Genomic DNA, 72,089 nt, shown 5'->3' on the forward strand with positions numbered 1-72,089 from the left:
TGGGGATACTCCTCACTTGGGTTGCAGGTATTCCCTCTGGGACTGTGGTTTATGCATTGTCGGAGCAACCATCAAGTTATTGGGGGGGGGGGAGGTGATGCTTCTGGGCATGATGTCTCAACCTGTGGCTCTTAAAATCTTCCTGCTCCCTCTTCAGCAAAATTCCTTTAGCCATAGTGGATGAGATTTAAATATACTTCAGTGATGAGCTCTTAGGAGCCTCTGGATCTCTGCTCTTGTAGGTGTTGAGTGTCCTCAGGGTCTGTCTCCTACGCCCTGGCACTGATTATCAGGTTAGGCATGGAAGCAGCACTCTTGCTTGTCTTTCCAATTCCTCTGTAGATCCATCTGTGGCTTGGCTGAAGTGCGAGGGCTAGTTTATCTCCTCGGGTCTCGCTACCTTCTGAAAAGGAAAAACAGGTTCTCCAATGGAGAGTGAAATCAGCAAAGTTTAATTGGTATAAGTATTATTAATTTATGGAAAATTTGAGTATGTAGTTCCTATTTTCACTAAAGACTAGTAATAGCTTGACACTGGAGAACATAATCTTTGTCTCCATAGCATTCAGACCTGATTCCCAGTTGGACATGGGTTACTGTACCCAAACAGATCTCGTAGCAAATCAGAAAGATATTGGTTACCTACCAAGGCTGAGTACCATTATTACACTGGCATGTACACCCTGTCAGTATGCTTGTTCAGACAGTTGTTGGCCACTTTCTTCCAGTAGCTCATGAAGCACTTTCTAGCACTAGATGGGCTAACTGTATACTGGCTCACTTCCAGATTCTGCTCAGGTTTGTCCATGCTCTGGGATGGCTGCATAAGGTGTCTTTAGCAACAGGGTCTTAGCTTTTGCCTCAGGCAGGTAGTCAGGTGCTTTGACAGAAAGCTGTCTTGATTTGTGAATATTATAGGTCTCTCAGATCAACAGCTCAACGTGTGTAGCAACGAATCTCTGGTACTGGGAATTACAGGCCAGACACACTGAAAAAAAAAAAAAATTGCTTTTAAGCTTAGGCTTCATTCCATACTCACAAGGGCCCTGATTTTCAGGTGCTCCCTCCTTATTCCTTTTGAGGGTTTTATTATTTAGGCTATCTCCAAGGATAAAGGCTTGTATGGTACCAGCTCATTTTGGATTTAGTTTTTCTCCCTCCTCTTCCCCTCCCCCAAACCCTTCAACCCTATTGTCTGGGCCTCGAGTTGCCTATCAGGTATGTCAGTAATTAGAGCAGCTCCAGGTTAGGAACTACAGAAAAGTGACACCATGTAACTTTTGTCTTTCTTTGATTTGTGTAAGTTTGCTGAGTAAAATTTCTTCCAAGTTTGCCCCTTTGTCTACAAATTCCATTGTATCATTGTTTCTTACTGTTGAGTAGAATTCCATTGTGTAAATGTACCACAACTTCATTATCCATTCATCCATTGATGGGCATCTGGGTTGATTCCAGTTCTTAGCTATTATGAATTGAGCAGCTATAAACATGGTTGAGCAAATATCTCTGTAGTGATACATAGAGCATTTAGGATAAATGCCCAGTAAGGGAATAACTGGGTTGTTAGCTCTATGTTCATCATTTCCAGGAATCTCCATATTGATTTCCAGAGTGGTTGTAGAAGTTTATATTCCCACCAACAGTGGAAGAAGGTTCCTCTTTCCCCACATACTTGCCAATATTTATTATTGTTAGATTTTTAATTATTGCCAACCTTACTGGAGTAAGGTAGAATCTCAAGTTTGTTTTAATTAGCATTTCCCTAATGGTTAGGGATGTTGAATATTTTCTTAACTGGGTGTTAGCCATTTGTAATTCTTCCTCTGAGGAGTCCCTATTCAGTCTCTGCCCCATTTTTGGAATGGGTTGATGGTTTTTTATTGTTTACCTTTTTGAGTTCTTTGTAAGATTCTAGATATTAGGCTTCTGTCTGAAGTATAGCTGGCAAAGATTTTCTCCTATTCAATGAGTAATCTCTTGGCTCTGCTTATGGTGTGTTTGTCTGTGCAAAATATTTTAGCTTCATGATATCCCATTGGTTGAGTGACTGTGTAATTTCCTGAGCTACTGGAGTTTTGTTCAGGAAGTCTTTCCCCACTCGTATATTATGGAGAGTGCCTCCTATTTTTTCTTCCAGTAGGAGAAGACTTTCAGGTCTTACATCGAGGTCTTTAATACATTTGGACTTCACTTTTATATATGGAGAGTTTATTTGGTCTAGTTTTATTTTTCTACATATGGTTATCTAATTTGTCCAACACCATTTGTTGAAAATACTGTCTTTTCTCCAGACTACATTATTGGCACCTTTGTCAAAGATTAAGAAGGTCTAGGTACTTCACCTAAGATCTGAGTCTTCAGTTCTTTTCCATTGGTCTATGCTTCTGTTCTTATACCAGTACCATGCTGTTTTTTTGTTGTTGTTACTATAGCTTTGTAATATAGCTTTAGATTGGGTATAGTGATAACTCCAGAGAGTGGGTTTTTTTGTGTGTGTTTTTGTTTTTTTGCTGAAGATATGTTTAGATATCCACTGACTTCTTTCTCTATATATTGGTCTTCTGAATATAGATAGGCTACTGATATTTGTGCATTGATTTTGTATCCTGCCACTTTACTGAAGGAATTATTCACCTTTAGGAGTTTTGAGATGGAGACTTTTGGGTCACTTATGTAATGGACCATGTCATATGCAAATAAGGCTAAGTTGACCTCTTCCTTTCCAGTTTGAATCCCTTTTATTTCTTTCTCCTGCCTTATTGCTTGGGTCAGTACTTCTACTACTATATTAAAGAGAAGTGGTGATAGTGGGCACCCCTGTCTTGTTCCTGATCTCAATGGGAACTTCTGGAGTATTTCCCCATTAAGTATTATTTGGACTTTAGGTTCTTTATATGTAACCTTTATTGTGTTGAGATATAAACCCTCCATACCTATTCTTTCCAGCATTTTGATCATGAAGTGATGTTGTGTTTTGTCAAATGCCTTCTCTGCATCAATTGAGATGATCATGTGGTTCTTATAGTTAAGTTTATTAATGTGGTATATTATGTTGACTGATTTCTGTATGTTGAACCATCTCTGTATCCCTGGGGTGAAGCCTGATTGATCAAGATGGATAATGCTTTTGATGTATTGTTGAATTCAGTTTTGCAACAATTTTGCTCAAGAGCTTTGTGTCTAAATTTATCAGGGATATAGACCTATAGTTTTCTTTTCTTGTTGTATCTCTGTCTGGTTTTGGTATTAGGGTGATGCTAGCTTCATAAAAGGACTTGGGAAGGATTCCTATTCTCTGATTATGTGAAATAATTTAGAAAAATTGGTTTCAATTCTTCAATAAAAGTTTCATAGAATTCTGCTAAGAAGACATCAAATCTTGGACTTTTCTTTTTGGTAAGGTTTTTTATTACCTTTTCAATCTCCATGGATATAATAGGTTTGTTTATAGGAGATTGTCCTTTTTGATTACTTTTGGTTTGAAGCCTATCTTATCAGATATTAATATAGCAATACCTACTTGTTTCTTATTTCCATTTGTTTGGAATATCACTTCCATCTTTTCACCCTGAGGAAGTGTCTGTGTGTACTGGTGAGGTGGGTTTCTTAAAGATAGCAGATAGAAGGTTCCATTTCTTTGATTCACCCGGATAGCTTGTGTCTTTTGATGGGTGAATTAAGACCATTAACATTTAAAGTTATGACTGTGAGGCTCTATTTAGTCTATGACATTACTGGTACTTTATGGGGTTTGGTGTTTTCCTGTGTTTTGTACATTTTTGAGCCTGGTCTAGTTTTGGTTATTGTGATATTCTTCTTGTAGGCTCTTGAGATTAGTTGTTGGACTCTTCTGTGTGGAATATTTCCTGATTTGGCTTTGTCTTCATATAATTATAGAGTTGGCTTTTTTTCATGAAAAGTTTTCCTTTCATTATCTATTGTGAGGGATACTTTTTTAAAATTTATTATTTTTTATTAGTTTTCTATTCAAGAAATACAGGCAGTTTGGAACCATTATTAGGCTCATCCATGACCTACCCCCTCCCCATTGATTCCTCCTTGTTGAGGTATATGGGTCGTGCCTTGTGAAGTTAGCCCACAGTTATTGGTACAATAAATGTCTCTGCTCGCTGGGTAAAGTAGTTTGGGCTGGAAGGTACAGTTTTTAAACTTTGAAGTATTCCATTCCAGACCCTTCTGGCTTTCAGTGTTTCCATTGAGAAATCTAAGGTGATTCTCATGGTATTGCCTTTTTATGTAGTGAGTTGTATCTCTCTTGCTGCTTTTTAAAATTTTTTTTAAATTTTTTTGTTAATTCTTATTTATTTGAGAGCAACAGAGAGAGAAAGATGGAGAGAGAGAGAGAGAATAGCACACCAGGGCTTCCAGCCACTGCAAACGAACTCCAGACGCGTGCGCCCCCTTGTGCATCTCTGGCTAACATGGGTCCTGGAGAATCGAGCCTCGAACTGGGGTCCTTAGGCTTCACAGGCAAGCGCTTAACCAACAAGCCATCTCTCCAACCCTCTCTTGCTGCTTTTAACACTCTCTCTTTGTCTTCATTGTTAAGAGTTTTAACTAAGATGTGCCTTAGAAAGTTTCTTCTTTGGTCCTGTCTGTTTGGTATTCTGTGGGCTGCTTGTGTCTAGATGGGTCTCTCCTTTGAGAGGGAAAACTTTCTTCAATAATTTTGTTGAATATGTCTCCATACCTCTGGCCTGGATTTTCTCTCCTTCTGGTATACCCATGATCTGGATATTTGGTCATTTTAGGGTATTCCCTAGTTTCTTCACATTCTGTTCACATGATTTTTTGGACTTAGCACTGAATTTGGCCTCATAATCAATTTCTTGAGCCTTCTCTTCCAGGTCAGAGGTTTTGTCTTCCACATGAGTAACTCTGTTAGTGAGGGGTTTTAGAGAGGTTTTTATAAACTATGTTTGATTTTTGTTTTCTACTATGTTATTTTGCATCATGTCTATCTCTTTTATGAGGTATGATTTCAATTCAAGTTATGATTTTTTTATTGATTCCTGGAATTCATTCTTGCATTTGATCAAGTCTTCATTAAGCTTATTCAGTTGATTATGAGATCTTCTATTTGTTCATTCACTTTCAATGCATTTATATATTTCTTTTGAGCCTTGTAACATTTTCTTCAATTAAGCTAATCCTACTGTCAAAAGATGAGTGCTCTCAGAGATGATTCTGCTAAATTTCATGTGATTGTTGAAGCTTTTTTGATGATTTGTTTCAGTTCAGCAATTATTTTGATCAGGGTCACATTGCTGTTGTGTTATCATTTTGGTATTGAATTTCTGTTGGTTTTTCTGTAATTTCATTGGAGGCTTCCATGTGGGACTAGCCATCCATAGTGTAGATCTCTCAGTTTTCTTTCCTTGGTTGTTTTTTGTTTGTTTGTTTGCTTTGGTTTTTGCATTGTGGTCTACTCATCTTGGGGAAACTTTTATTCTATTGAGAGAGAAACAAATATTTGTCCTTGAAGGTTTTTCAGGGGGGTTTCTGTTTTAAATGTGAACTGGATTGATGTACCACGTGGTTACAACTGCAGATGTGCAGATTGTGGAGATTGCAGGTACATCAAAGGTACCTGGAGAACTGGCAGGTGAAGAACTGGGAGCTGTGACCTACTCACTCCACCTGCACTTACACTTTAGCACAGAGGGGTCAGTGTTTGGGAAACCAGGATCCAGGAAGCTGGAGAGAGTAAGGGTCCTACATATACCCTCTGACTCAGGGGAACAGGTATTTGTGTACTCAGGGGCCAGTCAATCAGGAAGCCAGAGCAAAAGGCCTGCTTCCTCAGCCCACACACAGGAACCAGGCTGCCCAAAGGCACCAGGAGGGCTCCAGGGCCCAGGCAAATGGGATGTGGGGAAGAAACTATGCGCTGTGACCTGCCTGCTTCTTGAGTGGGCACCCCCCAGAGCCAGGGATCCAGGAGCTGGGGACCCAGGGCCTCTTCAGTCCAGATGACAAGTAAGCCACCTGCTTTATCAGCCAGTTGCAGGGTTCAGGCAGCCCCAAGCCAGCAGCAGATGAACCTACCAGGACCAGGGAACTGAGAGGATGGGGAAAACAGGGAGATCCTGGCCTACTCACTCCGCGCGCACTCTCTTGTACAGGGGGTCCCAGAATTGAGCGCCCAGGGATTCTTCAATCAGGAAGACTTTTATCAAAGGTTTTCTTTTCTTTTTTTAGTTCAGTCCATGATAAATTCTTTAATGGTGTTTTGTAAACAAGTATGACACATGAACTTCATGCCTTCCCAGCTGTTGCAGTTCCACTTACTGAAAAGACTATCTTGGTTTTACATATCAATATTACCTTTCTCACAGATATCCCGGAAGGTTGTACATCTCTTTTCTACTTTTTGTTTTGACCTGTTGTCCTGGAAATAGCAGCATAAAAGTAGCAATAATTATTATTGTTTTACATGGCAGTAAATATTCTTTTCCTTCTTGAACATTATTTATGCCCATTAATTTCTCATATTCATATGCCAGAATTAGCTTATCAGTAACCATGCACATTCTGTTAAAATTTTACTATTATAGCATTCTGTAATAAACTAATTGGAGGACAGATCTATTAGTATATTGAGTAGATCAATGTGAATATAGTTTAATCTTCCATTTTTCTGGAAACCTAAAACATATAAATATGGTAAGATATATTCTTTTTTTTTTTTAATTTATTTGAGAGCGACAGACACAGAGAGAAAGACAGATAGAGGGAGAGAGAGAATGGGCACGCCAGGGCTTCCAGCCTCTGCAAATGAACTCCAGACGTGTGCGCCCCCTTGTGCATCTGGTTAACGTGGGACCTGGGGAACCGAGCCTCGAACCGGGGTCCTTAGGCTTCACAGGCAAGTGCTTAACCCCTACACCATCTCTCCAGCCCAAAGATAGGTAAGATATATTCTTGCCTTTAGGAAACTTCCAGGATCAATCAAGCAGGGCTCCTGGAAATACATATGCACTGACACTTGTGTGAAACTTCTTGAAGACCTGCTGCAAAACACCCAAAATCAGATACAGTATTCAGACTCCATCCAGAACCACTTAATCAAAATCTCGGGGACTTCCGGTTAAGATGGCGGTGTAGGTACCATGCCAAAGCAGCCTAGGGGGAAAAAAGACCAAAAAAACTCAGCAAAATACACACTTTTACTAAAAAGTGAGGTGTATAGGAAATTGAAGCGGCAGCAGAGAAGTAGAAGAGTTATAGAGCATCCAGAGCCCACACAGGCGGGAAAAGTGGCTCCGGCAGCTCGGCCAACCGCCACGGCTGTGGCGCAGCAGAAAGCCGCCAGACTCGGCTCGAGCCACAGGAAAAGCCAGGTGCGGGATTTTCCCCTCACACCGCGCTCTCCGCAACTCGGGAAACGTGAGGGGAGAGCGGCAGCGAGCAACAGAGGAGCAGACCGCGAGGTAGAAGAACACGTGGAACAGCGAGAGAACCAGAGCAGCCGCGGCTCCCTCCCCTCCCCCACCACCTGAACCCAGCTCCAGCGAACACAGCAGCGGCCTGGGACCCGGCCATGCCAACTTGGGCTGACAACGGGACCCAAGCAGGAGCAGAGTTCGGCAGCAACATCAGCGGCTCCAGCACTGGTAACAGCGGCCCCAGCAGCAGACCCAGGAGTGGCAGCAGCGGCAGACTCGGCAGCAGCAGCTTCAGGGGGAGCAGCGGCAGTGGACACAGCAGCAGCAGCTTCAGCAGCAGTGGTGGCTCCAGCAGTGGCAGCAACAGCAGCAGCAGAGGCAGCAGCAGCGGCTCAGTTTGCCCCATAGGAAAAGCAAGTGCCCAGCTCCAGAAATCAGAACAGCAGCCTGACGACCCAGGCAGCAACTTGACTGAGACCAAAATCACCCAAGGTAACTGGGAGTGCACCAGGGAAGGGTCTCACTTGGTCACAAGCTGACTTGGATCCCTTAACAGACCAGAAATCTAAACCTCTTTGTTGATAGAGGATCTGGTCATTATAATAACTACTCTTGCATACATACTCGGGGCTGTTTTTGATTGAATGTGTACAGTGTTTAGTTAAATTTTAGAATCTACCTGTATTTTATTCCACTAAGCCTGCTTGAATACTCCTATAGCAGGGAAACTCAACCCCTGAGAACATCTTTGTATATACTCTGAGAGTCTTAAGAGCCACACCTAACACCTTAAGGTCCTACCCTGAAAATATATTACATCAAATCAATTGATATAGCTAAGAATACCCAGCTAGCTAGAAAATCCAAGCATTAACTTAATCCAAGATGCAAAAATATATACATTATAACACAAGAAACACTAAAAAGCAAGACGATATAAATCCACCTAAAAGTATTAATGCATCAGAAATGTCCTCCAGTGAGAAAGAGTTAGAGGAAATGCCTGAGAAAGAGTTCAAAAGAATAATTATAAATATGTTCAAAGAGGTCAAAGAACACATGAAAACAATCAAAGAAGAAATCAAAGAGGAAATCAAAGGAATCAAAGAAGAGGCAGGACACCAATTTAATGAAATAAACAAGGCAATACAAGACATAAATAGGGAAATAGAAATAATAAAAAAAAAACAGTCAGAATTACTAGCAATGAAGAACACAGTTAATGAAATAAAAAACTCTGTAGAAAATCTCACCAGTAGGATGGATGAGGGAAAGGACAGAATATCTAAGCTAGAAGACCAGGTGGCAGACCTAATGCAGTCCAACAAAGAGAAAGACAAACTTATAGAAAAGTATGAGTGGGAATTTCAAGATATTCAGGACACTATGAAAAGATCCAATATAAGAATTCAGGGCATAGTAGAAGGAGAAGAACTCCACTCCAGAGGCATAGTAGGCATCTTCAACAAAATCATAGAGGAAAATTTCCCCCAAATTGGGAAAGAGGTGCCAATACAGATACAGGAAGCCTTTAGAACCCCAGCCAGACAAAACCCAGAAAGAACCTCTCCTCGCCATATTATAATCAAACTTCCAAACACACACACCAAAGAAAAAATATTGAAAGCAGTTAGAGAGAAAAATCAAGTTACCTACAAAAGCAAGCCCATCAGGATTACAGCAGATTATTCAACACAAACTTTTAAAGCCATAAGGGCTTGGAGTGATATATTCCAAGTTCTGAAAGATAACTGTCAACCAAGGTTACTTTATCCTGCAAAGTTATCCATTCACATAGATGGAGAAATAAAGACATTCCATGACAAAAGCAGGTTAAAGGAGTATTGGAAGACAAAACCAGCTCTACAGAAAATACTTGATAGAATCCTCCATGCTGAACAAAAGGAAAAGCACACATATAAGGAACCTAGAAAAAACAAGCTATACTCAAATACCAGTTAACAGAAGAGAGCACAGGTAGAACCAGTAACATACACACACACACACAAATGGCAAACATAAATACACAACTTTCAATAATATTTTTTAATATCAACGGTCTCAATGCCCCAACGAAAAGACATAGATTTGCAGACTGGGTTAAAAAGCAGGATCCTACAATTTGTTGTCTCCAAGAAACTCACCTTTCTACAAAGGATAGACATTATCTTAGGGTGAAAGGTTGGAAGACGGTGTTTCAAGCAAATGGGCCTAGAAAACAAGCAGGGGTTGCTATCCTAATATCAGACAGGGTAGACTTTAGTCCGACATTAGTCAAGAAAGATAAGGAAGGTCACTTTATATTGATTAAGGGCACACTCCAACAGGAAGACATTACAATCCTAAACATATATGCACCTTACATGGGTGCTCCCAAATTCGTCAAACAAACACTATTAGAACTAAGGTCACAGATAACACCAAACACAGTGGTGGTGGGTGACTTTAACACCCCACTCTCATCAATTGACAGGTCATCCAGGGAAAGAATAAACAGAGAGGCATCTGGACTAAATGAGGTCATAGAAGGAATGGACCTAACAGATATATACAGGACATTTCATCCAAAGGCTGCAGAATATACATTCTTTTCAGCAGCACATGGAACATTCTCTAAAATAGACCATATATTAGGACACAAAGCAAATCTTAACAAATTCAGGAAAATTGAAATAATTCCTTGCATTCTATCTGACCACAATGGAATTAAACTACAAATCAGTAGCAAGAAAGGCTATAGAGCATACACAAAATCATGGAAACTAAACAATACACTACTAAATGATGAGTGGGTCAATGAAGAAATCAAAAAGGAAATCAAAAAATTTATAGAGTCAAATGATAATGAGAACACAACATACCAAAATCTCTGGGACACAATGAAGGCAGTTCTAAGAGGTAAATTTATAGCCTTAAGTGCCTATATTAAGAAATTACAAAGGTCGCAAGTAAACGACCTAATGCTTCGCCTTAAAGCCTTGGGAAAAGAAGAACAAGGCAAACCAAAAATCAGTAGACGGGAAGAAATAGTAAAGATTAGGGCAGAAAGTAATGAAATAGAAACAAAAAGAACAATCCAAAGAATTAATGAAACAAAGAGTTGGTTCTTTGAAAGGATAAACAAAATCTCGGAATCAACTTAAAATTTTTCTTTCCCTCCCTCCCTTTCTCCCTCTCTTTCTTCCTTTCTTTCTTGTGTGTATTAAGGGAGGGGAGGAACACATGAGCCTCTTGCCATGGCAAATGAACATCAGATATTTGCACCACTTTTTTGCATCTGGCTTAAATTGGTGGCTTGGGAATTAAATCTGGGCACCAGGTTTTGCAAGAAAATTCATTTAACCATTCAGCAATTTTCCCCGGCCTCTCATAAATTTTTATATAAGTCCTGAGGGTAACTCAATAGTGGTTTTATTTTTATTTTTTCAATCTCATATGTGACCTATGCTTTTTTGGCATCTCTTTCCTTCTCATTTTATAACTATTGGGATTATTTTCACTGACCTATCTTCCAGGATACTACTTTGCTAATCTGCCTTGCTGTATCTAATATGGTATTAAAACCAATCACTGAATCTATTTCTTAATTTTATGATTTTTTTTAAATTCCAGGATTTGCTTGTTATTATAAGTTACATAATTCTTCATGAGCATAAGAATGAAACTTAGGAAAGTAAAAAATAACATACTGGAACTAGTCAATTTCTTTAAAACTGCTGAGCAAAAGAGCAATACTGAACTTTCTTACTGATTTTATACAGCTTCTAGACAGTACCTTGACCTAAATCCCAGTACAAAAATTAAGACTTCCCTCTATTTTGACAAAAGAGCTTCAAGGTAAGTTTACAAGACTCCCTGGATTTTACCTGGGAATTACCTCTTAAATATTTTATTTAAAGGAGGCTATGCATGGCACATTCACATTGCTATCACCAATGTTAATGTTTTGGGATCTAAGGAGGCAGTGTACTCTTTGCAGCTGGTAGAGCACAGGGTGGAGCTCCCACTAAGCCAGCCTCACATTTCTACCATTTATTTTGTACATTGACTTGTATAACAGTCTTATTCATGTTGATCTCCAACACCATTTCCCCATCACCATTTCTCCAATAGCATTGAGAACCTTTCCTATGTGGAATATTAAATCCCATTTGTAGACATGTTCAAAACATCAGACCAATGTTTCCACGTACTTGCATAATATCTGCAATGCCAAGTGCACTTTCTGAGAAATCTACACAGAAGACACAATGTAATATACCACATGTCTATAAATCAGCTTGTTGGCAGACTGTCCAATTAAGAATTCTCCTTGTAGAAAATTGCAAACATTTCCATCTTTCTGGGACACTAAATTCAAAGTCTCTCTGTTATGTTTTCTTCACCATGGGGCTGGTAGAACTTGGGAAGCTCTGTGTTCTCATGATGTTAAAAATGGAGATTGACTCCTTGAAACTTATCAGAATTATCTATACCAAAAAATACAATCAATTCTTTCTGCATCAATCCATTTCATGTGTACATATATAAACATAAATGTGTCAATTGGGTCTCAATCTAGAGGGTAGAATAATATGAACTCTATTAAGATGATTTAATATAGATTATAATTAACTCAGAATTATATGCTGGAAAAATAAATTTGGAACACTTGGTTTTAGGGACCACTAGTTCTTGTATCAGCCACCACAGCTAGAGCTGGAAGAGAGAAAGTAGCAAGAATGAAAATAACTAAAAACTGGTAGCTGAGAGGTAGATCCAAATGGAACTGATATTAAGACCTCTAAAGAGGGTGTACTATCTATCTGATGTGGCTATTGTGGATACTAGTCATGGGAATGATGTAAATTTTGCACACTAGAAACAGTTGTCATGATCAAGTAATGGGCTTAGAGGAAGAAGAGGCAAAATACAATGAAACAGAGGATAAAACAAGGAATAGAAATTTCCTTGAACCTCTTTTACTCTTCTATTGATGCCCTTGGCACTCTGAAGCTTGAAACAGCCAGAGGAGAAGTAAGACTATCATATTTCTCCAACTTCAGAATGTACCTTTACTTTATATTTAACATATTCAAAACTGGCATGGAGAAAATGGCATGTCATAGTTCCAGGGATACTGTTTTTCTTCTGCAATGTCATATAAAATCACAGTGCTTCTAATAATGTCCTGTTCACATTTATGAAACACAATGTTTTGAAAAGCATAAAATTATTTCCATAAGCAAACGTTCTGACCCTGGTAATGATTATTTTTCTCTTCCAAGTTCTTGCATACCATCTGTTAAATAATTTTACAATTTTGTAGGGGTCTAGTGTTAATTTTTCTGATTTTTAGTTTCTGGACTATTTTTCTCTTTTGAAAAATTCAATTAATTTTACTTTTTAATTAGTACATGAAACATAAACTATCATATTAGACAGGCAATTTCTCTAGATTTATTTATTTATTTATTTATTTATTTATTTATTTATTTATTTATGAGAGGGAGAGTATGGGAGCACCAGGGCTTCCCTGCCACTGCAAACAAATTCCAGACACATGCACCCATTTGTGCATCTGGCTTTATGTGGGGAGTGGGGAATCAAACTTGGTTGATCAAGATTTTCTAGCAAGAACTATTAATCACTGAGCCATCTCTCCAGCACTCCCACCCCCCAGTTTCCCTAGTTTTTAACATTTTCCCACTTTTAGCATTAAGGACCCTGACCCTCTCTCAGCAAATACTATGACTACCTAAGATTTAGACACCAGGCAAGGACTTGACTCACAATCACTGAACTATTTAGTTTCTTAGAATGTGAGTCAAGTAGCTATGAAAACTTTTTAAAGACATCACATTCCCCTAATTAAGTCCAAATTCCTTATTAATAGTGTTTATGGACTCCTTCAAGCCTGATTATTCAGCTTCAAAGTTTGCAGAAACTTCTTTTATAAACAATACTTATTAACTTGAGAGAGAGAGAGAGGATGGGTATACCAAGTCCTCTTGCCATTGCAACAAGCAGGCACGTGGGAAACTTTGTGCATCTGTCTTTATGTGGGTACTGGGGAAGCAAACTGAAGCCATCAGATTTTGCAAGCAAGCAGTTTCACCACTGTGCCATCTCTCCAGCCCTAAAGTTTGTGGAAACTTCTTATCATCCCTCAAAAGTTCCAACTCTTACACCAAGATGAAGAAATCCATGGTTTAGTGGTGAGAGAGGGGGTCCTTCAAGCAAAAGTTAAATCTGAGAAAATTTTACTTATACCTTACATGTGTCCCCAATAGTGTTCTGTGCAATTACTGTTGCATATTTTTGTGTTTGTAATGTTTTATGTTGCCAAAATATTACCTCTTCATTTTATCTTGAGTTTGGTTTCAGGCCATTTTAAATTTTCACAAGAAATACACACATGTAACCCCTTGGAGATAAGCTCACTCACCCCCTAAAAGAGAAGAAAGGTCTTATCACTTTGTGATAGCATCACAGAAAAGTAATGCAAAAATGAAGACTCTGTATAATTTACTTTAGTTAGCTCTTTGGCTAACAGACAACTCAAAACCCAAGATTTTTGCCTCAGAATCTCCTTGCCCAACTACAAAAGGAAAATCATTTTGTATATTTTATACTTTAAACTTCATTGCTGACAACAGTATAATTAATCATATTTACAACAATATGAAATAAGGAAAAACATAACTAATATATAATCTAAAAAACATAAGATGTATGCATTATGATTATAGTCTATCAGTTTGCAACTAGGCCTCTGGCCCTCTTCCCTATTGGATAGAAGAATTCTTTCAACAATGCATAGATAGATCTGAGGTGCCTGTATAGATGATCATTTTTTGTTCTCTTTCATTCTGATAAATCAATGATCTTGACTGTTTCCTACTAAATGATGAGGTAGGGAGTCCAGAAAGGAATTTAGTAGATGGTTAAAAATTATTATTACAAGAAAAAAATGACAGAATTTATTTAGCATGCGAAAGAAGACATGCTCACTTACATCATCAGAGATTCTAAGATGGATTATTTAGAAATGATATGTAATAGATAGAAGACCCAGTCACCATGGAGATAAGAAGCTCACCTAAGGCTTAATTTGAGAAGTATTAATCTGAAAAGAATAGCTGGAAATGAAATTATTCTGATAACCTTGTGAGGTCCCTTCTAGCTTCATTTCAGCAGAAGGTAGGGAACTGAAGAATGTCCCTATCTCCAGAAGCCCCAATGAAAGAGGCACAGTAACAGCCCAAGAAATAAAAGAAAAGAAAAAAAATAATTCCTTTTTTTTTTTTTTAATTTTTCAAGGTAGGGTCTCACTCTGGTCCAGGCTGACCTGGAATTAACTCTGTCATCTCAGGGTGGTCTTGAACTCATGGCAATCCTCCTACCGAGTGCTGGGATTAAAGGCGTGCGCCACCACGCCCGGCTCAATAATTCCTTTCCTTACATGAAAATATCTCTTATATTTATATGCACAGATACATATACTTGCATTTGACATAAACATGAAAGCCCTCACTGCTCTGTGGAAAAATATCCTTGTGAGAGGAGAGTCCTGGAGATCACACCATCAATCTAAGGCAAGGCCCTTCTTTGTTTAGATCAGGATCCCTTTTATGATCTCAGGAAGAACAGAGTCAAATTATAAGTGAGGCTTAAAAATACACGAAGAACTGATTAAAAGTGGAATGGGGATAGGGCAGAAGGGGCAAAAAAAAAAAAAGAAAGAAAGAAAGAAAGAAAGTAAGGGAGTGAACCTGGTGGGAATACTACCAATTTGCTCTATGTTCATGTATTAAAATTCCCAATAAAAATTTAAAAAGAAAACAAGTACAAAACAACTTAGCAAAACCAGTTAAGAAGCATCCTCTGTCATACTGACTAACCACTGGAGCAATAATCACATATTTGTTCTCCTTTTGACACAGATGTGCAAGGCCTCTATGCTCCTAGTTAACACTGAGCTTTGTCTTTTTCTCTGACTCACTGTCCCCATTTGATTCTCCTATGCTCTTCTCACATACCACTTATCCCAGAAACACTTTGACAAAAAAAAAATCTATTTGATAACACAATTATAAAAAGTATAAAGTGTCAAAATATTTTAAGTATCAAAATATTTCACTGTACTCACTTCTCCCAAGGTACCTGGACTTGATTACATAAGACTTGGTACCGTTGAATTTTCCCTTCAGGCCACAAGAAAAAAATCATTTTGATTCTCCCTAGTGTCATTTGGAAATGCTCCTTAACTGATTCTGCACTGTCATAAATAATATTGGCCAATTCTCCAGTTCTTTCCCTTTCCCTCCTGAAGTGTAATGCTTAAGGCTTCTCATCTCTGTTAAATTGTCAAAAAAAAAAAAAATTCCCCCCTGGGGGAGGGGGTCTAGTGTTCTCAGAACATAGTAATCCACACAGCTCAGCACATGGGACGGAAGGGATATGATTTCCTCTGGCAAGTCCAGGGCCTTTCCTGTAAGCAAAGGGAATCTCCCTCAGGACTGCTCCCCTGAGGACTCAAACGACAAGAGCACCAGGGCGCGGGACTAAGAGGGAAGGAGAAAGGGCGGGACACAGAGGCTCGGATCTAAGGAGAGCACAATGCAGTGTTCTCTTCCCATATGCGCGTGAATTAGGAAGTCGGAGTGGTGCTCAGTCCCATGAGATCTATTCGGGCAGCACGTGTCTCCCTCCCATTAGCATTGTATGAATGAGCCTTTTGTGATAATAAAGAAGCTCAGAGAGGGAGACCTTTGCTACCTAATCCACGGGGGTATATTCTACTCCTAAGGGACCTATAACGCCCATCATAGCTAATGGGTGTTCTAAACTGACATCAAAAAAGCTGTCTCTCCCATTGTGTGCAAAAGGTAAAGGTCTCTCTTTGCAAACCTCATTATCATTCAAACTGATCTTTTCTCTTCTGCTCTCTCTCAAAGGCTGACTCTCCCTCGAGGTAGTCATAAGAAGGGAAAGACTTGAAAATTACACATCCAGTAAATAGAACAAATTTCAATGCTTTACTCTCCAGTTCTCACTCTGTTTCTCTTGGATACCAACAAAAAGGCTTTAAACCTAAAAAAGACATTATTCTTTCCACAAAATGGGTTCACATTTACTCAAAGAGCATATGTTCTGCAAATGTGTTACAGCAAAGGTTACTCTGAAACCAAAAAAAAATTATGAATTCTTTAACCTGGTGAATCAAATAAGACAGGCTATTCGGAACTCTGCATTTTTAAGCCCTTTTGTTTTTGGGTTCCCCCCCCCCATAACATAGAGTTCTTAAAGTATATTGAGAGAATGGAAGTAAGAAAAAGAGGAGGCAAAATTGACTTTTTAAACAAAAAATACTGATTTTTAAAATTTATTTTTTATTTATTTTTCTAGTCTGAATTTTTGCCAGTGCCATTCATTCTAATATGGAATAGGACCTTGCACTGTTGCATGAACCGATTTGTCTGTGCTTTAAGATGAAACCTTCCTCATAAGCACAGGCTATGTACATTGTACAACCCTCCTTCAGCAATAACTTAGACAGTGTTCAGTAAACAGTATAGTTGCATGGCTGCGGTCATTGGTGCTGTCCAAGCAGGGCTAAGATGAATGGCATTTCCCAAAGTCTTCCTCTTGTTTCTCTGGGTGAGATGGAGCTGGAAGCAGGGAACGAAAGCATAGTCTCTGGTCCACATGTTGGCATGCTAGAAGGCAGCGAGTGAAAATGACACAGGGCTGTTCTCATTGCCCAGGGCTGCTCTACTGCACCCTGAGGGATCGCCCATCCGCCAGCACCTGCAGAGGCGAGGTTCCCGCAGACCCCTCCCCAGCCCCACACGGGGCACCGCGCGCTCTCCTGGCCAACCAGACTTCCTTTCCAACTTCCCACGTTCCAACCTACGCCTCTTCCTGCTGATGGGCGTGGCCTGTTCTGCCAGCTCTCCTACACAACTGTGTAGGGGATGGCGTTACTATTCAATGAGCCTTGTCATGCTCAAGGACACAAGGCTCCCCCGAGTTCATTCTGGTTAGTATGTATGTGGAAGTGTAAGACTTCTGATGGTCCTTTGGAAAATGAAAAGAGGATTTCCAAAGCACCCGAAGATTTTAAGTACGTCCCGTTCTAACTGGCTCTGGAAACAATGCTACTTCACTCACTTCATGTTGAACCAGAGTTCCTTGTGAAAGGTTTCGCAAGATAAATGCAGAAAACAAGACCTGAGTGTGAATAGCCTTTTAACTGTATCCCAGGCATGAAGGCAAACAAACAGGAGAACCAAGAGGCTATTTTCTAAAGGAGATGGAAAATCCTGGTGCAATTCTCATCAGTCCATGTGGCTCTGAAGATGAAAGCTTGGGCTAAGGATTCTTGGCTTTATACTTTTCCACAAACTATTTGTGTAGGAGGGATGAATTCGCTTAAATGGTCCAGGTGGACCATTTTGGTGTAATATTAGCATGCATAGCATCTCTAATGAAAAGACAAACATATCTTTGACCACTATCTGAAGTCTCCTCACTGGCATGGATTTAGGTGGCATTGATTTAGAGACAAAATTTCTAGCATTTTCATTTCTTTCTTTTTCTTGTCTGCAGTCTTTTGAAAGAATTGTGTATTATTACTCCAATCATATATAATATACTATGTTATACATGCTATGTACCATATATGATACATGGAACTAGTGAAAGGCCCAAGAATTCAGAAGCCCAGAAATACTATCACGCTCCAAAGGGAGCTTAAGCGGGCCCCTGCATACCTCAAACTCCAGGCTTTACTCTCTGTTGAAAGCAAGTAAAGAATCCCTCTTCTCATTATATCAGAGCCTGCTCCTAATATAAAACTAGGTAAAAAGGGCATGAGATAGCCCTCAAGGATGGGAAATGAGTAATAAAGTAAACCACTTATTTGGTTTCTGTAAATAGCCTGCACCATAAGCTGTAGCAGCCTGACTCAGACCTCCAAGGTCATAGGAGACTGATACCACACTCTGCTACCCCCACCCAAGGACCTGCGCAAATGCTGACCACCAAGGTCACAAGAGACTGATTGGTCCACAAGGGGCTTGAACAAATTAAACTAATTGGCTTAGAAACTATGGAGTGGCACAAACTGACTGGCGCGCACCCCGCGGGCTCCTGATATTAAAACAATGATTGGTCTAATGCACAGGCTTTGTTAGAAACCCTATAAAAACTGTCCCATTCCTGCAGTCGGGGCTCTGCAGTCCTCTACCCCTGTGCGGTGTACGACTGTGGGCCCCAGCGCGCTTGGAATAAAATCCTCTTGCAGTTTGCATCAAGACCGCTTCTCGTGAGTGATTTGGGGTGTCGCCATATCCTGGCAGAGTGTGGGGTCCTCGCTTTGGGGGTCTTACAATAGTATAATAATTATACAATTACGTACTATGAATTATGAATAATAAATCATACCTGATGTGCTAATAATGACTGTGGAGTGACGTTACCTGGGGAGATGTGAACAAATGATTTTTATAGCACTAGTGGCAGGCTAAGCGAACGGTCCCGTTAAGTCCACCCTGGTGCACCCATGTTTGTCAGGGTTAAGTCCACCCTGGTGCACCCATGTTTGTCAGGGTTAAGTCCACCCTGGTGCACCCATGTTTGTCAGGGTTAAGTCCACCCTGGTGCACCCATGTTTGTCAGGGTTAAGTCCACCCTGGTGCACCCATGTTTGTCAGGGTTAAGTCCACCCTGGTGCACCCATGTTTGTCAGGGTTAAGTCCACCCTGGTGCACCCATGTTTGTCAGGGTTAAGTCCACCCTGGTGCACCCATGTTTGTCAGGGTTAAGTCCACCCTGGTGCACCCATGTTTGTCAGGGTTAAGTACAAGGACAAAGGCAAGGGTTACTTATTGGAGCATGGGAGACGCAAAAGAAGTTGCATCACCAAAAAGTCCACCCAGCATGTGTGATGACTCATAAAAGCTGTATCCTGGAAGCACCCTGCATGACTTACAGAGAGCTCAGGCCCTTGGAGAAGACCTTTCCCCAACAACTGTTTTGTTTATATAAACCTGAGGAGGGCTTTGTGGATCTCACAAGTTTCCAGAGATGGCTGAGGTTTGTAAGCTTCTTCTATTTCTTGAGCCTTGTAAGTCTTGCTTACTTTGGAAGTCATATGAACCTCCTTTTTTCTATAAGAGGTAATATTTTAACTAAGTGCAATAACTGTATAAGAGTGACCTTGACCCCAGCCACCATAGTTCTTGGGCTTTCCTTGTAAATCTTCAGGCGTAGTTTATACTATGAGGTTGAAAACTTTCTACCCTTGCTTTGAACCAGGTGTCACTATAGCCACATTGAGTAAGGACCTTCAGACCTACAAGCAGTCTTGAATCTGTTTCTCACTCTTCCTCCTGGCCATCACAATATTCAGAGCCCTGGCTGATATGCTAGGCCTTTTACTCTGAGTAAAGTTGACCCTATTCTATTTAATATGCTACTTAACTATATTCTGGAAAATAGATTTCTCCAAACAAATAGTAGTAAGTGTTCAACATAAACACCCTGAAGTGCTGATCACAGAATGAGAAAATCAGCTCCTGTCTGTCCTCTGAGTCTAGTGGTGAGAGTGCACTGTCACAAGGTGATGACACTCATCCGGCAACAGAACAGGGAACAGGGAAAAAAACCCAACAGAGCAAAGGTGTCAGAAAGTATAATGAGAAAGAATTTAAAGGGAGGTTGACCACAACAATGAGAATGGAAAACAAAGAGAGAGTCCTTCTGTTCAGAAATGCAACATTTATACTAAAGATCAGGTTATTAGTAATTTTTTGTCCTTGACAGCTAAACTGGGTAACTGAGGGGAAAATTATACCCCAAGTGTCACTGGTCAGTCTTTGCCTGAATAATGCAGGTGTTTACTACAGCTCCCTTCTCAATCACAAAAAAATACGTTATGAAAGAAAAAGCTAGGACAAATCTACTGTTTTGTGGGGACTCCTTGGCTGGTCAGGTGAAATACAGTGACAAAATGAACACAGAGAAAACAAGTGAAGCACTGTAGTAACATGTGCACTGAAGATGCACATGGAACTGTTCTGCAGTCTCAGTAAGGGAGACCCTGCCATTTATTTGTGGGTATTTTTTAAATTGGGATACCAGTCAGTCAGGAAGAAAAATGGTTCTGATTTTGCTTAAAAAGTAAACATGTATGTTAAAAAAAAAATAGAGCGAAGATTGTAAACACAGGAAAACAAACTTTCTTAATAAGGTCTCTGAGCAAATTTCTGAACCAACTGGCTGGCAATGGACATCCACAATGCATATCAACTCTGCAACACTTGGTATCCAGAACTTCTTTGAGCTCAACAGGAGGAAAAGGTGAGCATTGAGGGGCAGCCTCCATCTATTATTGATGGCAGGTCTGTGTGCAAGACTGAGGTTTTGTCAAACTTGTATAGGTGAAGGGAAAATGTTTGAAAGTACAGAGACAAGAAAGGAAATATCATTATACATGATCTAAATAGTGAAGTCTGTGCATATTCAGTGTTGGCAACATACATGATTTCCTTCCTCCCTGCTCCCATCAGGACCCTCCCGACTCATAAATACCATGTGAGAGTAAAGAGGAGGGAAAGCATTGTGGGATAGTATAGCAATGGAACCAGAAGATCTGCAATTATCTGTAAATTCTGTTGAAATGCAGCAGCTGTACTTGAGATACTCAGCCACACTCAACAAAAGAAAACAACAGTCGTGTGGTACATACATACAAAATTGTGTATTTATTCTTTGTTGAGGCTTTCTTTGTGCATAACATTTTCACTGACTTCTCTGGGGCCTGTGAGAAGAATCAAATTATGCTTATTAAAAAATATGTGTATTTCTGGAGGGATATACATTCCTATAACCTTCATTATGATGCTGTTAATTAACCAATATGCTTCATAATAAAGTATCTAGCTGTCACCAAAATCAACACTTTTCAGTTATTAATAGATTAAGGAAGGAATGTTAATTTCTTCAAGCTCCATTTCATTTGGTCTCATTACTTTGGGAGCCAGATGGTTACAGGGCTGGACCTGTCAACAGTTACTGTGAGGACGAATACATTCAGAAACACCAGAACTAAAGTACGAATAACAGCTGAAAAATGAATTCAGAGATAGCCAGGCACAATGAACAAAAAGGGAAGGAAGTTATCCTACCAAGGCATAGAGAAAATTATGAATCAGATGTATTTTAATTGAGTTTTTTTAATAAATAGCCTCACTTTTGTCTGCCCTCCCCACTACATCTTTTCTCCCCCAAATTACCACCACACGGGCCTCCAGCTGTGTGCAGAACAGCTCTCTCCATTTTTTAAGTGTCTAACTATTTCTCTTGTCCCTCATGCTGCCAGAAATTGACAGTTCTCCTACACTGTTGGTTGATTGATGATGTCAACTCAGAGGAGACAGTACCACCAGCAGCCAATTTTTCCAAGATGTTTTCTTCTTTGATTTTTTAAACATCCCTTCTGAGTGCTTCAAAAGGAAGTCTGAAGGGCACCTCCAGACTGGTTTCTCCTGACTCCACCCAGCTCACTGTGTTCGGGGAATGTGGATGCTTGAATTAGATGCTCTTCCCATCCTGCATGTTAGGTGAAAAATCCTCAATGTTTTCAACCAACTTTAGAGTCTATCACTCTGTCATGCAGCCAAGGCAAGGCCAATGTTCAAAGCTAAGAATGGTGGATCTGGAATATTAGGCAAATTTCTGGGATCTCAAGGATAGGATGACATTGCTCTGAATACACTATTCTTTATTATATGCCAAATACGGTTAATGTTTTCTTCTTAAAGTAATGTTGGCATTCAGGTATTCTATTATACAATGTTTTCTATGCCACAGTAACAATTCCTGTTGGAGTGGCACCATTCTGCATGTCTCCCTACTGTTAGCCAAGGTGTTTCTCAATTCCTGCCTTCTTCTGGTCCTGAGGTAGTTTTCAAGCTGTCCTGGTAGGAGAGAGTTAGATAGCAGACTGTTCTTCATTTGTACCTAAAAGTCTGGAGTTCTAAACCAGGCTGATCAACGTCAATGAGATCTGTTCTCAAACAATCAGAAGTTAAGTACACTCACTCTGATGCACAGACTAGTTGAGCATCATGTCACATGAGGATTGGCACTTAACCATTCTATGTCTGAAGTAGGAGTGGCAAAAATCCTATATAAGGGACACTTTCAAAAGAACAAAACACTTCATGAAATACATTTTTCCTCTCATAATTCAAAGTAACAATAAATTCATTGAGTATTGATGAAAAGCAATGTGTTTTCTTCCCACTAACATTACATATTTAATGGAGGAGAAGAATGACAATTTGACTTGTCATTGAATTCTAGAACCTAATAGTAGACAAAAAGTCAACCCTTGTAGAAACAGAGGGTCCTCTTTTCCTTCTACTACTGGGGCTAACTGTATTTATACAGGAACACTGATGATTTGTTCTTGGCATAGACAGAGAATACCACTGACTGTCACACTTGTCTGGGTCAGGACTTAGAAATATTTGCTTGTATGAGAAACTAAGAGATCTCCTGGAACAGATCCAATCTTAAGGGAAGAGAGAGACTTGCATATTAACTTTAGCTCAATGAAGTGTCCTTGCTTTAAAGAGTAAGGTTAATCTTAATACAAGACATTGTTTGCTACTTGTATTTTACCAGCCAATTGTCCTTGAGACATAGAAAAAAGGATCTAATAAACCAAAGAAACTATTTTCTTACAAGCATCTTAGAGTCATTGAAAACCCAAAGGATGTTGGATTATAACAAAAGTAAGGTATTCTGACATTGGGCAGCATGTGACCACACTGGGCTCTAGCACATCAGTCCCACCAGGGGCTTCATTTATAGTGATGCTGGGAGCTACATACTCTGTTGGGCAGTATCTGTCACACGATAACTTCAGCAACAGCCAGAGGCCATGCCAGCCAAGCCTAGTAGCATTAGATACTGGGACAGTGGATGACCTTGGCTCAGAGTCTTCTTGATAAGGACCTTCAGTATCAGCAAGAGCAGGGACAAGGGCTCAACTCCAAAATTTCCAAAGAGCTCATAGAAGGACACAGGAATAGAAGTTGACACTCACTGGCTGAAAGGATTTGTAAGTAACAAAACATAAGCTTTGGGGCTTATACAAAAGAAGCCCTGGAAGAAAGTGGAGACTGACAGAAATGAAAGGCATTGCACACACTTGACATTGGAGAAATAAAGACAGGGAAATATTGTAAAATTTAATTCAGCAATTTTCCATACACATTTTTACGGGGAAATTGACAAAAGTATAAGTTATTCCTATAAATCATGTCCAATTATTTTGAAACTATCAAAAACTGGATTTAGTGAGTCTTTGCATAAATGATTTTTACTGGCACTTTTAATGATACTTTGTTTCTCTTTAAAGTTATTTTTCTTTATACTAGTTTCTCTCACCATGTAACAGTTACTCTCCCCCACAGTCTGCTACCTTATACATTCATATCAAATATTCTTGAAATTTCCTGTTTCAAGTATGTCATATCAATCATGTTTAAAATCCTAAAGTGAGACCTGACACAACTATATCCTAATTTTTAGATTTATATAAATCTGAGCACTATGGGATCATTAGAGAGTTTGTCTAATATTTATGAAGATTTTTGTTTTAAATGATAGAGAACTCCTACTCTTTCCAAAGACCAGCCAGGCAGCCACTGGGTGGCCTGCTTTGGGCCTATATGCTCTTTTGGTCTAGGTTATAAAGTCAAAGTAACGATGAGGAGCCTATGTCGAGTTCACAAGAAACACCTGTTCACTAACCCACTTTGAAGCAGAAATGCCACCCACCAGTTCACCTTTGTAATGGTGTGGTAGTTTCTGATTGCTACTGTAACAAGCTGTCACCATGTCAGTAGTTTAAAATAACACAAATTGATTTCCATATGGTTCTAATAGTCAGAAGTCCAACATCAGTGTTTCAGGGATAAAGCCAAGTTGTCAGCAGGTTTGCATTCCTTCTAAGAACTCTAGCAGCAAATCTGTTTCCTTCTGCTTTCATATTCTAGAAACCTTTTATATTGCTTAGCTAATGGCCACTACTATATTCTTCAAAATAAAGATATAAAATTCTCTAGTCTGTAACTTGTTTCTTTCTCTCTCTCATCATCATCATCATCATCCTCTTAATATTTCCTTGTGATGAGCCTTCTGATTACACACGGGGTCACCCAAGTAATCCAGGGTAATCCACTCCATGGCGCCACCTCTAAATAAGGGTACATGCTCAATTGCATGGGGTTGGGATAAGACATCTTGGGAGCTATTGTCACCTTGACACAAATGAGTCCTTTTTCATGTTGAAAAGAAAAGCCTGATCATCTTGCTTTTCATCATTATTCCTTCCCTCCATTTCTTATTTTCAGCGCAAGATCTAATGAGTAGGTAACAGCATAGGCTACAGAGAGAGGAAAAAAGAAATGGAGTCAGATACTGTGAACTCGGGCTCCTAGCTGTGTCTCTTTCATTGATGTCAAAAAAACTAAGAAAAGTTACTCTTTGCTTTTTCTGTCACAAATCTGAAATACATGTGTGATTATTGCATCTTTCATCATTGAAATGCCCATTAATACCAGTTTTCCTGCTGTAGGAACACTGTGGTCTACACTCAGGGCAAAGTTCATAGCTAATATTTTCTAAAATTTACACATAATTTAATTGCTTTGAAATCCCTAAAACAGACTGTGATTTAAAAAGTCACATTAGTTAAAAACAGGACAGTTTATTGCATGAGCTTAGTTCCTGTATTTTGTTTTAGCGAATAGTGGCTGAATTCTGCCAATGTCAGATTGTTTTTTTAGACAACTGAACACACTCCAGAATTTTAGCATATCTTAGAGACAATCAGTAGTTTTCTGAAGATTATACTATAGCTGCAACTGAATACATTTAGCAGATTACTTCTTCATTCCCCCCCTCAGAAACAAATACATCAATACATCATGAGGTCAATGTACTTATAACAGCTGTGGGTCACCTGGAATGTTGAATCTGAGAAAAGAGCTCTTGCCATCAGTCCTAATAAAAAGATGAAAAATAGGATGCTCAAACGGACTTTAACTACATGCATTTTAAAATTCTCCATATCAAAAATGAAACCTCTTCTGCCTTCAATATAAACAGGGGATAAAATTAAATGCAAAAGAGTCTGCTAATGCAAGATTGAGATTCTCGGAAAAGCATCAATTTTCCCACATTCCACACATTCTGAATATTAAGGCAACACATTTAACACACTAGCTAGTTCTAAAAAATATATACTTTTTGAAGTGTAATGGGTCCAAATAAAGGAATGGTGGTAGATTTTACTGCCCTAGTGTGTATGACCACAGTAGAATCAACTTTTGATTGTTCAGGGATCTAATCACTGAGAGATAATATGATCCATTTCTTTCATTTTCCCTTTTCTGTCTTATAGTCCTTCCTCTAAAGTGCTGGGAAAAGCAAATGAAAACAGATAATTTGTTTCCAATCCATGGCTCAATTAGTGGCTTAGGAGATGTGGATTCAGGACAGAGTGAAATTGTCATCAATCAGTAAGGAGTGCACGTGTCTTGTCCCTTAAGTAGCTTCCATGAAAGTTGTGGTCTTATGTTTTCACTGTTAAATGCATTCCCATTTAAGACCATCTTTAAATGGTCTCAAAATGACCAGTAATTATGTTATTATCTAAATGAATTTGAATTTCAAAAAAATCTATTTTAATTCTTAAGTTATATGTGCAGGAAATTTTAGAAAGAATAATTCAGTGAACAATTTGCTACAAGAAAGTGTCCCATAACATGATCTCTATTTACCATCCTACCCAGAGTTTTGAGACAAGTGCTGGGAATTTGCGGTAAACACACTATTGAATAACAATAGCAGCGGGCTGCGCTTACACAGCTCCTCTTTTCCAGAGAGTTCAGGGTGCTTTATAAACAGTATCTCATTAATCTTCACAACTTCCCTATATGGAAGGAGACTTCAGCTATCATTACTCACATCTTTATCAACACAGTAACAGTTGCCTGCAGAGTGGCTGAGCAAGTTGTACAAGGTCACCGGGAGAGAGAGTGGCAAAGCCAAGAATAAAACTCAGGGCTTTGACCTTGCAGTTTAGTATTCTCTCCAGGAGGCCATACCGAAGAAAGAACAGTGTCTTACATGCATATTCATAAATCTCCCAAGAACAAATCTACCATTTTTCAATATTTTCATAATCTAAACTTTTATACTAATTGGTGATGGCTTGATATAAACCCCAATGGTTAAAATAAAAAAAAAAAAAACTGATGGGGGTAACACTGAAATCGTATTAAGAGAGCACGCATACTTCACTGTCCAGGCCTCATTAATCACCTAGATTACCAGCAGTTGACTGCACACAACTCATTAGGTAAACCAGGTAAAAGAAGCTGAGAACAGGTAGCAGCCACACAGAGTATGAGGATTCTAATGAAATTACTAAACCTGCAGTTCCCCTAGACTCAAGGAGGCAGTGTACATTAGGATAAATTGCCATTGCTTTCTTTATTCTTTATTGCTCATTATGCAAATGCTAGAAGCTGCATATCCACCTTTAGGCAGCTCATGGTCTAGAAGGACAAGATGGAAATGTGTACACACAGTGTCACAGGAGAGATGGCATCCATGGCTAGCCCTACCCTAGGTCATTAAAAAGGCCAAACCAGCACTCAAAGCTTTTGTCTAATACACCATTGACTTTAAACTTGGCATCTCCTCTTCCTGGATCTCTCTTCTACTATTCTGATGGCAGGCATGTTCCAATTTCCAACTATCTGTTGAATTCCACCTCCTTAGAGAGGTGTCTCTGACTCTTCTCACTGGGACTAATCTTGCTGTTTTCTGTCATGGCCCTCTTTCAGTTGCCTTGATTAGCTTTCACCTCAGCTGGCATTATGGTGCTCTTTGTTGATCATCTTCTCTGAGCCGTAAGCTGCCATAGGTGGCATGGTAGTGATTATCCAGTTGTGACCTTTGCATGAAGGGATTGTAGCTTAAAGGGGGCCACTGAGCTTCTGCTTCCTCTTCTGCACTTACCTCTTAGGACTGTGGTGAGAACTAAAGGCACAAACTTACATCAAACTACCTAGCACCATGACAGGCTCACAAGTTCAATAAATTGCAATGTAGAAGTGACGTTAAATGTCTTAATATGATAATTTAAAAATTATTGACTATTTGGCTAAATATAATTTTTTGTCAACTGATAGGAAAGGAGTTGAAAAGGTGAAATAAATGTTAAATAGCTTAATAGAAGTATAATCAAGAAGACAGAAGGTCAGGATGAAAAAGACACATTGGTTCCTCCTGGATCCCCCTCCGAGCTGGATAGTTCTTTTGCTGCCTAGAAAGCTGTTTGCAGCAGTAAGAGATCCTGTCTCAGAGAAAGTGGAGCACAGTTATCCTATGACCTCCACATGTGTACCATGGCAACTACAGCCATACAAAACAGATAAATTTAAATTTGTAACAGGCACATTTTTAAAAGAGCAAATGGAATCTGTATGCTTATGAGTATGTTTACAACTTAGGTATTGCTGAGAGGTGGAAATACAGATAAAGAGAGCCATAACCTACAGAATATGGACTTAATGAAGCAGGAGAGGATGTGCAATAGTCGCCCACTTCTTTGGGGATATGATTAAAGATACTCAACACAAGATGTGCAAAAACCACAAGTAGCTGAAAGCTAATTGGAAATACCTGTAATAAATTAGACAGAATAAATTAACAACAGTAATAAGTCATGTAATTGTGATATCTATTTCTCAACAATTCATATTCTGTTAAGTTTACCATTCTAGTGGTGATGTGAGATGATACAATACATGATAAGATAAAATTAAGTGAATGATGTAACTTTTGTGATATAGACTTAGGTAACTATGAAAGAGTTTCTTGAAAATAAGCACTGTGATACTACGGCTGTACATCTGATAGCCAAGATGGCTAATAGGTGCTTCACGAGTGACTAGTGAATGGGTAGCACACAAAGAATGGGCACACTGCACCAAGGGATGATCCTTGTCTTAGGCAGAATGAAATGAGACCTCATCATACTGTTAAAAATGGTATGCAGTTTAAAACTGTCTATTTTCAGGGCATGATTGCCTGTGACTGAAACCACTGATGGGGGTAGAGAATTAATATTATATGTCTTGAGCAGAACTCAGTCACCTCTGTTTAGACAGGAGGGAAGGTACAAGGACTGAGAGGTAAATGTGATCATAACAGCAGAAATTATTTTTATACTGAACATGTATGATGTACTCACTGAGTGTCCTAGCATTTGATCTCAGAGCTGGGCATTTGCAGAATATTCCTGATCTTCTGAGTAGGATGGACAGCCTTGATTCTGGCAAGAGTAAATTCATTGTGCTTATTTTCTTAGGGTTTTTTTTTTTTCATTTTTATGAGAGAGAGAGAAAGCGAGCGAGAGAGAGAATGAGTTGGTACACCAAGGCTTTTCTCTAACCACTGCAGTCAAACTCCAGATGCATGTGCCACCTTGTTCACATGCATGACCTTGTGTGCATGTGCCACCTTGTGCATCTGGCTTACATGGGTTCTGGGGAATCTAACCTGGGTCCTTAGGCTTCACAGACAAGTGCCTTAACTGCTAAGCACTCTCTCCAGCCCCATGGTGCTTACTCAGTTTGATCAAGACTACACAGGTGCTGCTGAAAGTGACAGGATATGGAAGGTTGATGATACTAGTAAGAAGGTAAATAAATTGGCTCATCATGTGTTCCTGGAAAAGTGAATTTGAGAGGGCAGGAAGAGACTTATATTAGAAAGAAAAGAAAGAGAGGAAACAAGACTCAGAAACACAATCAGAATAGAAATAAAGTACCTGGCAAAAAAAAGAACAGAAGCCCAAGACGTAATCTTAGGAATATATGAAAAGAGAATGATGGCAAGACCCAGGGGACACTTGGAATGAAACTGTGATGAAGACTTAAAGCTAATACAAGGTTTGCCCAGAGGAACTGGATGTAAAGACAAGGTTCCTGGGATGTATACACCTAAGTCTTATCTTCTGCACATAAAGGCTGGTTTGCTAGATGAGGATATGCAATGGTAGTGATTCCTGAATATATTCCAGAGTCCCGCAAAGGAGGCCGCCTGCCTCTCCTTGGTTGGTAGTTTGATAATGTTAAATAGCTATAAAGAAGCTCTTTGTCTTTATCTCTGACACTGGTTGGCATTCTCTTAAAGCAATCCACAATTTCTGCCAAAATATGTTCAGGAAATATGAGTCGTTGCAGCTTGTGACCCCACTGGATAACCACAAACTGAATCATGGCATACAGTTCAGCTGAGTAATAAAATATAATCAGATTGGCAGGCAGCACCAGGCTTGGCCACACTTATACAGATCTTCTTTTAACCCAGTTTAACAAGTTGCTCTCCAGAAGTTATTTATTCCTCCTGTCAACGTTCCTATTGTGGAAATGACAGCCGTCAAATCTCTTTTAGATCCTAATTCTATTCTTTCCTCTTCTGCCTGAGGTAGTGGAAAGCCTCCGATAAGCAATGTTCTTTACGACAGCTAAGTGATTTGTTTGACATTGATCGTTTCTTTGAAAGAATAGCTATCACCTTAAAAAATAAATGGAATGCCCCTATCATTAGCCACATAGTAAATTCAAAATAAATATCTGCAACTAAAACCACTTTGAAATCTTGAAGGCTGGAGAGTGTAGGTAACTCTCTGGAGCTGTAATCTGCCTTGCTTCCTCAAAATGCATAATAAACCACCATTCCTATCAGCAGCTGCACCACAAGTAAGGGGCAGGCCAGATTTCACATCTCATTTGCCATCTCATTCTTAACAGATTTGCTAATAAGGTTTAAGAAGGACAAGGGCTTGGAAAAGATGACCTTCCATGTGAGTCCCCATGATATTTAATAGCAACAAAAAGGAATGCCCTCACAAATCAAAATGATAATAAATAACTGGAAATCAATATTTGATCAGGGCAATCCTTAGGCAGATCCATTTTAGGTCCAGTTAAATGTCTTTTGTGATTTGGCTTGCCTTTTTATATAAAGAGCCAGTGTATATTAAGCACTGTCTCTGTGTTATATGTTATTAGTGTTTTTGTTTGCATATTTAATCATACATGACATATGCTATCAAACTGTATTTTATTAACAAGGAAATGGATATTGATGGTTGAATCCCTTGTCCACAGCTAGTAAATAATAGTTCCAGAAGTTGAACATACATCATTTATCTCTAGGACAGGAACACCTGTTCTCTTCTGTCTTTCTACCTGCACATGCAACACTTAACTGCACCTAGAATAACAAGGAAAGCAAACTGCTTAGGAATTTTAAGTCTGAAATTAGAGAAACTGGGGGAATCAAGTTACTTAAAATAAGTTAAACATCAAATTAACAGTGAGAGAGTGAATGAAACGAGAAACTACAAGAAGACATTTGTCTGGAGATGTCCTTATTCCCACAATATATGACCCACAATCCCCAAGACAGAGGCTCCCTTCAGAGGGGGGAGGACAGGGAGGAGACTATCAATGGTACCAACATGGCTGTTTACACACTGAGTATGTACATAACTAATAAAGAAAAAAATTGCAACACTGGGCAGGTGGAGGGGGAAAAATGGGAGGAAGAAGAGAAAAGGGGGGATTCTAATCTTGCTGTACTTAGATCCAAAAGTCTCTGTATAGAAAAGATGATCTCATACTCAAGATAGCAGAAATCAGAGGTGACTTGAAGCATCCTAATTTGGGCAAAGCTTTCCTCAGAAGATCAAAAAGAAAGTTGATCTCATTAGATGCCTGATAGAGGAAAAAGTTATTTCCTTCCTAGAGGTCAACAAATAGCTTTGCTTGAAATTTTTTAAACACAAAATGTCTGGCATAAAATAAATATTAGAATACATGATAAGAAGAACAAATACAAATATCTCTGAATCAAGCCAAAAAGACAAGAAAAATATAACCATAAACAACCGAGATTGACAAAGATAGTGTAAAAATGATAATAATAAACTACAACCTTAGGAAGAAAGTTGGGGGATATATTCAGTTATTTCACCAAAGACATGGAAACTATTTTTTAAGAATTGGCTTAAGTTGCCTGGGGCAGGATGAAAACTAGCTCTATAGGTGAAGTGAAGCTGCCTTTAACTCTTGATCCCCTGCCTCCACCTAACAAGTTCTAAGATCATAGGCATTTACCATTGCACCAAGCAAAATTTTAGATTAGTTTTTGCAATGCTGGGGATTGATCATCCCATGTACAAGGCAAGAGCTATAACATTGAGCTATATCCCTAGGACGCTAATGCTTAATCAAAATAAGCTTATAGGACTGAAAAATGGAAGATGTGAAAAACTAGTGTTGCAGTCCGGTTCACATTGCTGGTAGAAATCACCCAACCAAGAGCAGCTTCTGGGAAAAAGAGATTTATTTTGGCTTACAGGCTCGAGGGGAAGCTTCACGATGGCAGGGGAAAATGATGGCATGAGCAGAAGGTGGACATCACCCCCTGGCCAACATAAGATGGACCACAGCAACAGGAGGGTGTGCCAAACACTGGCAAGGGGAAACTGGCTATAAAGCCCCAAAGCCCACCCCCAACAATACACTCCCTCCAGGAGGCGTTAATTCCCAAATCTCCATCAGCTGGGAACCTAGCATTCAGAACACCTAAGTTTATGGGGGACACCTGAATCAAACCACCACAACTAGAAAGTAGAAAAGGTGGACGCAGTGGCCAGTGGTGCTCTGCACTGTGAACTCGCTGTCTCCATGTCTGTGGTCATACGTTCCTGAGAGACAGTAGCTGAGGTCTCTCCCAAACAGGTCTGTGGTGAAGCCACGCCATCGCTGAGACCACTGTACTCCTCACAGACCCTAAATCCTGCACTATAGGCACCAGACCTCATCCTATCCAGGCCAGCCTACTTCACAGTGCCAATGTACTATGGCTGTGCCAGGCCGGTCATAAGGCCCAGGCCTCTGCACAGACATGAATTAAAAAGGTGGACCTGAGTATGACCTAACTTCTTCCTGACTGCTCTTGAACACCTCAATGTATCTGCGTCCTATTCTCTCCTTGTGCTTCCCTAGAGCCTTCTCAGCTAACTCCTGTGAGGCAAACTGAACGAAGGCCTCCTCTGTAATCTTGCCCTCCGGGTCCACAGGTAATGTGATCCCATTTGGCACAATTTCTAACCCTGAGAAGAACTGAACCATTTCTTCCTTTGTGCATCCAAATGGGAGTCCCCGAAGCCGTACAAAGCCATCGTTGGCACTGTCGGCGCTGTGTGGACCGCTGTGCTTCAACACCCAATCCATCTCGGTTCTATGTGACTTGAACACCTCTATATGCCGGTGCCCCGTGCTTGCCCTGTCTTTTTTAAGAGCCAATTTTACATCATCTTCTGACTCAAGTTCAACAAAAGCCTCAGCACTCTGCCTCCCTTCTCTAGTGCAAATGAAATGAACAGCTGCAACCCCATCGTGAATTGTGCAGTCAGAGAGGAAGTTTTGCACATCCTCCCTGGAGCAGGACCAGGGCAGGCCGCGGAGTTTGACCACACAGCCTTCACCTCCCTCAGGGCCCAGCATCATGGACACTTGAAAGGGCTGATGTCACAGAGGCTTGGACAGAGGTTTTTGTAGCTTGGGGGTGGGGGGGGATGAGAATCACAGATGTCTTCAGGAGACACTTAAGGAAGTTTTCCACTGACAAAAGCAGGAGCAACTTGTTTTCAGCAAGCAAGCGCAGCTCGCGGCCAGACCCCGACTCCACCCGACGCTTAGAAACGCAGAGGGCTGGGGGAAAGTCCAGGGGCATCTTTCTGCTGTTCTTAACCTCGGGGGCTGCCGAGCCGGAGTCGGAGCGGGCCGCCCTGTTTTCTTTCTTTTAATTTCTTGAAACTTCCTGCATGTTTGGAACTTGTGTGTTAGTCTATTTCAACAGTTCTGGAATTTTGAAACCATTATTTCTTCTAAGATTGCTTCGATCTTATTCTTCCTTTTGATACTCCAGTTCCATATTATACAAATCTGTTTTGTCCTATTTTTCTTTCTCTCTTTGTGGTTGAATATCTTCTGTTATTCTGTCTGCAGCTTCAGTCTGTCTTTTGTGTTTAGTAAAACTTAGTCCAACTGTAGGCCATCCCTTTTCTTTAGTTTTATTCCTTCTTGGTTTTGGATTGAGATTGTGGAAGTCTCATTTCTTTATCATAAAAATATTGTAAAATAAAAAGTATTTTCTTTGTAAATCTTAGGCTTGGATCTTAGATTCACATCCTAAGTAGATTCAAAACCAAATGATGATGATAATAATAATAATGATAACGCTAAGGAAAAATTGTCCATGTACTAATGTCAAGCTTTCTGTGCCCAATAATAATAATAATAATAATAATAATAATAATAATAATAACGCTAAGGAAAAATTGTCCATGTACTAATGTCAAGCTTTCTGTGCCCAATGAGACACTTCTTATTTATTGTAGGATATCTAGCTCTATCTAGTAGCTTTTTTTTTTTTTTGCCTGATCCTTAGTGTATTACACATCCCATTTTCTTTTGCCATAACAAAATACCTGATAATAGATACCTAACAAAGGAGTTTTATCAGTTCATAGCTGGTGAATGCCTCCTGCTTCTTCAACTCATGGCAGAAAGCAAAAGCCTAGAAGAATGCAGGCAGAAGAGCAAGACATGGGACAGTCTCGGTTCACAGTAACTCTTTCATGCAGTAACTTGTGTCTTGTTCAGGAAAGAAAGCTATGGATCCATTTTCATCACCCAAATGCCTCTCCACACCGGGGCCTAAGCAGTGCAAGGTAATGTAAGCCTTTCTAACCAACAAAGTCTGATTGTTCATTTTCCTCAGGTAGTAATATGAAAATAAATGCTTCATATTCTTATAGAAAAAGCTAGGGGTAGTTGCCAAAATAAACTTTGACACAATGCAACATAATCTTGTGAGCTTTCAAAGGCATGTGTATTTGTGAAAGAAACAAAATCTAGTAATAGGATCATGACTTATACATGGATTTCTACTCAAAGTGCCTGACTTTTAATCAAATAACCAATAGAAACTTTACATGCTAAGGAACCACCTAGTGCATTTCTTATTGACTTGGTCTTAGTAAGTCAATTTTTTAAAAAAAATCTTGTGATTTTTTATTCATGACAAGAAGTATGTATATCTTGGGCAATTCTCAAGAAGGAGTATACATTTTCTGTTGCCTATTGAGCTACCCAGAGCTTCTGTAGGTAGGATTCTGTTCCAAGAATATCATGTATTTGTCAGTTACATTTGGAATCCCTTCTACCCCAGTTCATGAACCACAGAGACATTCCTGTGTCATGGTGTTTTAAAATTATACAACTTCTCTCACCAATATACCACATTCCCCACCCCACGCTGCCCCCCCAGGAGGATTTTTTTTTTTTTTTTTTGGTACATGGAAGGAAAGTAGAGAACTGGGAAAAAATTATACTTACAATTCTTGGATAAGTCCTATTTGATTATTGGATTATTCTTTCATATATAATATAGTTGAATTTCAGCCTCTTGTGTTAGTTAGGATTTTAACAGCCACCTTCATCAATAGATTAGCACAGTTTCTTTTCTGTGTTTGGCTGGGTTATGAATAGTTCTGTTTTATTCTTTGTATTCTGTTCCTTAAAACTACAAGTGAATTTGAAAGAAACAGTTTATTATAATAACTGAAAGACTGTGTTTTGAAGGACACTCTGACAAGTTTCAAATTTTATTCAAGGATTCTATTTCATGAATAAAATTTTAGTACACTTATTTTTTTCTGAAAATCTTCAATTGTTTCATCAAGATTTTCAAATATGCCAAACATTCATGGATATTTTTCTTTTGATTTTAATTTTCTATGCATTTGCTCTGTCAATCTTTTTGTATTGTTCTTTGTTAGTTCTGCAATAATTATATCCCTACAACTTTAAAGATATTTATGGTACATTCCTATATCATAATGGCTGTTTTTTTCTATTTCTTCTCTTTCCCTATTTATTTTCTCATAATATAATGTTTTCTGTTGTCATTGTAATTTCTTCAAAAAATTTTTTTCATTTGGGGGCTGGAGAGATGACTTAGCAGTGAAGGCACTTGCCTGCAAAGTCTAAGGACCAAGTTTCAATTCTCCAGTACCCACATAGGCCAGATGCACAAGGTGGTGCATGTGTCTAGAGTTCTCTTACCGTTGCTAAGGGCCCTGATGCACCCCTTCCCTGTCTCTGTCTCTTTCTCTCTCTCTCAAGTAAATTAGAAAACAATAAAATATTAAAAAATCATTTTCATTTATTTATTTAAGAGAGAGAGAAAAACAGATGGGCAGAAAGAGGCAAACAGAAAAAGAGTGAGTATCAGCATGCCAAGGAACTTCCAGCTCTGTCCACCACATCTTGCATCTTGCTTCTCATGGGTACTGGGGAGTTGAACCAGGGCTGTCAGGCCTTGCAAACAAGGACCTCTAACTGCTAAGGCATTTCCCCAGTCCATCTTCTTAAATTTCAAATTGGCCTTTTAATTCACTTATGTTTAAGAATGAAACATTCAAACATGAAAAAGTTTATGAAAATGGTTTAGAAATAGTTTACATTTTTTACATCTGTTTGAACTCAATCTTATTATGAATAAAATTATGGTGTTTGCTAACTTTCCCACCTACTACAAAATATTGGTTATTTCTCTTCCCTTTGCACTATTTAGATTAATGGCTCCTTTTTTTTAGGGAAGAGTGGGTGGAGTTTTCATACTATATGCCCAGTAAATCCATTATGGTTTTTAAAGTGCATAAATCAACATATTGATTTATCTCAATCAGCTTTGGATTAATTTTTTACTCTATTGTTTTCCTGCATTCAATTTCATAATTTCTCATTTTGATTTTTTGTTCTTTCTCCTTGCTTTGGGTATATTTTTACTCTTCTTTTTTATGGTTGCTTAATACTGGAACTAAGATTATTGATTGACGATCTTTTCTTCTTCCAATATAAGCATTTAATGCTATGAATTTCCTTCTACATGCCATTTTAGCTATATTCCAGTCATTTTGATTTGTCATGTTTTCATTTTAATTCAATTATGACTTCCTCTTTGATCTGAGTTGCTAATAAAGTACATTCTATGTCATTAGGTCCAGACAGCCAAGTAGCATCTAGCATTGCTCAACTTCTCTCATGTTTCACTGGCAATTTTTTTTTTATCATTTTTTTTCCTTTCCTGTTAAACTGGAATAGTCAGAATTTATCTAGGAGGAGCCTAAGCCTCAGCTACTGGAAAAATTTACTCACATTTCTGCCGTAGTCTTTATATTTCCTTTCTCTTTGGCCTTTATCTTATGCTTTCTGGCCACTAAAATTGCTGGATTCTGGTTGCCCCCTCCCCAGTGTAGTAAGTGGGGCCACTCAGTGTTGGGACATCAAGTCTCTGAACCACAATATGAAATGTGTTTCTTTGAGACCTAAGTTTATTTGGGTATTGCATCAAATGATTGCATCAACAGGGATTATTGTAGTCATTCCCTCCTACCCCTAGTTTGTTGGGTGTTGCTATCATGAAATGGTATTGAATTATGTTTCTGCATTTTTTGAGCATGTGACTTTTATCCTTCATTCTGTTAGTGTGGTATATATCTTTGAATGGCTTAAACTTTTTTGTTTCTTTTCATTCATTTATTTGAGAGTGACAGACAGAGAGAGAAAGATGCAGAGAGAGATAAAGAGAGAGAATGAGTGTGCCAGTGCTTCCAGCCACTGCAAACGAACTCCAGATGCGTGCGCCCCCTTGTGCATCTGGCTAACGTGGGTCCTGGGGAATCAAGCCTCGAACCAGGGTCCTTAGGATTCACAGGCAAGCGCTTAATCGCTAAGCCATCTCTCCAGCCCATCTTTGAATGGTTTCAATATGTTGAGCCATCTTTCCATCCCAGGAACTGTTAAACAGACAATGCAAAGAAGAGACCACTGAATCAAATATTTGGTCAAACTGAAGCAAGCTGTATTGTGCACCTGGAAGCTGGCCAGCTGGCCATCTCACCCAAAGGCAGGGCTCAAGAAAGCAGCCCCGAGCACTAAAGAAGGCAGTTTTTTACAATTCACAAACTGTTAGGTTGAGAGATTTTCAATAGGGAACTTAGCAAGCAAAATACAGAAGCAAATAGCCGTTCACAATTACTTGACCTGACATCTAGGGAGAGTGTGAGGTGGGGCAGTATCAGAGTGGGGAGTAACTCAGGTTTCAGAAAGGGCCAGGGGTGGGGAATTCTGGGCAGGTAGTCAAGGTACAGTTAGACCTAACAGAAACTTAAGTTTCACAGTAAGAAGAATGAAATTTATCTTGATTTAACAAGAAGATGGCTCCTAACTCTAAGATGGTTCCAGACTGGTTAGTCAATCCCCCCTGTTTAAGTGTCCCCTGCAAATCTTTGATAGGCAATGGTGAGTTCTATTTGTTTTATAGGCTGCTAATGCTGGCAGAGAGCAAATATTTTAGCACTTTCTATTTGGCAAGAAACAAAATTTGTAACCCACTGGAAAATACAAGGTCCAATTGTGAGTAACATCAACGGGAGTATTGAGGGAATTGCAGCACCTGGAATAAGAGTAGTTAGCCAGGGGGACCAGTTGAATAGTGTTTAACTTAATAGCTTAGGGTTTTGAACCCATGGCCTTGCAGGACTAGTGCTGATGTTTCTATGACTGCCAACGTTGTTATTCCTGCACACACCAACAGTGGAGCTAGAATGGGAACTCACCTGAATTGGGGGTGGTCTGATGGCCTAGTTAAATGTAAGTGGCCTGTGTCTCTGTCATAAACCTAAACTTGGGAGCAGGATATAGAACTGTGGATGTGTTCTATGTGCAATCTGGGAGACTGACAGGCATTGTGTAATACCACTGATGCATGTCCACCAGGAATCAGAGGGGCTGTAGCAATGCTGCAAGAGATACATTAGTAGTAAAACACTAAACCTAGGAAATCTTATTCTCTTTTTGTTTTTCTGAGGTTAAGTTTCACTGCAGCCCAGGCTGACCTGGAATTCACTATGTCGTCTCAAGGTGGCCTCGAACTCTCTGCAATTCTCCTACCTCTGCCTCCTGAGTGCTGGGACTAAAGGCATGCCCACCACACCTGGCAGAAATCTTATTCTTAAAGGGGCCATGTTCAGTCACTTTCCATCTATGGTAACTGAGTTCTTCTCCTGTGATTTCTTTGGGTGCCTTCTTAAGGTGTGAGTGATGGATAATGGTAGTGGGAGTGTGGAGAATCATGATGTACAGGGGGTCCTCAATAGGACAAAAGGTAAGAGATCAACCCAATTAATACCAGTCTCAAGGATAAATTTATCAGAGTTTCCTTCAATATTCTATTCATTCTCTCTACTTTTCCTAAGCTCTGAGGATGGAACACACAGCACAGTTTCCAATTTATGTTAAGAGCCTTTGAAATTAATTGAGATAATTTAGCCATGAAGGCTGGGCCATTGTTGGACCCCAAAGTTAAGGGAGGACCAAATCTGGAAATAATCTCCATTACTATCTGAATTGTTTCTGTTCCCTATGGAAAGGCCTGAAACAGTGTCAACAAAACCCAGCAACATCTATATAGTCCTGGTTTAATTTAAGTAAAGTACAGTTCTCCCAATTCACCAGGCACAGTACCTTGACTTCTGCTTCCCTGTGGAAGTAGATTTTTCTTGGCATTTACTTGTGCATGGGTTACACAATGGTCTGAAATGTCTTGGAGTACCTCTTGATGTCTGTGGAGCCAGACATAGGGTGAGATGAGTCCTGAAGTCTTCTTGGGGGATAAATGCATTACTTGATGAAGGTCAGTTAACCGTTATCTCCCCAGTAGTTCTGGCATGTAAATTTTCCCACCTGGCAGAGTCCACGGGGCTTGATGGTTTTATTGAACTCCCCTTGAGGAGTACAAGTCCATCTATTCTCTGAGGGTTACATACCTGGCTGTTTGGTTGTTACCTTGGGTCTGAGGACTATTATCTTTCTGATGTCTGGGCCAATTTATCTGGTAGCCGTATAGCCTCTAGCAATAGGATGATTTCCTGTTTATTTTTGACGGTCCTCCCATCTGAAGCAAAAGTCCCCTCTGTTTGTATATCTGCCCATGTACATGTGCTCTGGTAAAAGTATAGCAGCTGTCTGTATAAATGCTCACCTGTTTTTCTTCTGCCCACCTTAATGCTTGAGTCAGGGCAATGATCTTTTCTTTTGTGGCTGATGAGCCCTTGGGCAAAGCCTGCACCCAAATAATATATTTTTGGACTGTAACTACTGTTGCCTCAGCATACCTTATTCCATCCTGGACAAAACTGCTGCCATCCATGTAAAGGTCTGCATCTTTAACACAGAGGGACGTCTGTCAGGTCTGGTCAGGTACCTTGAATGACATCCAACATCTCCAAGCAGTCGTGGACTAGTTTTTCAAGGTTGTCATCAGGCAGCAAAATGCAGACTTGGCTGCTGTGGATTTGGCAAAGGTCAGCCTGTCCTTGTCTAGAAGCAGAGCCTGGTGTTAGGTGAGATGTGCATTTGACATCCAGTGGTTGGTGACATCCCTTAGTAGGGACTCCACCACATGAGGGGCAGTTATGGTTAAAGTCTACCCCCAAAGTAAGCTTCTCTGTTTATTTTGCTAGAATTGCAGCAGCAGCTATGGCCCGTAAACAGGGAGCATTTATTTTCCAGTGACCCAATTCCCTGCAATAAGCACACGGATGTGGTAGCTGTGGCTTCCTCTTCTTGTTGTATGTGGTATGTGTTTTTCCCAGAATTGAAAATGCCTGGAGCATGCACTGCAGCTGTTGTGGCATGGCCCAATTTACTTTCTTTATCAGCAGATCATCTTTGCTGTTTCTATTGTCAAATACCATTTGGGCTATCTCCAATAATTCTGATCTATAGTGTCCTGCAAATCCATCCATCTTTTGGATTTTCCTATGTATATCTAGGGCCAACTGAGCTACAAAAGCCAGATTAATTGCCTTGAAGTTTGTTGGGTCCTCTAGGTCTATAGGAGTACATAGAGGGCATGCCTCCAGGAGGCGCTTGAGAAGCGCTGAAGGTGATATATCTGAGCTCTGTTTCACATCAGCTACTTTAGGTAGATTAGTAGGCTTGCTTGTGAGCTACATGCTTAAGACCCTCCAATAGAGCCTGGTAGTACAGCGTGTCCTGCTACCAGCCCATGGTCCCATCCTGGCCTCCTTTTGGGTAAAACATAATGAATTGTTTCTGTTCTCTGGTCACTAGTAAGAGTGCTTATCCCAGGCAGAACTTCAGCTGTCTCTGCCAGGCTGTGTTCCCTCGTCGGTGGGGAGGAGTGTGGAGAATCTGTTGGCAGTCATCCCAAGTGAATGGGGGGGGGAGGGTGGTTAAACAACACAGACTCAATCAGGGACATTAAATAACTAGGCTCTGTGCTGAAAGGGGAGTAAAGTTTGTCCAAGTTTCTTAAAATACAGCTTAAAGGAGTGTCACTCTTACTTGTCTTATTACCCTTTTCTATCTATCCCTTTAATTGTCCCAACTGCAGACCAGGAAAGACAACAAAAGAAAAGACAATATAAACAAAACACAGAACAAGACACAGGACCAAAAACCAGGCACAAAAAAAAAAAAAAAAAAAAGTGGGCGGTGTTCAACATCTCACTGTGCCCTGGACAGGAGTTCATGTGCCTTATCAGGCACCTCGCCACTCTCCAGAAGGGATTCCACCAAAACTAATACTAGATGTCATAGAAGGAGACGTCTTATGATGACTTACCCTTGGAGGCCTTCTCAAACAGATACTTCAGGTGCTTGCTAGTTTCTTTTAGTGCAGCAGTTCAGTCCCAACAATCTGCCAAACCACAGGTATGCCTCAGAACCTTGGTCTCAAGGTGCATACCTCCTAAGGCAACTTTCTGGTCCCAGAGTCCCAGAGTGAAGAAGGTCCAGCTTCAGAATTTGGGTGGGTGGTCCTATCTTGCTGGGACCTCCGTATGTTAAACCCATTACACAAAACAGAGACTACTGACTCAAATATTTAGTCAAATTGAAGAAAGTTCTATTGTGCACCTGGAAGCTGGCCATCTGGCTGTCTTACCAAAAGGCAGGGCTTAATAGAGCAGCCCTGAGCATGAAAGAAGGCAGGTTTTTTATAATTCACAAACTGTAAGGTTGAACGATTTTCAGTAGGGAACTTGGCAAGCAAAATACATAAGCAAATAGAAGTTCACAGTTACTTGACATAACATCTTGAGAGAATATGAGGCAAGGCATTGTCAGAGTGAGGAGTAACTCAGGTTCCTGGAAGGTCCAGGGGTGGGGAATTCTAAGCAGGTAGTCAAGGTACAGTTAGACCTAACAGAAAGTTAAGTTTCACAGTAAGCAAAAATGAAATTTATCTTGATTTAATAATAAAACAGCTCCTAACTCTAAGATGGGAGTTAGGCTGGTTTACAAGAACAAATCATTTGTAGTCATGTTGTATGATCTTTTAATGTGCTGCAGAAATCAATTTCACAGTGTTTTATTGAGGAATTTTGTATCGATATGATCACTGGGGATATTGACTTTGAACATACAAAAAGAATAGAATACTTTCCCAATATTTTCTGTTTGTTTTCCTATTAAGGAACAGCACCAAGGAGAGGAATTTGCACTGACAACAGGACTGTCAGATCATATATATGTACACATACATTAGTTAAAGGAATATGATCTTGGGCAGGTTCTGAGTGAATATGTTTATTAAGAAAGATTAAATCATCAGAACTCACAACTTACAACGCCTTAATTATGTCACTATTCCTTATCTGTATATAAGTGTTACTAGTTAATGCCTAGAGATTTAGAAAACCACATGTCCTTCCTTGTATGGCTCCACCATTTCCTGGAATCAAGGACTGCTCTATTTGCCACTGAGAGTCAGACAAGGCAGATATGGTAAACAAATCCATTATTAACCAAAACACTAGGCTGCAAATGCCACACTCCTCTTACATTACATTGCATGGAGCTTCTGTCCAGATAGACTCCAGCCCCGTTCCCCTCCCCCTGCTTACTGCATCTAGAAATGGCCACATGCCTTCTTTGTCCTGGATTTCTTGCCTCTGGTCTTTTCTGTTACATGAGAAAATCAACTAATTCTCTCTTTAAACCACTGGGGCTTTTTGTTTGTTTTGTTTTGTATTTTGGTATTTCAGTTAGTTGAAGCCACAATCCAAATTTACATAAAATTAGTGTGATTTTCCACCCATATGGTTAATGTTTCCATGAAACATTAGAGTATCTATTCTTTTTTTGTTTTGTTTTTGTTTTTTGGAGGTAGGGTCTCACTCTAGCCCAGGCTGACCTGAAATTCACTATGAGTCCCAGGGTGGCCTTGAACTCACAGAAATCCTCCTACCTCTGTCTCCTGAGAGCTGGGATTAAAGGCATGTGCCACCATGCCCAGCTATTTTTTTATTATATATATATATATATATATATATATATGGAGAGAGAGAGAGAGAGAGAGTCTCATGTAATGCAAGCTAACCTTTAACTTACTATATAACTGAAGGAACTTGAACTCTTAATCCTCCAGCCTTCACCTCCCAGGTGATTCTTCTTGGAAATTCTTATTTTATTTATTTATTTATTTAAATTAGTTTTGTATTCAGTGAATATAGTCAAGTTGGTACCATTGTTAGCCTCCTCCTGTCCTCCTCCCTCCCCCTGGTCCCTCCTTGTTGAGGGGTATAGGTCATGCACTATGGGGTTAGCCCTCAGTTATGGGTAGGAGTAAATGTCTCTATGTATCATGACCAAATGTGTAGGTCTGACATAGAATGTCTTTTCTTAAAGTAGCCAGCAACCATTAGCTATTTTCATATCAAGAATCATCAACATGATTTCAACCTTTATAGTATTCTTCAGATAAAGACCATATAAATGTATATATTGAGAATCTGCTTCAAGAATACTGTCACCATAACTTTGAAAAGTTACCTCTAGAAACATAAAGATGGTACAAGAACATGAAAATATACACAAGAAGAAATAACATTAAAATGACACATAGTAATGTGATAATTATATATAATTAAAGGAAGTATACTAAAGGAAAGAAAACAAAAATATTTAATTAGATAGGAAGAAGAAATTAATGATCTGAATTTTATAATAAGAGTGTGTTTATATTATGCTAAAGAAAAAAGTGTAAGAAATTTAATGCATTGTGTTAGTTACTTTTCTCATTGCTTTGGAAAAACATTTGAAAAGAGCAAACTGAGAGAGGAAGGCTTCATTCTGACTCATTGGTTTGAAATGGTCCAGTCCATAATGCTGGGGAAGTAATTACAGCAGAAATGTGAGACATCTGGTTACAATGAGTCCAAAGACAGGAAGCAGAGAGAGATGAATGTTGGTGATCAGCTTCTTTTTTGCTTTTTTTTCCCCTTTTTGATTTATCCTTACCCCTGAGCCCATAAGATGGTGCCACTCACATTTAGGATGTCTTCCTTTCTTAATGAAACTCTGGATCTACCCTCAAAGACACACTCAGAGGTATGTCTCCTAGGTAATTCCAAATTCAATCAAGTAGACAATGAAAATGGACCATCACATAGATAAATGTAAGAATATTGAAGACTGAGTCCAAAAGTTAAACAAAGTGTCTTTTCATATAGCAGATAAAAGAAAAATAATTCACAACTTGGTGAGAAGCTAAGAATCAGTTTATGAACAGATTGCCAGAAGATTATTTTAATTTTCATCCTCAATAGCAGACATGCAATGAAAAAAATGTGTATTGCTTTCAAAAACTATTGACATGAATACCATGGATATATTTACAGAAAAAAAAATTCTTATTTTGTCAAGCTGGGCTTTTGTAGAATATTTCCATTTTTACTGAGGAAAGAATTATCTTGTCCCCCACTCCATTTTACTTCTTGTGATGCTGATTCATTAGTTTTATTTTGGGTCTCATAACTTACAAATTGACAATGTGTGGAAAAAGAAAAATTCCCCTCTGATTTTCATGGCTTCACTAAGATTTCTACAACAACATATAAATAAAGCATGCATTGCATATATATTTTAAAAAATCTATACCATCCTTCCTAGCAACTCCTCATTAGTGAAGGTAAGTCCACAACTGGATATTAATTTTCCTATATCTTAGAGTGAATCAATGCTCTCCCACTTCTTATGATTATGCATGATTCTTAAAAGTATAGACCTTGAAAATAAAACCATAGAAGCATGATTTGCTAGAAAACAATGATTCCCATAATAAAATTGTTAAATTTCCCTGACTTACAAGGCTATTAACCTTTTATTTTATTCTTTACAATTTTCACATGGACAATTATCTCTGCTGCCAATGGGTGAAAATGTGGCTTCTCTGCCCACAGACCTGCTTGTTCCACAATGTGAAAGACATTCTCACACACTTAGAGTTAATGCACAGACACATCTTTAGCAATGGTGAATTGGGAGGTATTTGAGGAAGCAAGTTCTTAATGTCACATACCAGTGGCTTATTTGCAGTAAGTTAGGTTTTATAGCTAAGATTTGACTGGGTAAGAGAAATATGTACAAAAATATCATCATCTTTGCAAGTTTCTGTAATACTTATTAGACTATATGCTTAATTTTTCAAACTCAGGTTATTGAAACAACTTCATCTGCCCTATAAACACTGAAATAAAATGAATACTGCAGAGGATATAGGATCTGATGACTTGCTGGGGGTGGTCAGTTTAAAGAACTAACTCAAAATTTTGTATGATCATTTACACAATTAACATATAAGAACAGGATCAGAATTAGGAAATACTCATTAAAAACAGAGGGACATGAGACATACCACTAGCCTTTTCAAGCAACCAGGCCTTGTTCTCACTACCATCACCCATTTTAAATATGCCAGGGATAATTTCACAATTGTAGCAGTTATGTTCTTGGTGTTAGGACAAAACACCTAACTAGAAAGAGCATATGGGAAGAAAAGGTTTCTTTCAGTATATATATATATATATATATATATATATATATATATATATATATATATACACATACATACATACATACATACATACATATATACATATATATACATATATATATATATATATACACATATATACACATATATACATATATGTGTGTGTGTGTGTGTGTATTTATGGATGGATGGATGGATGGATGGATGAATTTTTGAGGTAGAGTCTCACTCTAGCCAAGGCTGACCTGGAATTCACTATGGAGTCTCAGGGTGGCATCGAACTCATGGCAATCCTCCTACCTTTGCCTCCCAAGTGCTGGCATTAAAGGAATGCATAACCATGCCCAGCTCAGGTTATATTTTCAATAGGAAGTTTTAATATGGGAGGGAAAGACTGGTGAGCAAATAGCTGGGGCATCACATCTTGTCAGAGCAGTAGGAAAGAAACAGATCTAGCTCTAACTCCTCATGGGCTGGACTAATAGACCTCAAAGTCCACCTTCAGCAACACACCTCCTCCAGCAAAAACTCTACCTTCTACCAGTGGGAGATTAAGTCAAGTTGGAGGCTTACTTACAAACATTTGACTTTATGAAGACATTTTATAGTCAGACATCAATAATGCCCTTTATTCCTGAATCAGTCACCACAAAACATGAAACCCAGTCTGCAAACCTATGTCTTTTTGTTGGGGCATTGAGGCCGTCGATATTAAGAGATATTATTGAAAGGTGTGTATTTATGTTTGCCATTTTTTTGTGTGGTTCTGGTTCTACCTGTGCTCTCTTATGTTAACTAGTATTTGAGTATTGCTTGTTTTCTCTAGGTTCCTTATATGTGTGCTTTTCCTTTTCTTCAGCATGGAGGATTCTATCAAGTATTTTCTGTAGAGCTGGTTTTGTCTTCAAATACTCCTTTAACCTGCTTTTGTCATGGAACGTCCTTATTTCTCCTTCTATTTGAATGGAGAGCTTTGCAGGATAAAGTAACCTTGGTTGACAGTTGTTATCTTCCAGAACTTGGAATATATCACTCCTAGCCCTTCTGGCTTTTAAAGTTTGTGTTGAATAATCTGCTGTAATCCTGATGGGCTTGGATTTGTAGGTAACTTGATTTTTCTCTCTAACTGCTTTCAATATTTTTTCTTTGGTGTGTGTGTTTGGAAGTTTGATTATAATATGGCAAGTAAAGGTTCTTCCTAGGTTTTGTCTGGCTGGGGTTCTAAAGGCTTCCTGTATCTGCATTGGCACCTCTTTCCCAACTTGGGGGAAATTTTCTTCTATGATTTTGTTGAAGATGCCTACTATGCATTTGGAGTGGAATTCTTCTCCTTCTACTATGCCCTGAATTCTGATATTAGATCTTTTCATAGTGTCCTGAATATTTTGAAATTCCCACTCATATTTTTCTGTAAGTTTGTCTTTCTCTTTATTGTACTATACTAGATCTGCCACCTGGTCTGTAGCTTAGATATTCTGTTTTCTCCTTCATCCATCCTGCTGGTGAGATTTTCTACAGAGTTTTTTATTTCATTAACTGTGTTCTTCATTGCTAGTAATTCTGGCTGGTTTTTCTTTATGATTTCTATTTCCTTATTTATGTCTTATATTGCCTTCTTTAATTCATGAAATTGGTGTTCTGTGTCTTCTTTGATTCCTTTGATTTCCTCTTTGAGTTCCTCTTTGACTCCTTTGATTTGTTCTCTGACTTCTTTGAACATATTTACTATCATTCTTTTGAAATCTTTCTCAGGCATTTCCTCTAACTTGTTCTCACTGGAGGTCATTTCTGATGCATTAATACTTTTAGGTGGATTTATATCATCTTGCTTTTTAGTGTTTCTTGTGTTATAATGTATATATTTTTGCATCTTAGATTAAGTTAATGCTTGGATTTTCTAGCTAGTTGGGTATTCTTAGCTGTATCAATTGATTTGATGTTATATATTTTCAGGGTAGGAGCTTAAGATGTTAGGTGTGACTCTTAGGACTCTCAGAGTATCTATAAAGGTGCTCCTAGGGTTTGAGTTTCCCTGCTATGGGAGTATTCAAGGAGGCTGAGTGGAATAAAATACAGGAAGATTCTAAAATTTAACTAAACACTGTACACATTCAATCAAAAACAGCCCAGGTATGTATGCCAGAGTAGTTATTATGACAACCAGATCCTCTATCAACAAAGAGGTTAAGATTTCTGGTCTGTTGAGGGATCCAAGTTAGCTTGTGACCAAGTGAGACCCTTCCACGGTGCAATCCCAGTTACCTTGGATGATTTTGGTCTCAATCAAGTTGCTACCTGGGTCGTCAGGCTGCTGTTCTGTTTTCTGGAGCTGGGCGCTGGCTTTTCCTATGGGGCAAACCGAGCCTGGCAACTGTGGCCCTGCAGATCCGCACACCCACTGCTGGAAATGCTGCTGCTAAAGCTGTCTCTGCTGGGTCTGTTGCCACTGCTGCTGCCTCTGCTGCTTCTGGGTCCACCGCTGCTGCTGCCTCTGCTGCTGCTGCTGTAGCTGCCACTGCTGGAGGCACTGTTGCTTCTGAAGCTGCTGCTGCTGGGTCCACTGCCACTGAAGCTGTTGCTTCTGGGTTTGCCACTGCTTCCGCTACTGGGTCTGCTGCTGCTGGGTCTGCTGCTGCTGCCACTACTGGATCTGCTGCTGCTGGGGCCGCTGTTACCAATGCCAGAGCAGCTGATGTTGCTGCTGGACTCTGCTCCTTCTTGGGTCCTGCTGTTGGCTCAAGTTGGCTTGGTTGGGTCCCGGGACCACTGCACTGTTTGCTGGAGCTGGGCACTGTCAGTTGGGGAGGGGAGGGAGCCACAGCTGCTCTAGTTCTCTCGCTGTTCCACATGTTCTACCTCGTGGTCTGTTCCTCCATTGCTCACTGACGCTCTCCCTTCATGTTTTTTGATTTGTGGAGAGCTCCAGTGTGGGTGGAAGCTCCCTCACCTGGCTTTTCCTGTGGCTCAACCCGAGCCTGGTGGCTTTCTGGTGCGCTACCACCGCCACCGTTGGCCGAGCTGCCGGGGTGCTTTTGCCGGCCTGTGCGGGCTCTGGATGCTCTGGATCTCTTCTACTTCTCCTCTGCTGCTTCAATTTCCTATACACCTCACTTTTTAGTAAAAGTGTGTATTTTGCTGAGTGTTTTTGGTCTTTTTCCCCCAGGCTGCTTTGGCGTGGTACCTACGCTGCCATCTTACTGGAAGTCTCTCCCAACTTCTTGATATATGATAATTCACACAGGATTTTGTTTACAATATTTATTTCTGTAAAATTATGAAACTTTAGTAATTGTCTCACTTTTGTTTCCGATTTTAGTAATTGAAGTGTTTTTATCTTAGCCAATCTAGATAAGGATTATCAATTAGCTAACTTTTGTTCTCAAAGAATTATCTGTCAGTCTTCTTTTTTTTTCATATTTTTCTATCCTGTAATTTACTTATTGGCCCTCCAGTTCTGTTGCATGTTTGGTTTTGCCTTTGGAGACAGGTTTCTATTAATGGAATAAGCTCAACCCCCAATTTTCCCTCCTCCTGTTTCAGCTCCCCAGAACGCTGGCATTACAGGTATGTGGTACCATGCCTACTTTTCTACCCTAGTCTTTACTATGTACTTCTGCTACATTTGGACTTAGTTTGAGCTTCTTCTAATTCCTTGTGGTCTAAAGTTATGATTTAAGACCATTCTCTTTCAATATGTGAATAATTTTAACTGTATTGAGAAATAAAACCCAGGGCCTTAACCATGCCAGGTAAACAGTATTGAGCTATACCCCCACCCAACACATGCACTTATCATCAGTAACTTTACCCTTTTAGCTGCTGCTTATGTGCAGCCTAGATGGCACAAATTTTGTTTTGCTTTATTTTTAATTAGATGTGTCAAAAGATATTGTTCAGTTTTCCTTCTTCATTTCTTAATATTTCATTCCTTATGCGTTTAGTTGAGATAGAGAGAGAGGAAAAATGGGTGTACCAGGGCTTCTCTCCACTGAAAGAGAACTCTAGATGCATGAACCGCTTTGTATGTCTGGTCTTCTTTCTTCTTTAGTCCACTGGTTGTTTTGAGAGTATCATTTATTTTTTACATGTTTGTAAAATTTCCAGTTGTGTAGCTGATTTCTAGTTTCTAAAGATATATTTTACGATTAATTTTCAAATTTTATTTATTTGTGGCTTAAACCATGGTCTCTCCTGAAAGATGTCACATGTAGATATGAAAACTATTTGTATTCTTGTTGGATGCAATGTTCTGTATGTCTGGTAAGTCTAATTGACTTGTACTATGCCTCAAATTCTCGATTTCCTTAATGAATTTGTACCTGATTTTTCTACCCATTATTGAATGTTGTGTATTGAAATCTCCAACTACTATTGTAAAATGCTATTTTCACTTTAATTCTATAAAAACATTTCTTTACACATTTGTATACGCTCTGTTTTTTGGTACATATATTTTTTATACTTATAATGTCATCTTGATGAACTGATCCTTTTTCAATTCTTTCATATCTATATTGGTTTCTTATAATTTTTGACTTAATAGCTACTATAGATAATATCAATATACCCCACTTGCTTTTGGTACTATTTTTATAAAATATCTCTTCATATTTTCATTTTCAGATTGTTTATCTCCTTAGATATAGGATGAATTTTTGGAAGATAACATATAATGTAATCAATTATTAAAATTTATTCTGCCAACCTTTACCTTTTGTTTAGAAAATTAAATAAATTTGCATTTAAAGTGATTAAGGAGAAAATTCTGACATATTTCTTTCTGCTTTCTACATACCTTATAGCATTTCATTTCCTTTTCATCATTACTACTTTTCTTGTATTTAATTGATTTGTTTGTTGTTTTTTTCAAGGCAGGGTCTACTGTAGCCCAGACTAACCTAGGCATAGTTTGGGAGTTTGAGAGAGAGAGAGAGAGAGAGAGAGAGGCCTAAACTTGAACTATATATTTAAGAGATAAAACAAAACAAGAAGTAGATGAAGAAGAGGAAAAGTTGAAAATAGAATTCTGGGTTTCCCTGTTTCTGTCAGAAAAGATGATTAACGGGTGTAAATAATGGGGAAACACAAGAGTTCTCTGTCAAATAAGAATATTTTATCAAAATAAAGGTGTTCTCTCCACCAGAGCGGCATTTTTGATCTTCTTGAACAGTAGCCTGGACCCCACTGTCCTTCTTCAAGTGAGAGCGTTTACAGCAGGCCTTGCCTGTGAATTATTGTGAATGTCGTTCTGACTTGTCACGTTGCATGCTTCTCCATTTCATCTAACTTGGAAGTAAGATGGAACACGTAGTGAGGGCTGCTTGCCCAAGGTAGAAGGGGAAACTATCAACACTCAAGCACTCAGGACAAGAAAGTGTGAGAGAAGACATTTGACAGAAGGTATCTGAGCTCAGACAAGACACTAGAGTGAGGCTTTGCAAAACTTTAATGATTTTAATTAAAGAAGCCATGTATATGAGGGAATTTAGAGAGCCATGCACATCCCAGGCTAAACCCACATGGGGACATATAGTCAAGGTTTCAGAAGCCCATGACAAATAGAGAGGGTTAAAGCAGCAAGAGAGAAGCAACTTATCATGTACAGGAATTCTCAATATGGTTGTTAGCCAAGTTCTGATAAAAATAAGTCAAAGCTTTAGGGCCCAAAGAAGAGAAATAACATATTTAGGGAAATGAAAGGGGAAAAAAATCTGTTACTTTCAATTCTGTATTTGGTTTAAAAAATCCTTTAAAATGTGAGAAAAAATAAGAGCTCAGATAAACCAAGGGTGGGGGGCGGGGCAGTTAGTTTTCACTAACTTTGCCACAACAGGTCCTCCTGATTAGCATGAATGTGGGAACTACAGAGTTACTCATAATTTGACAAAGAATCAATGACTTCTGTTAAATGTAAAAGCAAATATAACAGAAAGCACTGTAACGTTTTTGGTACTAGCACCTTTTGTTCTTTACCAGTGTGACAGTTCATCTTCATCATCAGTTTATCTAGTGTTAGAATCATCTAGGCTGCTGGGAAGACACATCTCTGAATATCCATGATGGCATTTCCAGAGAGGATTAACTGAAGGGGGAAGACCTATGCCAAATAAGGGTGATACCATCTGAAGTCCTGGATAGATGAAAATGAGAAAACATAGAAAGCCAGTAAGGATTCCCTTTTTATCTGCTTCTCTCCTTTCAAGGATGGATTCAGCCTCAGAAGCCTTGTTTTATCTCTTAAATACATATTTCAAGTTTAGGCCCCTCTCTCTCTTTCAAACTCCCAAATTATGTCTAACCACTGACTGTCCCTCCATACTTGTATTCCTAACAAACATGTCAAAGTCTAGATTTCCAAAAGAGTAAAAAGAAAATCAAGTTTTCCTTCAAATTTACTCTTGTTGAAAGCTTCCTTACCCCATTTCTTTGACAAACAATTGCCACTTGCTCAGGCTAACAACCTAGAATCCCTCCTCACTTTTCTCTCATTGCCAACATGAAATTCTTTTGGGTCTGCCAGCAAATTACCCAGAAATCCTCTCAGCAAATCTTCTGCAGTCACTATCTTCTAAGCCACACTGTCATCTACCTTGTTGATCTTTTTTGCTTTTTTGGAGTTTTAGAATTTTCTTTTCTTTTCTTTTATTAGTTATATACACAGTGTATATACACTCATGTTGGTACGATCGTTAGCTTCCTCCATATCCTCCCCCCATCCACAGGGACCCTCCTTGTTGAGGAATCAGGGTCATGCATTGTGGGGTTAGCCATCAGTTATGTGTAAGAGGCAATGTCTCTGTGCACAATGACCCAACTTGTGGCTCTAACAATCTTTCTGCCCCCTCTTTTGCAAATTTCCCTGAGCCATGTTGGGTTCATTTTAGGTCTGCTTCAGTGATGAGGTCTTGGGAGCCTCTGTGTCTGGATATCTGGTTGGCTAGGGGGGCTGATTGTTCTCTGCTTCTATCTCCTCTGATCTTATATGGAGTGCCATCTTCCACCATTGCCTTCTCTAAGTAGTGCCAACTCAGGAGTCAAAAGCATTAAATGTGATTCAAGCCATGACACTGCTCAAAATTCTGCAGCATTTTTCCTTGCATGCAGAGTGATGAAGGCCAACATTTGAGTTAAACACTTCTCAAAATGAAAACTTGCACCAGGATCCCTGGTAGTAAGTGGAAAGCACTGTTAAACTCAGAGGCCTCCTTCCCAGTTTTTCTAGATAGGCATCTGTGTGAGCCTTGTAGAGACTGTTGTGTAAACAGAAGTATGATCCCCACTGGTGCACAAAAGGCACATGATTTTCTCTCTGAATTCACCATCATTGGGTAGAAACCTTTGCAGTTACTGACTTATTCCTATGGCATTTGAGGAATGAGTCAGTAACTGCAAAAGTTTCTACCCAATGATGAAAATTTTAGGAAACGTTAGCATGTCATTCACCTAGAGAAAAATGAAAAGAAGAATGGAGTAGTGTTAAGAGGAGGGAGAGGAGGATGTTAGGAATGAAGAGGAAGAAGTGTGTACAAGGTCCTTCCTACAGGTCCTATGCAAAGGTAGAAATTTGACAGTAGTAAGGATTTGATTCCCCAGTGCTCACATAGAGCCAGACACACAAAGAGATGCATGTATCTGGAGTTTCCTTGCAGAGCTGGAGGCTGTGGCACACTCTCTGTCTCTCTTCTCTCTGTCTTTTTTGCTTACAAATAAATAAAATTTAGAAAACTTTTGATATAAAGCATTAATAAATTATTGAAAATCATTCCAAATGGACAACATTCACTGCTTTCATTTTTGTTGCTCTATTTTTCTGTCATGAGTTGCATATCCTGCTTAGCATGAGGCATATATAAATGTTATATTTATTGAATAGAAAAATGAGAAAATATGTCTTTAAAGCTAAATTCCCCCATATGAGTAGTCCAAACAATAATTGGCTATACCCCCCAGAGGCTCTGACAAATCAATAATCTGAGTTAAGCCTCTGAGGGTATTTATGCTACACAAACCAGAGGTTTACTTAATTCAAGCAAAACTACTCACCCATTAGTTCTGATCAATTTCTGTATGGTCACTTTCATTAGGCTGTTTAATTTAACCACAATTAGAGGTTAGCCTTTTAAAAGATAAAGTAGATTCCCAAGCCATTAATTAAAGGATCAGACTAAAGTTGGTTACAAGATGGATGTTACATACCTTCCACTGATAATCCAATTCAGCAAAATAGTACACTACTCTTTAGAGAAGCAATTGTTTGTAAGTCTAACATTAGAAACTTCAGTTTCTTTCCAGGCCAAGTGGGTAGGAACTCATGAAATACTTTCAGGGAAATGCCATAGAGCATATACGAATAAAATGAGTTTATAAATGCCATACTGGGAGCAGCAGTCAGATATCTGGGGGAGAGGGGTTGCCTCTGGGCGTGATGTCTCATCCTGCGGCTCTTACAATCTTTCCCCCTCTCCCACAAAATCCCCTGAGCCATAGTGGGTAAGTTTTAAGTCTACTTCAGTGATGAGCTCTTAGGAGCCTCTGGATCTCTGCTTTCACAGGCGCTGAGTGTCCTCAGGCTCTGTCTCCTACACCCTGGAGCTGGTCGTCATGCACAGCATGGAAGCAGCAGTCAAGCCCATCTCCCACTTCCTCTGTGGTCAGAGACGAGGGAAAAGAGGGTACTAACACATGATGTGTCCACATACAATGTTTTGTTAACAATAATAATAACAATAAAAACATAAAAGAATAAAAGTATATATGTGACTTATATATTGATGAAAATGAGAATATGGAATGCTCTATTTTTACCTTTAAAGTGATAAAATTCAATATCAGTTCTCAATTTCTCCAGCTCCCGGTAACATATTCATCTCTAAAGCAATTGCAAAATTAAAGAAAAAACATGAAATCCTGTCACTGCAATAACATCAATGATACCTGATATAATGTCTGAGAAAAGGCACATGAAGATAAATATCAAATGACCTCACTCACATGTGTTCTGACAATGCTGAAAGCAGGAAGGTGGTTGCCAGAGGCTGAGGAGAGTGAAGGGAGGCGAGGGACAAGGACAGGCAGATCAGTGGGTGCTAAGTTAGAGTGAGAGAGTAACAAGGACTTCTGGTGTGCAGTTACATAGCACAGTAACTAACTCGACAATACTGCATTATTATTTCAAAAAGCTCGAAGGGGGCACTTTGGGAGTTTTCATCATAAAGAAATTATAAACTTTGGAGAGTTATTTTCACCTGATTTATGAATTACAGAATATATACATGTACTCAAACACTACATGGTAAACTAATATTATATGCAAGTTTTGTTTATGCACATCTGTTAAAATCAATTTTAAATTTTTATTTGGAGAAAAACAGAAAATACAATGGCACAGACAGCTCATAGGAGTACTGCATCCTCTAAGTGTACACACACTAAGGAGTACACACACACACACACACTTTTTTAAAATCGTATTTTGAACCTGAAGAAGGGAAAATGATGAATACTAGAAGCACAGCTTCAAACTGTCTGCTCTTTTAATCCTATAAAATATCTTGCCACCTTGTAGCTATTCACCAAACATACAGGACCAACATTTGTATAAAAAAAATTGTAATATATTTTTAAAATTAGGAAGACCATCATTTTCCTACAAATTCAGGCATCGTGGATAAATCAAACAGGCAAGAAATGTCAGGGGAGCTGGAGTTGTGCTGAAAGAAAAAAGCCAACAACCTATAATTTTGTATCTGACGAAGTTATTCATCAACAATGATGGAGGTCTGAGGACTTTTTCAGACTAAAAACAATTGATGAGATGTATCTGTAGTGAACCTACCTTTCAAAAAATTTAAAGGAAATGAATTAGGGAGAGGAAAAATGACATAGGTCAGAAAGTTGGATTTATCCAAAGAAAGGAAGAACTCTGTAAAATGAGCAAGTGAACATAAAAGAAAACTCTCTTCATATTCTTAATAGATCTAAATTACAAGTTAACTCAAAAAATAATCTGAAGACCAGGCGTGGTGGCACACGTTTTTAATCTCAGCACTTGGGAGACAGAGGTAGGAGGATCGCTGTGAGTTCAAGGCCACCCTGAGACTACATAGTGAATTCCAGGTTAGCCTGAGCTAGAGTGAGACCCTACCTCAAAAAAACAAACAAACAAAAAATATCTGAGAAATGTATTCAATTGTGTGTGCTTATATGTATTTATAAGCTTAGGTACAAGTGAAATCAGTGGCAGCAATGATACAAGGCTTAGGAAGGAGGAATTAGGATAATTTTGTTACTATAAGGTACTCAGCTACCTGTGAAGAAGTACTGTATATCTTGAAAGTAGACTCATATTAGCTTTAAACATATATTGCCAATTATTCAGACAAGCATTAAAAAATGGTTCAGGGCTGGAGAGATGGCTTAGTGGTTAAGCGCTTGCCTATGAAGCCTAAGGACCCCGGTTCAAGGCTCGGTTCCCCAGGTCCCACGTTAGCCAGATGCACAAGGGGGCGCACGCGTCTGGAGTTCGTTTGCAGAGGCTGGAAGTCCTGGTGCGCCCATTCTCTCTCTCTCCCTCTATCTGTCTTTCTCTCTGTGTCTGTCGCTCTCAAATAAATAAATAAAAAAAAAATTTAAAAAAAAATGGTTCATTTTGATTGTAATGGGGAGGTAATATGATGGAGAATGGAATTTCAAATGGGAAAGTGTGGGGGTGGGGAGGGAGGGAATTACCATGGGATATATTTTATAATCATGGAAAATGTTAATAAAAATTAAAATAAAAATAAATAAATAAATAAATAAGGGAGTATGGAGGGAGAATTGGGGAGAGGGAAAAGGAAGAGTGGAGAGAGAAGACTATGATCATGGTAAATTGTCTATATGTATAGAGGTCATCAAGAAAAAAGTTAAAATTTTTTTAAAAGGGGCTGGGAAAAAAAGGCTAGAGAGATGGCCTAGCAGTTAAGGTACTTGCCTGTGAAGCCTAAGGACCCAGGTTCAATTCCCCAGGACCCACAAGCCAGACGTACAAGGTGGTGCATGCTTCTAGAGTTCGTTTGCAATGGCTAGAGGCCTGCACATCCATTCTCTCTCTCTCTTCCTCCCTCTATCTCTCTCATAAATAAATATTTTTAAAAATCAAAAAGAAATAAATGAGGGGATGGTGTTCTTTAAGAAGGCTCTTCTGGGGCTGGAGGGATGGCTTAGCAGGTAACGTGTTTGCCTGCAAAGTCAAAGGGCCCAGGTTCGATTCCCAGGACCCACATTAGCCAGATGCACAAGGGGGCACATGCATCTGGAGTTCATTTGCAGTGGCTGGAGGCCCTGGCATGTCCATTCATGCATGTTCTCTCTCTCTGTCTCTCCCCTCTTTCTCTGTCAAATAAATGAAAATAAAATATTTTTTAAAATGCTTCATTTTAAGTATAAAACTGATAAAGCAGAACCATGAAAATGCTCATTTAAAACCAGAAAAAGTCATAAAGTGGAAGACAGAAATGAACAATAAACAAGATCAACAACTAGAAAATTATACAAATACAATGATATAATAGACAATAAACACTTAAAGGATCAGTGGTATGTAGGCACCACCTGAGAGACTGGTTGTCAGAGGGTATCAAAAAGATGGGAGTAATGTGTGGAAAGACCAGGAAAATAGAAAGGGGGCCTTGAGACTAATAAAGAGGTTTTAAGGGAGTAGTTGGGAAGACAGTAGAATGCATGAGATATTAAACTAGAAAAGAGAATTCTGTGGGCAAAGAGTACAATGGAGAAAGGATGTTCAAGAGAAAGAGATGGTGAGGGGAGTATCAACAAATATGTATAAAAATATGGCAAGAAGCTTGTATAGCTAATGTAAAATTAAATTATGAAAAATAAATAAAAGAAGATTAAATTATAAATTATCTATAAAAATACACTTTCACTATAAAGACACATGCAGATAAAAGTTAAATGGCTTCAAAACTATATGCCATGCTAAAACCAGTCAAAAGATAACAGGAATGGCTATGTTAGTTCCAGAGATAGTAGACATTAGAACAAAGATACTTATCAGAGATTTAAAAAAACCCACTGTACAATGGTAAAATAGTCAATTTTGCATGAATACATAATAATCTTTAAAATGTATGTATCTGAAAAATCAATATATGGGCAAGTCTGATTGAACTGCAAGGAAAAAATAAGAGTCTATAATAAAGCTGGAAATTTCAATACCTATATTTCTGGTACAAATACATCTAGTTGGCAAAAATGTCACAAAAGACACAAACAAAAGCATATCATGGATTAAAACAGAACCATATGATCAATCCATGGTAGTGTTAGATTAGTTGATCCTAAAGTAATCATATTTATGCACATATATATATATATATCAATTTAAAATAATAAAAACCATATACATCTGCTTTTATGATACAATAGGATCACAGTGAAAATCAACATTTGTGAATGTAGTGCTTAGAGGAAAATTCATAGTACTTTATATATGTAGAGGAGAGAGGGAGAATATTTAAAATTAATCATTTAAGGTCCCATGTTTGAAAACTAGAAAGTGAAGGACAACCCAATTCCAAGTGGGAAATATCATAAAAATCAGAGTATAATGCAATTAAATTGAAAACAATAAATCAATAAAGAAAAATCAATGAATTTAAATTATGGTATTTTGTAAAGGACAGTGAAATCTATAAGCTCTAGGAAGGCTGAAAATTAAGAAAAAAAAAGAGAGAAAATGTAACCCTCTATTGAGATGAAGGGGATAATTTGGTCAGCTGTCCACCTGGAGGAAGGAGATGTATGGGAAATTTCTGTGCCATCCACTCAATTTTGCTGTGAATCTAAAACTGTTCTTTAAAGTCTGTTCTTTAAGAATAACTTTAAGAACATCAAAAGAATTTGATCAAATTAAAGGTAAGCTGATCACAAGCCTTTGTTTTCAGGAATTAGATCAAGACATCAGTTCAGCTCCACAGAGGTGAATGCAAGAGTATTGCATACAACTTTATAATGCCTTCCTAGAACTTTTCTGAAGGGAAGTGTTTCGTTGCTTGTATGTGTGTGGTGTGCATGTTCATATGTATGTGAGTGCACATATGCGCATTGTACCTGCACAAGTGTGCACAGTACAAAGGCTGGCATTCAATGTCTTCCTTGAGACAGATCTTTCACTTGAACCCAGGGCTCACCAATTTAGCTGCTCTAGCTGCCAGTTTGCTTTGGGAACCTTCTGTCTCTGCCTGTAAGTGCTGGAATTACAGGTGGATGCTGCTGCACCCACCCATCATTTACATGGGTGCTTAGGATGGAATCTTTGGCCCTCCTGCTTTATCCACTGAACAATCTCCCCAGCTCTGAAATAAGGTTTTTGGAAGATAGTTTAATGAAACTTGTTCAAAAGAACTAGAAAACCTGGATGTAAAATAAATAACCATATTAAATGAAGTGACTCAAAATCAGAAAGGCTAAAGCTACCTATTCTCTCTGATATGTAGATCGTAGTATGCACTATCTATATGTATGTTTATATGGAAGGGCCAAATGTGAGTTAAACTTATAAAGATAAAACTGTAAACAAAGTGAATATAGATGAGTTAGAAGAGAGGAGAGGAAAAGGCAAAAAAGTGCATGTGATATAGGGAAGAGGACCATTGTGGAGAAGAGGGAAATAAGAATAGATGGTGGAAAGGAATTGAAAAAAAAAAAAAAAAACTTGTACTTGAAAATTCCATAATGAATTATATCTAAATATCTATATGGCCACTACAAATGATAAAAATAGCCTTTTGGTTCCCTGAGCAGCACCATAGCATTTGGTAAGAAAAAATGCTTTAAAAAGGTGGCATACAGGAATAGGAATAAAGTATGTTGCCCATTTTCTAAAAAACAAAACATTGGTATGCTATGAAGTCACTGGCTATGTTCAACATTTGAAACACTGGGAAAACATTATTATGAGGACTCAAGGAACCAAAATTGTATCTGATGGCCTCAAGGGTCCTGTGTTTGATGTGAGGCTTGCTGATCTGCAGAATGATGAAGTTGTCTTTAGGAAATCCAAGTTGATCACAAAGGATGTCCCAGGACAAAAACTGTCCAACTTCCATGGCATGGCTCTCACCCGGGACAAAATGTGCTCCATGCTCAAAAAGTAACATACCATGATGGAAGCTCATGTTGATGTCAAAACAACAAATGGCTATCTGCCTCATCTGTTCTGTGTTGGATTTACTAAAAAACAACAACCAGATCACCAGACCTTTAGTGTGCAGCTTCAACATGTCCACCTGATCCAGAAGAATGACAAATGACTTGAAAGAAATGGCTAATAAATTTATTCTAAATAGTACCGGGAAAAGATATAGAAAAGACTGGTCAGTATGTTTATCCTCTTCATGATATCTGTGTTCAAAAGTAAAAATTCTGAATTATCCCAAACTAGAACATGGAAAAAAACTGATGGGGATTCGTGATGGAGGTAGCAGTCCTGGAAAACTCATGGATCTTCATGATGAAGGCATTAGTTCTGGAAAACTCATGGACCTTCATGATGAAGGGAGTAGGTCTGGAAAACTCATGGATCTTCATGATGAAGGCATTAGTTCTGGAAAACTCATGGACCTTCATGATGAAGGGAGTAGTTCTGGAAAACTCATGGACCTTCATGATGAAGGGAGTAGTTCTGGAAAACTCATGGACCTTCATGATGAAGGGATTAGGGTGGAAAACATGTTACTGGTAATGGCATAGGTACTAACATTGAACAACCTCATACATATGATCCGCCAGTCTAATAGTCTGTTTAAAATTCAGATATTTAGATATTTTATTTTTATTTATTTATTTGAAAGAGAGAGAGAAGCGGGTGGGGGGGCAGGGTTCTGGCTACTGAAAATGAGCTTCAGACACATTCACCACCTGGTGCATCTGACTTACATGGGTCCTGGGGAAATTGAACCTTGGTCCTATGGTTTGCAGGCAACCATGTTAATTGCTAAGTGATGTCTCCAGCCCAAAATTAAGACTTTTAATAGTGCTAAGAAAAAGGTCCCATTTGTAAAAATATAAAATGAATCACCCATGAACTGCATGCTATTCACCTTTAAAAATGAGCAAACTTAAACGAAGTAACAATACTGTTGAAATAGACACTATAAGGAGACCTAAGTGAAATTTCCAGAGTGAAGTTTACCTTTTGTGGGATATTATGTACACATGTATATAAATATTTCATAGCCTATAAAACTTAACTCTTATAGAGTGTTTTCTTTTACATACACAAAAAATAACATTGAAGAAACCTGTACCTAACAACTCTTAGGAGAATTTGATATTATATTGACAGATGCTAATAAAAAAGTAAACAAATATAGCATTGAAAAGAAAATATGTGAAAAGATAACATAAACAATTTATAGTAATGAATTTGAATGTTTGAATTAAGTGGATAAATTTTTAAGAAAATTAAATGACTAAAAGTGACATGTGAAATAATAAAAATCCTAAATGCTAAGTAATAATAGAAGAATTCTTCCCACTTTATACCAACCCTAAAATTTGAGCCAGGCTAATTAATTAGTTTTTTTATAAAATAGTAAATGTCCTGTTAACATCAAATTAACACAACCTTCAGAAAATAGAAAAAGAAGAACTATAATGAGTTCAGTGTAACATCAACATATAAACTGAACAAGGATACCTAAATAAGAATATTTATAAACAAATATTTATAAACAAATACTACACAGTACTGAAAAAATACCATATAGCAAAATCAATAAGGAAAAGATAGTAACAGATAAAAAATTGAATATTATCAGTAAGATTCACTTATTCCAGCATGCTGATTAGGTCATAATGAGAATACATATAGTTGTAATAAATTAATACATTTAATTCTCTATTAACATATTAAAGAAAACCATGTTTCAGTAGATATAGCATGATAAATTTCAACATTTATTCGTGATTAAGGAAAACTAAACCAATTAAAAGCACTTAATAAATTATGAATAAAAATCTGTTCAGAAATAATGAAAAATTATATAATATATAAAACTACAAGAAATATATTAATTTGCAAAACACTTCAAATTCCAATCAGTTTTATAATAAAGTGCTACCTTTTATTGTTTTATTGAGCATTGTTCTTGGAATTATAATTAGCATCAAATGACAAAGGAAAGTATCATTTTCAAAGATAACAATTTGATAGCATTTCAACCTCATGCGAATGTGTTTAAATGAAAATATATGTATTTTTTTCTTTTTCTTTTTCTTTTTCTTCTGTGATTCCTGATTAAACCTAGGGACTAATCTATATTAGGCAGGCAACCTACCACTGGCTACATTGCATTTCTAGCCCCTTGTTATTCTGACTTTGAGACAAGGCATCACTAAGTTGCCTAGGCTGGCCTTGAAATTACTCTGTAGTCCAGGTAGGCTTAAACTTGGTAATTCTCTACAGTAGACAGCTCACAATGCTGGAACAAACATCCCACCAAACACAATTTATGGAAAGAACAGGATTTACTTCAGGTTAGAGATCCAAGGTAAGCTCCGTCAATGGTGGAGTAAGCTACCTCCCATTCATACATTCAAGCAAAGAGAGAAACCACCAGCAGCCCACAAACACCAAAAAGCAGCAAGCACAAAAGTCCACCAGAGCACAGACCTCTCTCCACACCTTCGGGCTGAAGTTCAGACCACCCTCAAACATACCTTTGGGCTGGACCCCAGGATCTACCCCCAGTGACTCCTCCTCTAGCCAGATAACTAGAGACCCAAGTTACAAGCTTTAATAAAACACCCAAGTCTATGGGGACAGACATTCAAACTGCCACATTCTCTTACTGTAGCTTCTTGAGTGGCTAGAAATATAAGGCTATAACACTAGGTTCAGTTACTAAATCATTTTGGTCTCACATAAATGTAAAAGAACTTCATTGGGAAAAAGGTACAAAGTCAAAATATGCAAAACAATTTTGCTAAATAACTGGTAAAAATTTCATTTACAACAATGTCTAACAGACATTGCATCATAATTTTTGACAATCTGAGGGTTCTGAAATGCTATCTTATCTTGATATTATGTTGATTTTTTTCAATTATGCAGTAAATGGAAGATTAAGAGAACAAAGAAACATAATGGGAGGGAATAATCAAAATACATTATGTAAATGTATGAAAATTATAAATAAAAGTTTAAAATATAGTCCCAGGTAATTTCAGTTTCCTTTAGTCAACTACATGTAAACCTTATATACCTCTCTTCATATTTCTGGCTGAGTTACCTACTTTGGAAACTAATGTGAACACTCACATACATTCTAGATACTCAAAACTTCTCATACTCTTCTGCCAATGTTTATTTAAATAGAAATATAAATGTTACCTCTTTTATTTGTAGTCTAATATGGCTTGTTTAAAAGTATTTCCTACTTGAAATCATATTTTTGGTCTTAAAATGCTTGTTCATTTTTATATGATTATTTCTGATTTACCAACATCAATTTTATTAATTATTATAATATATACATTTTTTTAGGGTTAGTACCTGCCCTCATTCCTTTTCACCAAGCTTGGCTTTATATTTCATCATATGAGTTAATCAGCTTAACAGGATCCATGTAAAAGTTGTTCTGGTTTGGCTTCAACTTATCCTCATTGCTGTTCTTAACAAACAGCCAAACTCACATATATGACAAATACACAAATAAACCACAATCTTCTTGTAGATCCTCAATTAAAATCATACTATTCTTCACCTTCATTACCTTTAAAGGATTTCATACATTAGCTACCCTAGAGTTCTTGTATCTATTATCAGATTTACTTAAAAATCTGAATAATTACATTGCGTACATATGATTCATTTTTATACATTGAGCTTGAATCAGTCTTATTGAATGCTCTTGTGAGCAGAAACCATTTTGCTTATATCTTCAACATTTGAGTAGTAAATAAAGTCTTCATTAATGAGGACATTTGATCAGCAGAAAGAAACATGAACACAAATATAAAACTATTTCATGGCACCCAAACAGTATGACTATATTTGCAAGTCACCAATATAATATTTAGCAACTCATTATAAAAATATGTAATATTAGTTTACTAGTTTTAATATGAATGAAGAAAATCTAGTAGAGAATGAGTATCTGTTGTAAATTTTTGTGGTTGTTTTCTTCAAATTGTTTGTAAGTTGCTGAATTTATTTGCATAAAAGATTGGTATGAACTAGAAGATGCTACAGTAATATCTTACATTTATCCTCTAAAGTTTTAAAATCTTTTTAAAAGGTGACTTGATACTGTGTATCTCATTTCTTTGTCTACACAATATGATTAATGACACTAATCTGGGAACATTTATAGCAAAGATGCAAGAGATAGAACAGAATCTGAAATGTAATTTTTGCCCATTATCAAGAAAACCATATGTAATAAGAAGCCGCATTATTCAGTTGTTGGATATCCCAAGTGCACAACATTAGAAGAGCCAAGGGTGTAGTTCAGACTTCTGAGAAATCTGCTCTTTTTTTAATTACGACTTTATTTGGAAAGAGAGATCAACTAAATCAGGTTGCTCAAAATCACCTTCATTAACTTTCATCCACCATATATATAAATGCTGGGCTCTACCTAGTTATATCCTTGGATTCCTGGATACAGTTCATACAGCTAAAATGTTTAGGGTATCTCCCAGCACTAAATGTGAATAACAGCTTTCTTGCCACACTTGCAAAAGTTCTATTAACGTATTGGTGACTTGTATTTCAGGTCCCATATTTTGTCATGTGTATCCCACAGTATGAGCTGAGATGCCAACAAGCAAAGCTGAGAAAAAAAAAAAAAAAAAAAAAAAACCTGTCTGTCTGGTGACCAGTAGTAACAGACAATGTGAAGAGCATACAGGAGGAACTGACCCTGAATCTTGGTGCTAACCGTCACTGCAAAGAGAATACAACAGTAATTATCCCTCGTGCTCATAGTAATGGTCATTGTGAAGAGCATTCAGGAGGAATTAACCCTGACACTCGGTACTAATGGACATTGTGAAGAGCAAACATGAGAAATTACCCCTCATGCTCAGTGGTAATGGATATTCTGAAGAGCAAAGAAGAGGAATTACCCCTGATGCTTGCTACTAATGAACACTGTAAAAATCAAACAGGAGGAGTGATGGCCAATAGTAACAGCATTTGAAGAGCAAGCAGGAGGAATTACCTTAAGTTGCAAGAAGCAAATAATGTAGTCTTATTGATTAATTGTGGAAAACGCACAAGTCAATCTCTGGTTTTAGAATATTACTCACCTCCAAAGAAGAGAATAATCTAGAACTTTTTTTTTCAGGCAGGTCTTAAAAAGAATAATGACCTATATGCAGCCCTTTCTTCTGACTTCTATAGTTCAGCCATATACTCTCCAAGTTAAAATTCAAAGCAAAAAACATTCCTTTTTAGAAATTGGAGCCTCTGGCTGGAGAGATGGTGTAGTGGTTAAGGCACTTGCCTGCAAAGCCTAAGGAACCACATTTGATTCCCCAATTTGATGTGGCTGGAGGCCCTGTTGTACCCATTCACACATACACTCTCTCTCTGTGTGTGCCTTTTCCCTTTCTGTCTCTCACTCTCAAGTAAATAAATAAAAATGAAATATTTCTTAAAAATAAAAATAATCTCTTTTAAAAGTAAGTAATAATTACTGTAGCAAGCACAATGTGAGTCCCTGTGCTGGCTGAGCCTGACCACAAGACACATTCAGTAAACATGTATTGAATAAAATATAAACCTAAGAGTTCATGTTGTAATGTTGTCTAGATCAGTGACCTTCGAAACCCACACTCTATGTTGTGGTAAGGTCATATCCTCAACACCATGACTGCTGTTTCAAGAGCTGCAGGGCTTTGCTATTTATACAGTATTCTCTCTATGGTAACTCAATATAATTTTCCTGACACCAACAACATCATTCCACCAGGAGACAGACAAACCAACAAACCACCATCTGAAATGTACCATAGGCTACAACAACAAAAGATATGACTATCTGGGCAAGGTGGCACACACCTTTAATCCAGGCATTCGGGAAGCAGAGGTAAGATGATCACCGTGAGTTCATGTCCAGCCTGAGACTACTTAGTGAATTCCAGTTCATCCTGTGCTAGAGCAAGAACCTATCCAAAGAAAAAAGAAAGGAAGGAAGGAAGGAAGAAAGGAAGGAAGGAAGGAAGGAAGGAAGGAAGGAAGGAAGGAAGGAAGGAAGGAAGGAAGGAAGGAAGGAAGGAAGGAATAAAGGAAGGAAGGAAGGAAAACCAAAGAAAAAAGAAAGGAAAAGAAAAGCAAATACTATGGTGGTGGTTCGGGGCACCATATTCACTACTGATGAGTCAGCAAGTTTACAGGAGAGAGTTTCTAATTTCCAGACTGAGAGACTGTAAGATAAACAGAAACCAATGGGTTATAAAGGACTAAAGAAATTTTCACATCCCAACCATTTGGTTACTTTTTTCTCTAAATTTTGTCACATTCGTCTTATAAGGGAACTTAGAAGAATGATTTAATTGTCATGAGTCTAAGCAGGGATCTTTCTCACTCAGTAGTATCCTTACGTACGCAAGTAGTGTTGAGTTTCCATTGTGGGCAGGAGTTTCCACTAGAGTTTTAAAACCCATGATAAAGAAAACGGGCACAGTCGCTTATGATGCAGTTCAAAATAAACTGGTGAAACAGGATGCAAGAAAGAAAGGTAGGCAAGTTAAAAGTAATACACTATAACCACTTTCAAAAGAGGGATTCCATGCCAAAATGGACACAGGAAAAAACAGTGGCATTTAGTGGGATATTTCTAGTATATAGCTATGAAGGGAAAACCAAACTACAAAAAAAAAAAAAAAAAAATCAGTGATTTTAGGGCTTGGACCTAGAACATCACATGTGCTAGGCAAGGGCTCTACCACAGATCTATATCCTCAGTCCTCCTTTTACTTTTTTTTTTTTTTTTTCAGATTTTCGAGGTAGGGTCTCACTCTAGCTCAAGTTGACCTGGAATTAACTCTGTAGTCTCAGGGTGGCTTTGAACTCATGGCGATCCTCCTACCTCAGCCTCCTGAGTGCTGGGATTAAAGGCGTGTGCCACCATGCTTGGCTTTCCTTTTACTTTTTATTTGGTGACAGGGTCTCACTAAATTTCTCATGCTGGCCTGAAATTCATATCCAAAGTGCCCCTGAACCCATGATCCTCCTGCATCAGCCACCTGAGAAGCTGGAATTAAAGGCCTGCGCCACTAGACCTGGCTTCAGAACTCAGGAGTCTATAAGAGTGAGGTCGGGCTAAGTAAGAGTAAATGAAATTTTCCACTGTGGAAAGTCACTTTGTTCATATTCTTTTCGATTGTTTAATTTCAAGAGACACGTAATACTTGCACACATGTATGGGAGTAATATGTCCTGTTTCAGCACAAGTAGATGAGGCAGAATACCAGCACTGCAGATTGTAAACTCTGAAGGAAAGGGGAGACATCTGAACTAGAATCAAATCACTCCAGGATATCAGTGCTAACAAAATGTTATCTTGCTGTTTGAAAGTGAACCAACTTAGCTACTTAGTCATGAACAAACACGTTTTGTTAAAAAAAAATACATGAAATGAAATCTGTATTAATTCAGTGGTTTTTAGTGCACATTTATTTTTATTAGTTGAATATATATTTAAGTGTAATATATGCATATACTTTAATATTTTTCATGAGCTACAAAATCTGCATATACTCAGTTAAGACTATACTGAATCCAAACAAAGTCCAAAGCAGTATAGAATTGCTGGCCATGCTTTCCTGGCACAATCAGAGTCACAGCAGGTTGCTTTACACTTAATATGCATGTTGTTTTGAAACATCTAATTGTTAAGGTATCAAAGGTAATCATTTTTATAGCCCTGACACTATAATTATTGGGGCTAACTAATTTAAAATAAATGATAGATTACTAAAATGATTTTTAAATGAAAAGAAGTAGAATAATTTTAAAATATGAATGATTACATGTTTGCCAAATTTCCCTTCCACTCAGATGATTCTTCCAACCCTAGATTGTTAACATGATGAAGAAACAGCATTGCTCTCCTGGTCTGAGCTGCATCACTACTCATGTGCTGATGACAACCCGTTCCTTCCTAGTTTATCACGTTCCTGTTAGTGTGAGCTTAAGCAAAATGGCAGGGCCACACTAGAACACAGTTATAAATGGTACCAGCCAGACCAGAAGTGCCCAGGTAAGCAGCTGTTCTGGCCTTCCATTTGTCACCATTTGCTTTGACAGCACAGCATTCATTTTATTTATCACTTGATCCCTTTCTATTATTTCTTTCAAGGGAGGGTGCCTAATCTGCATTATTTATTTTGTATTGTATTTTCTTGAAAGCCTTAAAGAAGCTCTTAACAGGGCCACAATTACTATACTCATTTTAGGAAACACCCAGGCCCCATAAGGTAGAGGTTCATATTCTGATTCCTTTAAAGAAAGAATTAGTACAAGTAGTTCTAAAGATTAATTTTCTCTCTTACATGGTCTTTTGCTGTGTGTGGCCCTTCTTCACACAAATGGAACTAATGGAATGCAGTATACTAGTTTATTTAATTAGTAAATAATGAAGGGTTAAAAGAAGAGTCTGTGGTCCAATAGTTAATGATGACTTCCAGAGCCATAAAGGCACTGAATAAATGATCAAGAAGCCAAGAATCACGAGGATGTGGGAGTAAAGCCCCACTGAAGGATTCTAAGTTACTGACATTGCCAAGTTTCTGCTGTCAGGAAATGGGATACACATCATTGTTCTGTGTTCCTTGTACTCAGCCACCTCTTCTGTTTTTCATTTTCTCTGAAACCTAGAGACAATCCTAATCCTCACATTTTACATGACCGAAGAGAGCTGAGTTTCCTGCACATGATGGCTACCTTTCCAAGGTTTGGGCTCTGCTACCTGTGGTATTTTTTATTTCTGCTAAGAGGGCAGGCAGGCTTCTCCTTGTACTAGGAAGTTCACTTTACAACAGTCCTTTACTTGGCCTGCTTATGAGGTCAGTGGCAAGGAATACAAACAGGTAAAATTAGAAAATGAGACAAGATTCAAGAAAACCAGATTCTCATCTACATTCCAGCCCAAATTGAGTGATCGTGATAACTCCTAAATGTCATAGAGCAAAAGTGTTTGACTAGATAAATGTTCTTTTGTTTATCCTACTAAATTTCAGTTTTATCACATTTACACATGACACTGGGCACTTTTCTCAAACATTAAATGTGTTAGTTCATTTAATCTTCACATCACTGATGTTGGAACTATTGTTTCCTTATTGTATTGATGCAGAAGTCGAGTCAGAGAAGTTACACAGTTTAAACAATGACATGCAATTATAAGTGGTACAGTGTGGATTTCAGCCCAAATAGGCTGGTTCCAGGATTTGTATTGTTAGTGGTGATACTTTATTCAACACAGACTTCCTTGCAGCTGAAAACAGCTGTGAGTTACTTCCTGACCTAAATGTAGTTAGCAGTGTTGGGAACAATCACATTCCCCGAGCTTTCCAAGGGTCCTGAGAAATCAAGCCTCTCTCCTTCTGTGACTGCCAACTTCTTTGGCAGCACCCACAGGGGATGAGGATGCTGTGTGTTTACAGAGAGAAAAGGACATATGCAAAAAGGAGACTGTACTGCTCAGAATAGGCTCATAGCAAAATTAAATCAAACCAGTACAGTTTAGAGAACCACCTATTTAAAAAAAATAGTTTCAACTATATTTTAAACATAAGTTGAATGAGAAACATTATAATTCAAGGCAGCAGTGTGAATCATTTAAAAGAGCTCATGATCAGGAAGGAGCACCACCACTTCAAGCAATTATTAAACAAGAAGCCTGAGGGTAGACTGGAAAGCTCTGTCTAATGGGACTGAAGGATTGGGGGAAGTGTGCTTGGAGAGCTATTTTCATGGCTATTGAGTTTACAGTAGTAGAAACTAGAAGTTATGTGAAAATATAGGAATGGTTATTATTAATCACATAGTGTCGTGAAAAATGAGGTGACTGTGAGCTTCTTGAATATAAATATCATGTATATTAAGTGATATGTAATGCAATATTACATAATATGACAGATAATACAAGATTACAAAATAATATTATAAACATATATATACACATGCATACCATTCTGGACATTTCAATTACTATTTTTCCATGAATTTGGTAGTTTTAAAAACAAATATATGAACTAAACCCAGACATTAGGGATAATTGATTTTTAGAAATTGGTCTACCATAGTGGAGTCATTAACCACAGTAAGACAGCAAAGGTAGAATGTAGGCCAATTGACAATGCAATACAAAAAGTGAAAAGGTACATTTCTCAATAAGTTTCCCATAATTACAGCTTCAATTATATTCATGCAATAGTGGGGAATTACAACTACATCTTTCAATTACTAGAGGCATTGAGTAATTGCCCTACTGAACCTTTCCATATTAGGTGGTGTTAGTATTTGGTTTTATTCCTTTATGACACAAGGGGCTTGGTTGGCTCATACTACAAACAAATAAAACTATCCAATCTAGTTTGAAAGATGTGCATGCTCTTCACTCTGAAATGTCCCCTTGTTCAAAAATGCCACATAAAGAATCAAGTGGAGCTATATAAATCTGCTGGCATCCAGTTCCAAAAGGAGACTTCCATACTGAGTGAGTTGATGCTATCATATGCTGGGCAAAAAGCAAACCTCCTGAGTCTACTGTGGCTTTCAGGTACTATGATAAATCCTCGTTCATCTCCCAGATTATGAGACAGTGAGAGGTGAAATACTGTGCCTTACCTGGAGGCAGTTCAATCAAGGATTAGGACAATTTCTATAGGGATAGTTCACTATTAAATCCCTTTGCCAGAGGCAAGAAAGAGCATAGCTGAAAATCACAGCTGTCCTTAGGCCAGCAAGACCCAAATTGGGACCTAGTATTAAAGAAGAAGAGCAGTTACTGACCAATCCAAGAGTAGACTTAAGGCCATCACTGTCAAACTTCAGATGTGATAGCACCAGAGTAGTCATGAGATCATCAAAAGACATGACAGAGGATACCAGAAGTGAAGAGTTACAGCATAAAGTCATAGTGATTCGACCCCAGGATACATTCTATGCCAATTAGAGGCTATGTGTACCCTAAGTAACTAAACATCCTATGGTAAAAACTGCTGTCTGGGCAAAAGGATGTATTATGCCCAACGAACTGCCCTCTAAATTCATATGTTTACATCCATCCATATTATATATACTATGTTAGAGAAGCTTATCTTTTCAGATGATGGTAACCATGGGAGAGACTCAGAACTCATGAAAGAACTGAAAAGAAATGACAGTGGTATGTTCAGCACTAAGTGAGACATCACACCTTCCAAGGCTCAGAGACAGTTGTGGAAGAGGTGGTGGAACGAACTAAGTGCCAAAGTGGGCTGGCAGTGAGTAGGCCCACCTAGTAGAGCTCCCAGTTCATTCTCCACCTCCCAGTTACCAGGCCTCAGTATACCTGCTGCTGGTGCAGGGCTGAGTGGATCCTAATCCTGATGGATCCTGTGGGAGCAGGCTTTTTGCTCCTGGATCCCTGAGTTTCCTCCACCTGGTTGTTCAACTCCCTGTTCCCCTGTGCCAGACAGTGCATGTGTACTGTGGGAGCTGGACTTTTGCTCCCAGCTCCATGGCTCCTGTTTCCCCAAGCCCAGTTGTCCTGTGCCAAACAGTTCATGCAAGTAGAGTGAGTAGGCCTGAGCTCCCCATTCGCTACCTCCCAGCTCCCGCAGCACCCCTATTGCACTTGCAACCTACACAAAATGTACATCTGTGGCTATAGTCCCACTTTACTCCAATCCAGTTCAAACCTACATTAGAACATTCACTTAAGAGCCTACGAGGAAAACACTTACTTCCTCTTAAGAAAATAAGATTTTTACTCCAAGATGGGTAGACCAAAGCACAAAAAAGAGAAAATAGACAATGAAAGTCAGAAAACTGAGAAATCTCCACCAAGCATGCCTGGTCCCACAATGGGAGCCTCCAATGAAAACATGGAGGAAGCAACAGGATTTCAATCCCAAAATGAAAGCACAATAAGCTATGTGACCCAGACCAAGTGAATTGCTGAGCTGGAAACAAGTCATCAAAAAAAAAAAAAAAATCACATGAACTAAATTGAGAAGAATCACCTCTTACAGCATACAGCTTTTGTCACTAGGCTTAACTTCATTAAAGAAATCTAGAGAGACTTCAAAAGAAAGTTAAACTAAGTGAAGGTGAGTTAACAGATAAAGGATAACCAGCTGATTAAGCTTAATGAAGACAGGTTAAAATGCAAGAATGAATTCCACAAGCATTAAGAAAATCAAACCTTAACCTGAAATGATACCTCAAAAAAGAGATGGACACCACATAAAAACAAACAAACAAAAAAAGCAACAACAACAACAACAACAGAGAAAACACAGGACAAAAATCAAGTACAGCTTTTAAAAGCCTCTCTAAAGCCCTCACAAGCAGAGTCAATCATGTGGATG

At 38.6% G+C, this 72,089-nt stretch overlaps 2 pseudogenes; both read right to left on the reverse strand.

The window, feature by feature from the left end:
• Positions 1–11,298: 11,298 nt before the first annotated feature.
• On the reverse strand, positions 11,299–17,569 carry LOC123455069 (annotated as a pseudogene).
• Positions 17,570–32,167: 14,598 nt separating this feature from the next.
• LOC101607562 lies at positions 32,168–33,087 on the reverse strand (annotated as a pseudogene).
• Positions 33,088–72,089: the final 39,002 nt, after the last annotated feature.

This window comes from Jaculus jaculus, chromosome 15 (genome assembly GCF_020740685.1).
Source record: "Jaculus jaculus isolate mJacJac1 chromosome 15, mJacJac1.mat.Y.cur, whole genome shotgun sequence".
Lineage (NCBI taxonomy): Eukaryota > Metazoa > Chordata > Mammalia > Rodentia > Dipodidae > Jaculus > Jaculus jaculus.